This window comes from Bos mutus, unplaced genomic scaffold, assembly GCF_027580195.1.
Source record: "Bos mutus isolate GX-2022 unplaced genomic scaffold, NWIPB_WYAK_1.1 CTG218, whole genome shotgun sequence".
In the NCBI taxonomy this organism is placed as follows: domain Eukaryota; kingdom Metazoa; phylum Chordata; class Mammalia; order Artiodactyla; family Bovidae; genus Bos; species Bos mutus.
This window is the reverse complement of record NW_027219635.1, coordinates 34,020-105,597: the sequence shown is the minus strand read 5'-3', so window position 1 is coordinate 105,597 and position 71,578 is coordinate 34,020. Positions and strand designations below refer to the sequence as shown.

General features: G+C 45.1%; 2 pseudogenes; one reads left to right on the top strand and one right to left on the bottom strand.

Annotated features, from left to right (window-relative positions):
- Positions 1–10,898: 10,898 nt before the first annotated feature.
- LOC138986862 (melanoma antigen preferentially expressed in tumors-like) lies at positions 10,899–16,930 on the bottom strand (annotated as a pseudogene).
- Positions 16,931–18,634: 1,704 nt separating this feature from the next.
- Positions 18,635–53,356, top strand: LOC138986853 (ubiquitin-like modifier-activating enzyme 1; annotated as a pseudogene).
- Positions 53,357–71,578: the final 18,222 nt, after the last annotated feature.

Sequence of the window (71,578 nt, the reverse complement as noted above, 5' to 3'; positions counted from 1 at the left end):
CATTTGACCATTTCTGATATCAGATCACATTTCATCGGTAGCATATCAAAGTTTGTATGGCTGTCTGTAAATGGTGGCCCTAGCAGTAAAGGACCCTCCTGACAATGCAGAAGACATAAGAGACACAAGTTCCATCTCTGGGTCAGGAAGACCCCCTGAAGGAGGGCATGGTAGCCCACTCCAGCATTCCTGCCTGAGGAATCATACAGACAAAGGAACCTGGTAGGCTACAGTCCATAGGGTTGCAAATAGTCAAACATGACTAAAGCAACTGAGCACACATGTATACATATGTATATAAATATATATTTGATAGTGGTAAGAAAAATAATGCTGTGGGACTTCCTGATGATCCAGTATTAAGACTCCTCACTTCCATGCCAGGGGCATGGGTTTAATTCCTGGTCAGGGACCTAGGATCCCACATGCCACAGGATGTGAACAAAAAAAAAAGGAATAATGTTATATCTTACAGCTGATGTCATCTTAGATTTAATGAAAATTTCTATTTTTCACAAGCAGAATCCAGCCTACTAAATTCATGTCACAAGCCACTAGTGGGATGCTAGCTGAATTATATAGGCAAATGGTTTGGACAGGGATTGACAAATTGGCTTGCCTCCTGTTTGTTTTTTCTCCCAACCAGCAAGCTAAGAAAGATTTTTTTTTTTTTTTGGTAGATATGGATTTTTTTAATTTAAATTTATTTATTTTAATTAGAGGCTAATTACTTTATAATATTGTATTGGTTCTGCCATACATCAACATGAATCCACCATGGGTGCACACATGTTCCCAATTCTGAACCGCCTCCCACCTCCATCCCCATACCATCCTTCTGGGTCATCCCAGTGCACCAGCCCCAAGAATCCTGTATTCTGCATCGAACCTGGACTGGCGATTCATTTCTTATATGATATTATACATGTTTCAATGCCATTCTCCCAAATCATTCCCCCCTCCGTCTCCCACAGAGTCCCAAAGACTGTTCTATACATCTGTGTCTCTTTTGCTGTCTATGCCTCTTTTGTGTCTCTTATGCTGTCTCTCATACAGGGTTATCGTTACCATCTTGGTAAATTCCATATATATGCATTAATATACTATATTGGTGTTTTTCTTTCTGGCTTACTTCACTCTGTGTAATAGGCTCCAGTTTCATCCACCTCATTAGAACTGATTTAAATGTATTCTTTTAATGGCTAGTAATACTCCATTGTATATATGTACCACAGCTTTCTTATCCATTCATCTGCTGATGGACATCTAGGTTGTTTCCATGTCTTGGCTGTTATAAACAGTGCTGTGATGAACATTGGGGTACACATGTCTGTTTCCATTCTGGTTTCCTCAGTGTGTATGCCCAGCAGTGGGATTGCTGGGTCATATGTCAGTTCTATTTCCAGTTTTTAAGGAATCTCCACACTGTTCTCCATAGTGGCTGTACTAATTTGCATTCCCACCAACAGTGTAAGAGAGTTCCCTTTTCTCCACACCCTCTCCAGCATTTATTGCTTGTAGACTTTTGGATTGCAGCCATTCTGACTGGCGTGAAATGGTACCTCATTGTGGTTTTGATTTGCATTTCTCTGATAATGAGTGATGTCGAGCATCTTTTCATGTGTTTGTTAGCCATCTGTATGTCTTCTTTAGAGAAATGTCGATTTAGTTCTTTGGCCCATTTTTTGATTAGGTCGTTTATTTTTATGGAATTTTTTATTTTTTTTTAACTTTTAAAAACACATATAATATTTTTACTTTTTTTTAATTTGGGGGAAACAAAGGAATATTTTTGTGACATGTGAAAATTATATGATATGTAAATTTCAGTGTCACAAATAAAATTTTATTGGAACACAGCTGTGATCATTTGCCAATGCCTGAGGCTGTTTCACACTATTAATGGCAAAGACCACATGGCCTGGTTACTCTCTAGCCCTTTACAGAGAAATTTTGCAGACTCACGGCTTCAGAGAACAAAATGAAGCATTCAAAACCCCATGGCTCACCAGCTCCTGAAGTCCAGTTGACTCAGTGCAGCTAAACACTTCCCACTCTGAGCCCCAGTGGAGGTGAACCTGGAGTGTCTTTGTCGCCATGTCCCAGAGATTTCTCTGGAAATGCCAGCACCACTTCCTGTGTCGTGTGTCTGTGGAACTCCTACCTGGCTCTCCAAAAGCCTTTTCTCAGTGAGGCTGGATCAGGAGATTCCAAGCCTTTTAATACCCATTCTAATCCAATCCATGGTATCCAAACTGGGCTCCAATCAGGTTTCTGAACCAGTTATTCCCCATGGGAACTTTCAACTAGAAACCTTTCAACCAAATTGCTAGAGAGAGGAAAGAATGTCGATGGGGCTTCAGGGCCCCGGCCAGGGCCTGTTTTCCAGGTCTCAGTGTGGCGAGAGTTCCCACTTCCCTCTTTGTCATCCAGAAGCCCACCAACTTATCTCCAGTTTATCTGTGTCTTTAGTTATTTGTGCTTCAATAGCTTAAGGGCAGGGGATGGTGGTCCACACAGCTATTCCAACAGAGCTTGGACTGATGTCAGGAACCTAAAAGGCAGGGGTCCTCTTCCAATGCCAGACAATTCTCCAGCTGCAAACAGCAAACCCCAGTTCTGGTCCAGGCGCAAGGTGGATGGGTTGGTGGGCAGGGGGCGGGGGTTGGGTGAGGGGGTCAGGAAGCAAGCTTACTCCCAAGTGATCTGCACTTAAAGACTCAGCACCCACTGGATTCCTGGGATCCTCACGGTGGATCTTCATGCTGAACCCCAGGAGCTTTTTCCAGGTAGGGGCTTCATGCTTTCTTACACCACGTCAGGGGTGTCAGGTCACAGCCTGTCCCCCTCCTTCTCCCTTTTTCCCTCACTCACCCTCTTTTCTCTCCTTCCCCTTTGCACCACATAGATTCTATCTCAAGCTTTCCCTCCCACCACCTTTACAGCCCTCTACACACAGATTCTTAGAGGGAGGGAGGGTTTCAGAGAAGAAGTATGTGTATTTCCATTACTTATAAGGTAGCAGAGTCACTGAATTAGAACAAAAATGAAGTTCACTAATGAACATGTTTTCAAGTGCTGTAACCAGATATAACATCAAAAATACCTTTCTTATCAAATCAATATGTGTTCACCTGAAATTTACACAATATATGTCTATTACATGAAGAAGGCAATGGCACCCAACTCAGTACTCTTTCCTGGAAAATCCCATGGACATAGGAGCTTGGTAGGCTGCAGTCCATGGACTTGCTAAAAGTCAGACATGACTGAGCAACTTCACTTTCATTTTCATTTTCATGCACTGGAGAAGGAAATGGCAACCCACTCCAGTGTTCTTGCCTGGAGAATCCCAGAGATGGGGGAGCCTGGTGGGCTGCCCTCTATGGGGTCACACAGAGGCGGACACGACTGAAGTGACTTAGCAGCAGTAGCATGTCTGTTACATCTCAATGAAGCAGGAAAAAAAACAAAAAACCTCACCATTAGAAAGAATTCATTTTATAATCTTGTAAGATGGTTGATGTTGAGTGCTGTGCTTAGTTGCTCAGTTGTGTCTGACTCTTTGCAACCCCATGGACTTTAGCCATCTAGGCTCCTCTATCCATGGAATTCTCCATGCAAAAAATACTGAATTGGGTTGCCATGTCCTTCTCAATGAGTTGGAGTTGATGAGTATCAAAACCCAAGGTTAGGGACTTCCCTGGTGGTCCAGTGGTTGAGAATCTGCCTTCCAATGCAGGGAACATGGGTGTGATCCATGGTTGGGTGAAGTAAGATCCCACATGCCAGAGGACAGTAGAACCCATGAAGGATCCTGCATGCCACAACTAAGATGTGAGGCAGCCAAATAAGTAAATAAAAATAAATGTTTTTTAAAACTCTATGCTATTTACATTCTTCTGGATATATTTGAAAGCATATTAACAGTTGTATTTATTTATGGACACACCATGAGACTTCCTTCAGGGTCTTAGGTTCCTGACCAGGGACTGAACCCAAGTCACCAGAGTGAAAGCACTGAGCACTACCCACTGGTTTTCTAGGGAATTCCTAGTTTTATTTACTTAAAGGATTTATTTTTATTGTATGCCAAAAGCTACATCCTTTGCAGTGTTAACATTTAAGACAAAAACATTTTGGATGTCAATTTTAAAATGGTTGCAAAAACTTAGGGCAAAAGAAAAAAATTTTGACCGCTTATTTATGGTTCTAGACTTCCCTGATGGCTCAGACAGTAAAAAATCTGCCTTCAGTACAGGAGACAGGGGTTTGATCCCTGGGTCAGGAAGATATCCTGGAGAAGGTAATGGCTATCCACTCCAGTATTCTTGCCTGGGGAATTCCATGGACAGAGGAGCCTGGGGAGCTACTATCCATGGGTTTGCAAAGAGTGGAACACAATTGGACAACTAACACTTTCACTTTCATATGCTTCTAAAGATTGCTCAAATCTCAGAATCACCTGGGACATTGTTAAACATAGAGATTCCAGGGCTGCATAACACACCTAAGAAACTGAAATTGCCAGAGGAGGGGTCCTGGGAATCTGAAAGTTGAATGTTTGCTTCACTTGATTCTGAAGTAAAGTGAATCCCAGGTGTAAAATCCTCCAATACTTTGGAAAAGATTGATCTCTGGTGGCTCAGAGACAAAGAATCCACCTGTTAATGCAGGAGACCTGGGTTCAATCCCTGGGCCAGAAAGATCCCCTGGAGGAAGAAATGGCAGCCCTCTTCAGTATTCTTGCCTGGGAATTCCCATGAACAGGGGAGCCTGGCAGGCTACAGGCTATGTGTGCAACTAAACCACAACAGTGAAAGTGAAAGTCGCTCAGTTGTATCCGAGCCTTTGCAACCCCATGGAGTATACAGTCCATGGAATCATCCAGGCTAGAATACTGAAGTGGGTAGCCTTTCCCTTCTCCAGTGGATCTTCCCAATCAGGTCTCGAAACCCATGTCTCGAACAGTGCAGGCAGATTCTTTACCAGCTAAGTCACAAAGGGAGCCCAAACAACAATAAAAACATGTTTAAAATACCCAAGAATTCTCTCCTTCAGGAGACCTTGAGGGTTGAGGGTCAGGAATTCATTGTTTCATCATGTGACACACTGAGCACCTGCCTTGGGAGGAGCAGGTTATTGGTAATTCAATAAACCAGTCAGATGTCATTGCTTGAGCTGGGAGCTTCATTCTCCCCACCACCCTTCAGAGATTCTAGGACTCCCACACCCTCTCTTGGGGCTTCTGGATGTCCTTCATATTGATGGCAGTTAGGGTATAAGCAAAGCCCAGGAATCTGGATCCAAACTTCTCAACTTGGGCCACACTTTCAAATCTCTGATCTGTGTTTCTTAACCCTCAGTGAATCTAAGGACTTGCCTATGTGTCATTTGAAAAAAACACAGTCTTGTCCAACAGTTTTGGGTGGGGCTGAGAGTCTGAGTTTCTCACAAGCTCCAGGTGTTGCCCAGGCTGCTTAAGTCGTCCATATTAAACAGTGAATACTAGAGAGCTTTTGAAAAGTACTGATGTTCTGGTAGATTCTGTTGATCTTACTTCATACCCACAGAATCAGGATCTCCAGGAATGGGTCCAGTGAGTCGATGTTATTAAAGGTCTCAGATATTTCTAAGGAGCAGGTATGGTGCACATGTGTAGCCAAGCAAATCACCCTATCATCAGCCCTGTTTTGGTCTTCATTGTATCCTGCAAAATCCATATGTTGAGGGGACTCTCACAATGGTCCAGTGGCTAATACCCTGCACTCCCAGTACAGGGGCTGGGCTTCAGTCCCTGGTCAGGAACTAGATCTCACGTGCTGCCAGGAAGACTGATGTCCCCACATGCCACAAACTAAGACCTGGTGCAGTCAAATAAATTTATTTTTTTAATTATCTGTAGAAGTCCTAACCCTTACACTTTGCAATGTAACCATATTTGGAGATAATACTTTTAATGAGGTGATTAAATTAAAATGAGGTCACTAGGGTGGGCCCTAATCCAATGTCATGGTTATACATATAAAAAGAGAGAGGGGATTCCTGGCATCCCAGTGGTTAGGGCTCAGAACTTTCACTGTCAAGGGCCCAAGTTCAATCCCTGTTCTGGAAACAAAGACCCATAAGCAAAGCAGAATGGCCAGGAAAAAATATAAAGAAAATTAGGACACACAAGGCATCAAGGATGCTTAGACATAAAGGGATAGGAGGACATGATTATGCACCTGTCTGCACAAGGAAACAGAACTCAGGAGACACCACACTATCAGTACCTTGATCCTAGACTTCTAGCCTCCAGAACTGGGAAAGAACAATTTCCTGTTGTTTAAGTCTGTGGTATTTCTGGTGGCCACCTTAGTACTTTAACACATTCTTTCAATCAGGAGTCCCTAGAGAGGGCTCACCTCAAGGACAGGTAGGGTGTATGCAGGTGATGACTCAGCTCCCAGGTGACTCCCACCCATCAACAAATGCCCACCCACCTGGATTTTCCAGGACACAGCCTACTCCTGTTGACCACTTCTTGCCGGCCACTGCTGCTAAAGGTCCCCACCCAACTGTCTTTCTGGCCCCAAATTTTGTTACTTCTCTTCTAGATTGTGAGGACAGAACCTTGAGAACAGAGTGAGGACTGTGCTCAAACCATCCTGGATGTGAAGGGGAGCATGTCTTTTAACCAAAAAATAAAAGGAAAACAAAAAAACCAAAAACCCACAGCTGTCCAGCAGAACACACTGAAGCTTATCAACAGATGTACAGAAAAACCTTCACATGTTAGGGTAGGAAGAATCAGAGGACATGATTTCAACCTCTTCTGCAGGGAAGGTTTCCAGGAATGAGGACAGCATGCTTTCTGTAGATGGGTTAAGAGCAGATGAATTTATTGAAGGCCTTTGGGCCTGTAGCCAGGAAAGGAATATGAGTGGGAGGGGTATGTCGTGCTTCCATTCTCTCTACCTCCAGAAGTTTCTATGCTATGGGCCATGGTCACAGGGCTCCCAGAGGTCAGCGAGAGAGGAATGTTTGGTGACTTCATCAAACATCAAATCCTGACACATAGATGGCCGCCTCTCAGCAGCCAACGTCAGACTTCTGTGCTGTCTGCCAGCCTCAAGAAATGACCTACTTGGAACTCTCTGGTAGTCCTGGGTGGTTAGGCCTTTGCACTTTCACTGCTGAGGGTGTGGATTCTACCCTTAGTTGGGAACTAACATACTGCAAGCTGTGTTGTCTGGCCACCTAAGAAACAAAAACAGAAAGACAATTCCATGGACAACCCCAAGGCCAAGTTCAGTCCAGGTCCATTGCTGTGGTCAAGGAGGAAGCTCCCTGGGGCTTGTGGCCATGGAGTGACATGTGGTCAGCCTGAGTGTCCACCAACAGGGCTGGGCATCTCACACCAACTGAGAACCTGGTAACCAGGAGGAGATCAGGCCCTCAGGACACAGGCTGGTGCCTGCTGGGCTAAAGATCAGGGCTGTGTGAGAAGTGGACTCTACAAGGTGTCCAGATGGCATACCTTTCAAGAGGGCACTAATCCTGGTGGCCAGCCTCTTCCCACTTCCTCTGTCTCTAGGGGAGAGCTTGGCATTTCCATTGTTCTCACAAACGTTTTTTTCTTCTACTCTTACTGGCACAGCTTTATCTCAAGAGATTGTTGTTGTTCATTTGCCCAGTTGTATCTGCAACCCCATGGACTGCAGCAAGCCAGACCTCACTGTCCCTCACCATCTCCTGAAGTTTCCCTATGTTTATGTCCTTGCACTGGTGATGCCATCCAGCCATCTCATTCTCTGGCGCCCTCTTCTCCTTCTGCCCTCAATCTTGCCCAGCATCAGAGACTTTTCCAGTGAGTCAGCTGTTCACATCAGATGACCAATATAGTGGACTTTCAGCTTCAGCATCTGTCCTTCTAACAAGTATTCAGTGTTTATTTCCTTTAAGATTGATTGCTTTGATTTCCTTGCTGTTCAGGGACTTTCAGGAGTCTTCACCAGCACCACTACTTGAAGGCAACAATTCTATGGTGCTCTCACATCTTTGTGGTCCAGCTTTCAAAACCATACATGACCACTAGGAAGACCATAGCCTTGACTATACAGACCTTTGTCGGCAGCATAACATCTCTTTTTTTTTTTTTTTTTTTTAGCATAACATCTCTACTTTTCAACACACTGTCTAGATTTGTCATAGCTTTCCTGCCAAGAAGCAACCATCTTTTGATTTCATTGTTGTAATCACCATTGCAGTGATTATACAGCCCAAGAAGAGGAAATATGTCAGTACTTCCACCTTTTCCCTTCTATTTTCCGTGGAGTAATGGGGCCAGATGCCACGATCTTAGTTTTTTAATACTTGTTTTTAAGCAGGCTCTTTCACTCTCCACCTTCATCTGCACTTAATCAGTGCATAGCGTCTGGCTTCTTGCTGCTTCTGCTCTCAGTTCTAATTCCCTGAGTAAGAAATCATAAAAGGCAACAAAATTGGAAACAAAAGAGCTAGAGACAACACAGAAATACAAAGGATCAAGAGACTGCTATGAGCCACTATATGCCAATAAAATGAACAACTTGGAAGAAATGGATACATTCTTAGAAAATTATAGCCCTCAAAAACTGAACCAGGACGAAATATAAAAATATGAACAGACAAAGCACAATCATGGAAATTGAAACTATAATAAAAAATTTTCCAACAAACAAAAGTCCAGGGCCAAAGGGCTTCACAGTTGAATTCTAACAAATGTTTAGTGAATAACTATCAGATATTCTGATCAAATTCTTCCAGAAAATTGCAAAGGAAGGAAAATTGAAAAACTCATTTTATGAGGCCACCATCACCCTGATAGCAAAGCCATAAAAAATGTCACAAAGAAGAAAATTACAAGCCAATAACACTGATGAACATGGATTCAAAAATTCTCAACAAAATTCTAACAGAATCCAGCAACACATTAAAAGATCATACATCATGACCAAATAGGCTTTATCTTAGGGAAAAAAAAAAAAATAAGAAATCATTAAAAGGATGGTTTCACAGCTTAAATGCCAAGGTGGGACAGAGAGGGACCGAAACTTAGGGACCATGACACATTGGAAAACTCAGGCAATGACGACTTGCACCACCTGCTTACCCACAGTATAAAGGGGAAGTGAAAGTGTTAGTCAGTCCTGCCTGATTCTTTGTGATTCCAGGGCCTGTAGCCTGACAGGCTCCTCTATGGAATTTTCCAGAAAGAATAATGGAGTGGGTAGCCACTCTTTTCTCCAGGGATCTTCCCGATTCAGGGACTAAGCCTGTGTATCCTGCATTGTAGGTGGATTTTTTTGCCATTTGAGCCACCAGAAAAGCTCAAATCAAGGTGATGCTAATTTCCAGGACATTCCTAGATTATACAGCCCCATGTATATATGATGCCAGTCCCAGCTCCTTCGGTCACAAAAAGGGATATAGTTGGAGCCCTCCACTCTTAAAAGTGCTCTTATTTTGTTTAGTTTCTAAATCTTCTCTGAATCTTAGAGGACTTGGTCTCAGCAAAGAGCTCAGATGGGAAAAGAGAATTAATTAAAAACCTTAGTGCTGCCAGGTTGGCAGAGAACCAGTATTTGGAGGAATTTTATCTTTACCATGTAGCTTAAGGTAAAACTTAAGGATTTTTTTTTTTAAGTTACATATGAATCACACCAAGGATAAAAATGCCAAGTTACAATCGACGCTGAAATATTGAACTCAGAAGTGACTTTTTTTGACAATTGGGAATGAATTTCTGTCAGCCTTTGAATACATAATTGTGTGTGAAAGTTTTGATTAATGTAAAACAAAATAAAACCTGTGAGGATATTAGTGGCATAAAAGCACCTTTAGACAATGGATTTAGGGATGTTGGGTTGTTTCTTATAAACTGGAGGCTTCCCTGGCAGCTCAGATTGTAAAGAATCTGCTTGCAATGGAGGAGACCAAGTTCAATCCCTGGGTTGGGAAAATCTCCTGGAAAAAGAATGTCTACCCACTGCAGAATTCTCACGTGTAGAATTCATAGGCAGAGAAGCCTGGCAGGCTACAGTCCATGGAGTTCCAAAATGTCAGATATGGCTGAGTAGTGGGAAGGTGGGTACAGGCTGGTGAGTCCCAGAAGTGCCAGATTGTCTGCTGGTGATTATCCCCCAGGACTCCGGGCCTGACATTGCACAGTGAACCTGTCTTGGCACTGCCCAGGGTCTGAGATGGAGGCTTCGCATCTGCTGGATCCACTGGGGAAAATGCTCCAGTCTAGTCCTTGGCAGCGAGGGTCCCTTGAAGGAAGGTTCCCTCCAGTGGTGCTAACTCCTGGACACTTAGTTTGTTCCAGGCCCTGAGGACGCACCTTGTATATGATGACAGATTGAACAGCCTCTGAAATAAGTAAGGAGGTGGATGCCCTGGAAATGAGAACCACAGGGCGTGGGTAAATGGTGCCCTGAACTTCTGTAGCTGATCCTTGCCTATCAGAGACCATATAGGCCCCACTCATGCTCAGGCCCTTTTATTTAACCACCAACAGGAAAGTCATGAGTTTAAAGGGGAGAATCATGGTCATAGATCACAGTGGACACCCAATGATTGACACTGAAGTTCCTTTTATTTCTTTGTAACAATCCAACAGAAGGGTAACAACCCCATCAACCTCCCAAGCCCAAAATTCTCCTCAAAATTCAGATTCACATTTATAACTTTGTAGGAACACATGTCTCCAAAAATCCCACCAAGGCCTCCCTTCTGCCCACTCTAAATCACTTTTCCTTTTCCTGCATGCACTGAACAATTGTCTGAAACTCTGGTTTGTGCTCCTTCTAGAAGCACTGTCTGGGTTGCAGTATCCCAATGCCAGGGACAAAGCCTGAAACTCGTGAGCTGGGTTAGGCGGGCATGTAGCAGGGGCACAGGATGGGCTCATTGTCATAGAAGATCTGGTCACTGCCATGCGGACAGGGGCTGGTGTTGAACCAGACCATGCTGGGCCACCCAGACTCACACAGCAGCTGCTTGAGTCAGGCGTGTGGCTGAGCCAGGAGGCCCAGGTACAGGATGCCATTCACATCCTCATAGCTCTCCAGGAGTGCGGGGTACAGCATGTAACTCAGCTTGATCAGCCCCACGGTGTAGAGCAGCAGGATCTCCAGCATGGCCATGGAGATGGTGTTGCCACAGAAGCTGTAAGTGGTGAGCTGGGAGCAGTGGCTCAGGGAGGGCAGTAGGGCACTAAACTGGGAGTCCATGATGCCACACTCATCCAGGTCCAGGTCCTGCAGGGTGGCCGAGGTCCACTTGATCAGGACCTGCAGGGGCTACAAGCTGAGGCCGGTCAGGCTGACCCCACTGAGGCCCAGGTCCTTTAGCAAGCTAACGCTTGGGCACTGTGACAGGTATGTCAGGTCTGACTCCGAAATCAGGCATTTGGTGATCCACAGGGTCTCCACGGGTGTCTTCAGGCACCTAGGGAGAGGCAGGGCAGTCAGTCCCAGGAGCAGAAGTGTTGGACAGAGAGATGTGGTGAGGAGAGGCCTATTTCACCAGAACACAGGGCATCTCATTGGCTTGGAGCTGGCCTCTCACCTTGACAGGAAGGCAGGGGGTCTTCCAGAGGGAAGGTCATGCTCACATGAGTATGACATCCCCCTGCCCAAAATGATTTACTATTTTCAATGTGGGAAACAAACAGTAAACAAACCTTATTTGCCTATTTCAGCTTACTACTATTTGCTTTGCAGGAATTAAGATGTTTTTACAGGACACGACTAGTTGAATTCAGCAGCAGGCTGGATGCAGTGGACGTGGGTTAGTGGTTCCCAACAGTTACAGACAATCCCTGGGTGAATATCCCCAAATATTCAGGGGCCACAAACCGTCCATCAACACCTACAATCCTTTTTTTTTTTTTCCTGTTTCTTTCTTTCTTCTGGTTTCTCAGGGAATATATTGATTTCTAATACTTGGGTTTGCAGCTGCCAAAGAGGGAATCAATGCAACTCATTCATACATACAGACTAGGCTGCATCCTCTGTTTTTATCACTATGGTTAAGGCATAGCTGTAACTGGTTACTGAGGATTTCAAATGTATTCAGCAGTCTTAGAGGAAAACAATAATTGTAATTTGGACTTAAAGAAATTGGAGCCACTTCAACAAGGATGCTCATTTCAATTTTTCTCTTCTCTTGACTACTTAGTAGCCACAATTTCCCCTTCCTGATCCCAATGCTTCTGAACTGTGGTGTTGGAGAAGGCCCTTAAGAGTCCCTTGGGCTGCAAGGAGATCCAAATAGTCCATTCTAAAGGAGATCAGCCCTGGGTGTTCTTTGGGAGGAATGATGTTAAAGGTGAAATGCCAGTACTTTGGCCACCTCATGTGAAGAGTTGACTCATTGGAAAAGACTCTGATGCTGGGAGGGATTGGGGGCAGGAGAAGAAGGGGACAACAGAGGATGAGATGGCTGGATGGAATCACTGACTCAACGGATGTGAGTCTGAGTGAACTCCAGGAGTTGGTAATGGACAGGGAGGCCTGGTGTGCTGCAATTCATGGGGTTTGCAAGAGTCGGACATGACTGAGCCACAAACTGAACTGAACTGACCCTCCTTGTCATCTCCAGAATCACCCACTTCCCACAGTTCACCTGGAGCCCAAAACAGCTCAGGACAGAAGCAGCAGGTGGGAGGGAGAGACAGAGCTTTGGCATTCAAACTTCACACCTCATGGACCAATGTCCTTCTCGCTTAGTTATCTGTCATCATCTCAGCTAAGACATCACTCTCTTGGAAAGAATTCCCAAGGGAAGTACACTTGACCCCCACTACGTGGACTCCCAGCAATAAGTCCCCTTTGTCATCATCTAATCTAGGACATGCCTCTGACCCTAACCAGGAAGGTGACCTGACAAGATACCTGGGGACAGAGTGGCAGCATCCTGAGGAATTCCGAGAGGCCCGTGCACCCTGGTAATGTCCTCAGCGGGCACAGAGAAGATGCCCCAAGGGTAATGAAAAGGAAGAGGCCCACTCTGGTCTGTAGAGCTGGCGCCACACCTCGCCTGAACACCTGGGGCAGGCAGCCTTCAAGGAAGGAGATGGAGTCCAGGTAGAGCTCCTGCAGGTGGGGCAGGTTCAGGAACTGGGTAGTGAGCTGGCCAATGCAGTGCTTCTCCTGGTCGGGGGTGGTATGCTGCCGAGGTCTAGCCCCGGCTGATCCAGGGAGTTCTAAGCGGGGACGGCATTGGTGAGGATCAGGATACAATAGCTTCAATTAAATATTAATTAGAGATGTAAAGAGTAATAGAATGAGGATAGCTCAGCAAGAAAAATCAGTGGAGAAAAGAGGCTGAATAGCTTGGTTTATGCGGGAGACCAATAAAACTTCAAGACAAGAAGTTTGCACCACTTACGTAGGCTGCAGGCGTCCTTCCGTTCTCCCAAAGGAGAGGAGACACTGAGGCCTCCTCAGTTGGATCTTAGAAGCCCAGGCAAAATTAGTAAGCTTGGTGGGTTCCACTCTCCAGATGGATACTCAGCCAGAGTTTGAGAAAAAGAGTGACATGGGGAGACCAGTATTTGAGAAACTGATCCCGATTCTTTATTTTCCATGGTCTACTTTTACACACTGAGATGTTACGCAAAAAGTCACACGGGGTCAGGTGCTTCATACAAATGTATACAGAGGTCTTAGGGTGTTACATCATCTTCTGGCCAGGGGGCATGCTGACAATTTATGACCCTCTCCTTGTGACAGCAGTCAGTCAACCAGGACACTTTATTTCTCCAGGGTGATTATTCTTAAAAAGACTCCACCTTCCAAAGGTACCAGATAAAGTTACATTCCTATAGGGTGAGGGTGTAGTGGGTTTTAATTAAGAAAGAATCTACTTAGCCTAAGGTCTAATGTGATTAATATCAAAGGTTAATACTTATTTCTTCTATATATTCATTAATGTGTGTAAGGGCAGGGATGTGGAGACTCAGCAGCAAACATTGGCTCAACAAATGAAAAACCCTTCACCAATACAATTTCTAATCAGCCCACTATATTTATACTAATGGTTTTCTAACTTCTCTAAATAACCTGTTTTTAGAAGGTTTAAAGCATCTCGTGCTTCTCATGGTTAGGAGGCTGTGAGCAATCACATGTGGCCGGACAAGCCTATAAGGCAGGCTAGAGAACCTTCAGAGGAGTTTGTAGGTTAAAACACTCTTGTCACGCCCAGGAGTTTTTCTTAACTGGAGCTCTAAGTTAACTCCTTCTCTGAAAGAGGTGGCGGGGGACAGCCCCCCATAAAGTCAGGGGTGTAGGTGAGAGCACAAAGTAGTAAAGTAGGCAGGCTCTGGTTATGGGTGTAGATGCTCGAGAATTTCCAGGGGGACTCCTGAGGCTCGATCCCGCCTTTGTGTATGTTGAGCCTCCTTCCTCATGACCTTTGCCACGGGCGGAGTGCCTCAGGTTGGCCCCCAACAGTATGCAGCAACTCATGGATGCAAGACAGCTGCAGCAGGCACAGGTTGCCCATCCAGCCCAGATGGGCACAAACCTGCCCAGCATGGCCAGCTTCCAGGTGCAGTTCACCTCCAGGTCCTGGATGGAGTCCAGCTGCACCACCTTCAGGATCCTCCTGATGCTCTGCATGGGCATGGTGAAGATTCTCAGCTTCTGGCAGCGGAGGTGCAGCAGGCTCCTCCTTTGCTTGGCCTTCTTTAGCAGGTAGCTGAGGGTCTCATCCAGGGTGTCCTCCTTGAGGCACAGGTTGACCAGCACCTCCACAGGGGCCTGCACTGGCTTCAGCCCCACCTGGGCATCCACCCTGCACCTCTTCTGCATGGTCTGGACTGGCTCAGGCCCCAGCAGTGATTGAATGCCAGTGATTATGCCAGACCACAGGGTCCAGAAGTCCTGGCGGGCGTTCCAGCGCAAGTCCAGCACCTGCAGCTTCCACCACCTTTGGGGCTATGGGGGACATGCTGAGCTGTGCAGAGGCCCACAGGCACCAGGACCCTACGAGTGCTCTGTACTCCTCACACCACAGCTCCTCCAGCTTCTGGCCCCCCCTTGGTCCCCACACTAAGGGACCCTGGGTGGGGGGGTGGGCCCACATGCCTTTTATCCCCTCTGCCCCTCTAAGCAGTCCTGTACACCCAAACGCCTGTTCCCAGGTGACCCTTCATCTTCTGCCCCAGCTGCATCTTGCTTACACCCCTAGTCCCCACCACTCTGCCAGATTAACCTTAGCTGGGGCGGACCTCCTGGGCAAGCAGGAGGTCCAGGCCATCGAGTGAAGCCTGGAAGGTCTCCAGATGAGGCTGGTGGTCCTTCAACAGGGTGCCCAGGGGGAGGCAGGGTAAGGGCCAGGCCTGCAACATCACCTTCAAGGCCTGGGTGTGCCTCCTGGCAAAGGCCACTGTAAACAGCGGCAGGAATAGCTCAATGGGCAGCTCCTACAGAGCCATGATGGCCAAGTCCTCATTCTGCAGCAGGCTCCATCCAGCCAGCTCCAGGACCTGCGGTGGGTCCCAGATGGCCATCCTGAAGAGCCTAGGCCAGAACGAGTCCTGGGGGGATGGCAGAGAGTAAGTGGGGGGAGGGTCCTTCTCTGGCCAAGGAACCGGGGAGACCCTGCTGTCCCTCCACCCTCAGGGAAACCAAGGCAGGGTCAGAGACATCCTCTGGCCACAGAGTCACAGCTTTGGCCCTGCTGGCACCAGGACAAAGATCTCTCCAGGCAGAATAAAGGGACAAGGTGATTTCTTGTCCCATACCACATCTACCAGCTGGTGCATTTTATCCCAGCCCTGCTGGCCATTAGAACCTAGGACTCTGACAGATGACACCACTCTCTTCAGAGAAAGCTTCTGATTATTATTCAAAGGCTGAAAACAGGAATGAGTTTAGCCCAAAATGGCCTGTCTCTAAACACCAACCAATAACTCACGCAATGGCTTCTGTCATGTCACTCAATAAAAGATGTACCTTTCACTGTGTGTCTCTTCTACAAATGTTATTACCATTCGGTTCAGTGGTGCAAAGCACTCACATTCAGAACAAAGCCTCTTTCAAATATTCTACAGATTTTTTTTTGTTGTTGTTTGGTATTCCATGGAATTAAAAAACAGTTTTTAGCTTTAAAAACAAAAAGAAACCCCAAGTAAAATAAAAAAAAAAAACTATAAAATGATATGAACTATAATCACTGGTCACAATAAAAAATGTAAATTGTCACCCAAACATTCCTAATTAGATATCTTTCATTAAATCAATTCCAGGAACTTCCCTGGTAGATCAGGAGGAGGACTCTGTGCTTTTACTGCAGAGGTATGATTTCTATTCCCATCAGGGAACTACGACCCCAGATGCTGTTCAGTGTGCCCCCATCCCCTCAGTCTCACCCCACCCTACCCCATCCCCCACCCCGCCAAATTCTATTTAGTTAAGAAATATTGTAACGGTTTGTACAAGGGGCGAAAATCAGAGAAGTAACAAAACTGTCTGGCAGAAAGGTAAAACTGCATGTAGAAGCAAAAGCAAAGCATGCAATTGCCAACGTGAATCAAAAGGCAAAGAAAATTCTCTACAGGATCGTGGCCTGTGTGGCTTGTCCCATGAAGACGCCATCAGGTACAGCTGTCAGAGCCCAAGGCTCCAGCATGGAGCAGTGTGCTCAGGCCTTAGTGCCTCTTCTCTTTCCAGGACACGCTTTTTTGATTTTGGCTGAAATTTCCATTTCTGGCTAAAGTGCTACCTTACTATTAGATCTCCATCCAGCTTAGTCTGAGTGTTTTTTTTGTTTGTTTGTTTGTTTTTAACTTTCTCACTACATACACCCGTGGGATCCTATGTCTGTTCACAAAAGCAAAATATAAAAGAGGAAAACCAACCTGAAAGTACATTCATTGGGGGAGTTTGGGCCACATCAAAATCACCCAAATGTTCACATTCATACAGCTTTGGGCAGATGGTGGTGTCACCCCAGAAGAAAAACAAACAAAGTAAGATTTCCAAGTATCACATTGTCACTTACACATTACATCTGATGGCGAAATATGTGCCTGTTCACCGGGGAACAGAGGTATAATGAAGGGATGGTAGGTCCTCCAGATTTTGAGGGTCCAGGCTTCCCTGGAGCTGGCCAGGTCAAAATGACACCTAGGAGCTGGCCAGGAGAATAGAGGGACCAGACACTTATAAAGAAACCAAGGAAAGTACCCAAGACAAATGCGTTTTGTTTGGAGGAATTCCAGGACTTTTCTTTGGCTAGGCTTGAGAAATTGCCAGCAGTTCAGTTCAGTTCAGTTCAGTCACTCAGTCGTGTCTGACTCTTTGCGACCCCATGAATCACAGAAAGCTAGGCCTCCCTGTCCATCACCAATTCCCGGATTTCACTCAGACTCATGTCCATCGAGTCAGTGAAACCATCCAGCCATCTCATCCTCTGTCGTCCCCTTCTCCTCCTGACCCCAATCCTCCCAATATCAGAGTTTTTTTTCCAATGAGTCAACTCTTCCCATGAAGGGGCCAAAGTACTGGCATTTCAGCTTTAGCATCATTCCTTCCAAAGAACACCCAGGGCTGATCTCCTTCAGAATGGACTGGTTGGATCTCCTTGTAGTCCAAGAGTCTCTACTCTCAGAGTCTTCTCAAGACTCTTGGACTTTTGAACCACAGTTCAAAAGCATCAATTCTTGGGCACTCAGGTTTCTTCACAGTCCAACACTCACAGCTATACATGACCACTGGAAAAACCATAGCCTTGACTAGACAGACCTTTGTTGGCAAAGTAATGTTTCTGCTTTTCAATATGCTATCTAGGTTGGTCATAACTTTCCTTCCAAGGAGTAAATGTCTTTTAATTTCATGGCTACAGTCACCATCTGCATTGATTTTGGAGCCCCCAAAAATAAAGTCTGACACTGTTTCCACTGTTTTCCCATCTATTTCCCATGAAGTGATGGGACCAGATGCCATGATCTTTGTCTTCTGAATGTTGAGCTTTAAGCCAACTTTTTCACTCTCCACTTTCACTTTCATCAAGTGGCTTTTTAGTTCCTCTTCACTTTCTGCCATAAAGGTGGTTTCATCTGCATACCTGAGGTTTTTTTATATTTCTCCCTGCAATCTTGATTCCAGCTTGTGCTTCTTCCAGCCCAGCATTTCTCATGATGTACTCTACATATAAGTTAAATAAGCAGGGTGACAACATACAGCCTTGATGTACTCCTTTTCCTGTTAGGAACCAGTCTGTTGTTCCATGTCCAGCTCTAACTGTTGCTTGAGGAAGTGGCTAAAAAGGGACCAGGTGGATCCCTTAAACCCAAGGCAAACCCAAGACCCACACTTCCTCCCTCCCTGAAGGCAAAGGGCACTTCCACCCTGAAGCTAGGAGATTAAATTTAGGAATGTGGGTTAGGATAGGATGGAACTGTTTTGGCTGGCCAAACCTGGGACATGCCTTGTTCTGCCTGAAACCCCATGAGGGCTTAGGGCCGTGGGCTCTCCTAAAGGGAAATAAACTTGGGCCAAGGACATAAATCTGTGTCAGCAAACGGCTGCAATGGGAGGCTCCAGTGTCCCCCTGCACATCCCAGCCTGGGCTCTGTCCAGCGACCTGTACCCGCACCATGACCTTCACAGGCTTCTTCCCAAGTGTACCTGGGTAACCTGACGTTCCCTCTGTGCCAGTGAACAAGGAATGCAAAGCGCCTTTGAAACCCCCACTCCCCACACCGCTCCCTCCCCTAAGGCTCTCACTTACACAGATTCTGATGGGAGCTCAACTTTAAGCCCACAAACTCAATTTAGTTTTTCCTTTGCTCTGCCTTAAGCACAGGTAGCAACACAGACTTTCTCCCTGGGGAGGTGCAAAGCCTGCATGAAAGGGCCTGGGGTGAAGCCCCTGATGGGTTGCTGACACACTGGTTCTGCTGTGGTCTCAGAACACAGACGGATGGAACCTCTCCACCCCTGGCATTGTGATGCCCCAACAGTTCTTCCATTTAGAGGGCGAGAAGGTGTCCTTCCCTGAAGGATACTCTACAGTTTGGTAACTGCCTAGATGTGGCATTCACCAAATTCCTACCATTCCCATCATCAGCCGGAGATGTGGGTGTCCCTTAAATAAAGTGAAAACCTAAAAATAGGGTTAAGTTGGAATGTGCCTTGTGGGCATTTTGACTTCCGGCAATCACCTTGATCAATCAGCTGCAGGAGCCAAGGTTCGAAACAAAGATAATCATCAAGTCCCTGATTAAGGAGCAGCCATGATGACATTGGCACTTTCCAACAGTGCCTCAAATACCTTTCAGAGAGAAGCCAAAGTTCACCCCTGGTTTCCTTTCCAGCCTAGTGAGCCCAAGACAGCCAAGGCAGGATGCTGTCATGCTCCATGAAGGAGGAACTGGAAGAACCACTTGGGAAAACATGGATGGATGGACAGATCTGCCCCACTGAACATTAGGAAGAACTAGCCAACTTCATAGGGACTTGGAGGGACAGGAAACAGCAGAGGTCTAAGCTTGGGATGTTTCCATGGGAACTCAGCATCCAGATCTAAGGTTGCAGGAGGGACCACTGTCTTTAAATGATCTAAAAATGGGAAGTATCAGTCAAAAAGTCTTTCTGAGTGAGGCAGGGGACAGGCCTCTGTCCACCTCCAGCTCCACAGAGTCTGTTTGTGCAGGGGACTCGCTGGACACAGAAGCCCTAGAGGCTCATCTGCATGAAGATGTGTTCTTTCGGCCCATTGTCAGGTAATCCCAGGACAACTCCCAGGGCCTAAGCATGAGTCAACCTGGGGGACATTTCTACCTGTTTTTGTGTTTCACAGGCTGGTGCAGCCTCTGAGCTCATTTTGGTGTGGGAAGAGCTCATTCCCTCTCTAGTTGCAGAATTCTTTCTGCGACTGCAAATCATGTGCTCCCCAGGGCCTTCCTGGGGGATCTTTGGAACACATCTGTGCCCAAAAAGGCACTGGAAGGCTGGAAGATGACCCTCCCTTGATCCTGGAGAAAAAGCACAGCCTGGCTGGTCCTCAGAGGCCCCAGACTGACAAGAAGCCCTGGAGACCCAGCCTCCAGCAGACAAAATCCCACCTGGAGTTCCAGTATGACTGTCCTCCCTCCACTCTGGGGAGTCAGATCTCTTCTTACCCTAGAAGAGTCTACCCTTTCTATGAGCCCTCTCTGCCTCTTGTTGTGCTTGGCAAGACAGATTCAATTACATCTAGATCTAAACAAAAGAGGCTTCCTCCTTTCTACTCACCAGTGAAGACTTGTCAGATGTCCAGGTCACCCTAACTCTAGCCAGTTACTCCTGAGGGTGGTGCGCCTAGAGGCAAAGCAGCAGTAGGGTGTAGTGGGCAGGGGTGGGAGGTTGAGGGTCTGCTCCAGGCAGGTAGGACTGCAGGACTTGGAAGGGGAAGCCCAGATCTAGGGGGAGGAAGGAAATGACAGCAGAACTAGGAACCTGGTCTCCTGGCTCTTAGAGCTGCATCTCATTTGATGGAGTGGTGTTGGGATCACTGAGGGCACTGCAGCCTGCACTTGGGGCTGGGAGAGTCCCCAGGTGGCAGGGACAGAATAAGAGAACAGAATACTCAGTTAGCATGATATCGTATTAGGGAACTGTAGATAGAGAAGAAACATTATGGGGTTTTCAGGAGACCACAATAAGACTAATGACATTCAAGGAAGTAATGAGAAAATTATGAAACATGTTGGCTTTCTGTATTCATAAAGCAAAACAAGTCACTTAGCATCAAAGCCAACTTGGTTTGCTTAAATCAAGCCAACTTGCTTAGCAACAAAACCGTGCAACAGAACCATGAGACATGGCCCAAAACAATCAAACAATGGTGGCATGAGACTTACATCCTGCCAAGTGAGCTCCATGAGTTAATAAACCCCAAAACATGCTCTTTGGCCCCTAAGACATGTTATTTCCAGAATGTGCCCCCAAACAATAAAACAATAGCAGAAAACAAGACTTACAACCTGTCCAGTGGTCATCAAGGTAATAACTCCCCAAAACAGGCTCTGCACATACAAAACACAATAACTTATGGAAAGGTGACTTTTCAAAATGAAAGACCTGCCTTGTACTGAAACCTGAAAATATTTTTCCCAAGTAATACGACAGGGAAGTGTAGTGTGCTGCAGTCAATGAGATCGTAAAGATTCGGTATGACTGAACAACTGAAGTGAACTATAATAGTCCTAGCATGACCATATAGAGTGGGACAAGTAAACTTGCCTGTCCTACCTTGGGGAGGCACTGATGATGGAAACGTGCTGTCTACTCAAGAAAAAGAAGATCTTTCCCCGCTCCCCTCATCCTCTGATTGTGAAAGTGTAAGTGAGTACTTAGGGCAACACAACACTTGGGAACTTCCCAAGTGTCCTACTCTAATAAATCACTTCTTTTCTAGCACTTCTCTTCTTGCCTAACTTCTTTCTAGTATTAAGTCATAGTCACTCAGTTGTGCCTGACTTTTCGCGACCCCATGGACTGTAGCCCACCACTCTTCTTTGTCCATGGGATTCTCTAGGCAAAAATACTGGAGTGGGTTGTCATTTCCGATTATAGGGGACCTTCCCAACTGTACATGAATAAGACTTCATTAATGTGCAGTAGAGGATATCCCCCAGTTAACCTTTTACAGAAAACTGCTTCTTGAGTCTTTAAATTCTATACCAATTCTATACCTCTGCTTGGCGATTGTCTATTTATGTTGGTTTTAAGGTGAATGATCTGGGACTATTTGTTCCATCATGAGACATAAAGGACTATGGTGCCAGAGCTCTTTGGAGCCCTGGAAACAACACCTAATGTTTTCACAGGGTCCGACTCCGTTTCTCTTTGCCTAGGGGAGATGCCAGTGGCTGTTCCCCCTTCCTACTTCCAAGGGCATATGGAGGGAGCACTGAGACTGGACACACAGATGAGAGAGGTTCAGAGAGAAGTAAGTGTGAGCAGCTTGGGAAGGGATGTTTCAAATATTTACAAAGTGGCTGGGGGTCATCTTTCTCAGTGACAGGAGAGACTCCTCGTGAAACTATCATGTTCATCTTCTAGTTAGAAGTATGTATGAGGGAGGTGACATACAACACAAGTACAACTAACACTGTTTTATTAGGTGACATACAACTCAAGTATAACTAATGCTGTTTTATGTTAGATATTAAAGTTAATAGAGTAAAATCTAAGAGTTCTCATCAAAATGAAAATACTTTTTCTATTTAATTTTGTATCCATATGAAATGATGAATGTTCAATAGACTTACTGCACCCACCACTGCAGGATGGAGTGGACTCATGATGCTGAACCCCTTAAACTTACACAGGGCTATATGTCAATTCAATTAATATCTCAGTAATACTGAAAAAGAAAAAAAAAAGTCATGATCTTCCACTCAGGGTGTCTGAACAAATGAAAAGCAAACAGGCCTCAAAAATAATGACAGGCAAACCTAATCTGTATGGTGGAGCAGGGCCACCAGGGTGACCACTCATGCTGAAACTGCAAAGCCAACCTTCATAATCTAAGGCACAATTATGATATTTTCCATGGCCATTCCCTATTTTTTTTTAAGTTAAGACCCCTTTTATACTGACTGTTGTAAATGTTTGTTGTTGTTCAGTCACTCAGTCCTGTCTGACTTCTTAGGACCCCATGAACCTTAGCACACCAGGATTCCCTGTCCTTTACTGTCTCCCAGAGTTTGCTCAAACTCATGTCTATTGAGTTAGTGATGTCATCCATCATCCATTTCATTCTCTATCATCCCTACTCCTCTTGTCTTCTATCTTTTCCAGTAGCAGAGTCCTTTCCAATGAGTCAGCTCTTTGAATCAGATGGCCAAATTTTTGGAACTTCAGGTTCAACATCAGTCCTTCAATGAATATTCAGGGTTGATTTCCTATAGGATTGACTGATTTGTAAATGTTTAGAGAAATAAATATAGTAAGGTTTTTTTAGTACTCTGTGATCTTAAGCATTAAGAATTAAAGTGTTTCATTTCTTTGCAAAAACATCAGCAAGGAGTCCTCTCAACTTTATTTCCTTCTTTTCTCAGCACATACCTTCCAACTAGGGTGAGGATCTTTCCTATGCACGACCTGGCCAATCTACTTCCTAAGCCTGGATCTGCTTCCAAAGTCCCATTGTCCTTTCAGGCCTGATACTAACTCCAAGTTTCTTTATCACTGTCAACTGAAGTAACATTTGCTGGCATCATTGACTCTGAGACATCTTCATTTCTTTTGTCACAAACATGCTTTTTATTCCAGTTTTTCCAGGGATGGGGAATGAGAGGCTGAAGCTGGATTATAAATCAAAATGACAGTTCAGTTCAGTTCAGTCACTCTGTCATGCCTGGCTCTTTGCGACCCCATGAATTGCAGCATGCCAGGCCTCCAGGTACATCACCAACTCCTGGAATAAACTCAGTCTCACGTCCATCGAGTCAGTGATGCCATCCAACCATCTCATCCTCTGTCGTCCCCTTTTCCTCCTGCCCCCAATCCCTCCCAGCATCAGAGTCTTTTCCAATGAGTCAACTCTTCACATGAAGTGGCCAAAGTACTGCAGTTTTAGCTTTAATATCATTGCTTCCGAAGAACACCCAGGGCTGATCTCCTTTAGAATGGACTGGTTGGATCTCCTTGCAGTCCAAGGGACTCTCAAGAGTCTTCTCCAACACCACAGTTCAAAAGCATTGATTCTCAGGCTCTCAGCTTTCTTCACAGTCCAACTCTCACAGCCATACATGACCACAGGAAAAACCATAGCCTTGACTAGACAGACCTTTGTTGGCAAAGTAATGTCTCTGCTTTTGCATATGCTATCTAGATTGGTCATAACTTTCTTTCCAAGGAGTAAGCATCTTTTAATTTCATGGCTGCAGTCACCATCTGCAGTGATTTGGAAGCCCAGACAAATAAAGTCTGACACTGTTTCCACCATTTCCCCATCTATTTCTCGTGCAATGATGGGACCAGATGCCATGATCTTCGTTTTCTGAATGTTGAGCTTTAAGCCAACTTTTTCACTCTCCACTTTTACTTTCATCAAGAGGCTTTTTAGTTCCTCTTCACTTTCTGCCATAAGGGTGGTGTCATCTGCATATCTGAGTTTACTGATATTTCTCCTGGTAATCTTGATTCCAGCTTGTGCTTCTTCCAGCCCAGCATTTCTCATGGTGCACTCTGCATATAAGTTAAATAAGCAGGGTGACAATATACAGCCTTGACGTACTCCTTTTCCTATTTGGAACCAGTCTGTTGTTCCATGTCCAGTTCTAGCTATTGCTTCCTGAAATGCATATAGGTTTCTCAAGAGGCAGGTCAGGTGGTCTGACCTGTGAAATTCAGCCTTTAGCCTTTGTTCTGTCCTTTTCGTCATAGCTGAGTGTGATGTAAAAACAGGGAGTCAAGAAATACATGTAGTAACAGGCAAGTTTGGACTTGAGGTACAAAATGCATCACTTCATGGGAAATAGATGGGGAAACAGTGGAAACAGTGTCAGGCTTTATTTTTAGGGGGCGCCAAAATCACTGCAGATGGTGACTGCAGCCATGAAATTAAAAGATGCTTACTCCTTGGAAGGAAAGTTATGACCAACCTAGATAGTATATTCAGAAACAGAGACATATTGAGTGTTTTGAATAAAGCCAGCCTGGGAAATGGTCAATAAGGTAACATGATTAAAAACAAAAATAAAAGTATTACAGTCCCCATACCTCACCCTTAATGTGGGAAATGAATTCATATGATTTTACCATCCCTATGACAGGAGCATAGACATGATCCTTGTCCCCAGAGTTAGAGAATTCAAGGGTAAGAAGGCTACACAAACAAAATCTGATAGTTCTCTATTAATGTTATTTTCTAAGCACAAGCTTCTTTATTTGTGAAATCTAGAAATAAATATCAGTCCAAAAATCATATAGAGTCCTCCTTCATCTTGCGTAGGGTTAGATATTCTCCCTGTTTCTGAAGAAGATATTAGTTTCTTCTCATGATTGAGAGCTATATATTTTATCTTTATTAAAGATAAAATCATATATATTGAGCGTGCTTTGGTCACTTCAGGCATCCCATTTCTTTGACATCTCTGTGTTCATGAATTAAATTGGTTGATTTTTTCCTGTCTCCAGAGAAGGATACATGAGTGGGTTGCCACTGCCATTGGAGGAGAATGCTACACACGAGGGAGCCTAGTGGTCTAGCTTCCAAGTGGTCACAAAGAGTTGGACATTACTGAAGGAACTTAGCACACAACATAGCACTTTAACTGATGACTAATGTATCTAGTACACCTGTGCTTTTCATATTTGCCATTTAAATGCTCATAAAAATATTCGGTACAGTACACCATAAAGATTATCTGGTTATATGCTTCTATTTATAGAAAATATGATTACTAATATATCCTCTTTGTTGTTAAGTCTATTCAGATTTTCTCATGTTTTAAATTGTTTCAGCAAGTCTGTTCTTATAGCAATTTACTGCTTCATAAAACTTAAGACTTCTCTTGGCATAAATATTTGTCCAAAGTACCTAACAATCCTCTTTATTTAGTATGAATTCATAGCAATGCCATTTTAATCATTCCCCTTTCAGTAACTGAATCTCTTACCCTTCGGTTTGTTCAGTTTACCTATTTTTTCCATTTTTATTAACTTTGTTTTTGACTTTTTCTCTTCTTTTTCTATTATTGCATTTCAAATCTAAACTATTACTTTTCTCTTTCACCTTTCTTTGGGGTTAGATTTTTTCACACTGTTTCTGAAGGAGATACTAGGTTCTTCTCTTGATTGCAAACACACACACACACACACACATAATCTTTATTAAATACAAATGCATTAGGTACTTATTGTGTATTGAGAGTTTATTAATGGATCGTGCCTCTGATGACACTTATTGTTTTACTCATTTTATTGTATTAAAATAAGAAACTTCTTTGGTAACATCAGCTTTTTGATATTGAGACTCAGTGTGGATGGGGTTTCATGGACTTATTATAAAATAATGCTCCCAGATGGAGGTTTCTCTGGTATTTGGGTATATCATAATCCATAACTAATTTTATATGAATATGGAAAGTAGACAGTAAATTCAGATGGTAAACAATCCACCTGAAGTAACAGACCTGACTTCCATCACTAGGTTGGGAATATCCTCTGGAGTAGGCCATAGCAACTGATTCCCATATTCTTGTGTGGAGAATCCCATCAACAGAGGAGCTGGTGGGTTACAGTCCATGGGTTGCAAAGAGTCAGAGACAACAGGGAGTAACATGGTTGCTGCTGCTGCTAAGACACTTCAATCATGTTCAACTCTGTGCGATCCCATAGATGACAGTCCACCAGGCTCCCCATCCCTGTTAGTTTCATGAAAAAGTTGTATTAATATATTCTATGGAAATATTTAAAATTAACAGTGTTTACTGCATAAGATCAGTTCAGTTCAGTTCAGTCGCTCAGTCATTTCCGATTCTTTGCAAACCCATGAATTGCAGCACGCCAGGCCTCCCTGTCTATCACCAACTCCCAGAGTTCACTCAAACTCATGTGCATTGAGTCAGTGATGCCATCCAGCCATCTAATCCTATGTAGTCCTCTTTTCCTCCTGCCCCAATCCGTCCCTGCATCAGAGTCTTTTCAAATGAGTCAACTCTTCGCATGAGGTGGCCAAAGTACTGGAGTTTCAGCTTTAGCATCATTCCCTCCAAAGAAAACCCAGGACTGATCTCCTTTAGAATGGACTGGTTGGATCTCTTTGCAGTCCAAGGGACTCTCAAGAGTCTTCTCCAACACCACAGTTCAAAAGCATCAATTATTCGGTGCTCAGCTTTCTTAACAATTCAACTCTCTGTACATGACTACTGGATAAACCATATCCTTGATGAGACGGACCTTTGTTGGCAAAGTAATGTCTGCATAGAAAACATTACTTTGTTGTGTGAAAAGTTTTTACACAATATTGATTACATAAGTCATCTTATTTCCATATACCAAGGACTTCAAATTTCATAACTGACTGAACATATGAGATTGCTGCTGTCATTATACTTGCATAAAAGAGGGAAGAGAGCATTAGTCCACAGTGAAGTATTCAGTTCAAGAGTGAGGAATGGAAACCAGTCAGCTGAAGCCACAGACTTGAAATTTTAATCTGTTACAGTATGTCCTCTAGTCTTTCCTAGTCAATGGTTTTCCTCTATTTCTTTGCACTGGTCACTGAGGAAGGCTCTCTTATCCCTCCTTGCTATTCTTCAGAACTCTACATTCAATTGGGTATACCTTTCCTTTTCTCCTTCGCGTTTTAGTTCTCCTCTTTTCTCAGTCTAAGTGTAAGGCCTCCCAGACAACCATTTTGAATTTTTGCATTTCTTTTTCTTGGGGATAATCTTAATCACTGCCTCCTGTACTGTGTGATGTGCTGCCATCCATAGTTCTTCAGGCACTCTGTCTATCGGGAATCTGTTTGTCACTTTGACACTACAATCATAAAGGGTTTGATTTAGGTCATACCTGAATGGTCCAGTGGGTTTCTCTACTTTCTGCATTTTCAGCCTGAATTTTCAAATTCAGAAGTTAATGATCTGAATGACAATCAACTCCAGGCCTTGTTTTTGCTGACTGTATAAAGCTTCTCCATCATTAGCTGCAAAGAATATAATCAGTCTGATTTTGGTATTGACCATCTGTTGATATCCACGGGTAGAGTCATCACTTGTGTTGTTGGAAGAGGTGTTTGCTATGACCATTGCATTCTCTTGGTAAAACTCTTGTTAGCATTTGCCTGCTTCATTTCGTATACCAAGGCCAAACGTTCCTGTTGCTCCAGGTATCTCTTGGCTTCCTACTTTGGCGTTCCAGTTCTCTATGATGAAAAGGATATTTTCTTTATTTTATTTTCACAGTGTTAGTCCTGGAAGGTCTTTTAGGTCTTCTTAGAACTGCTCAACATCAGTCTTCAGCTGTACTGGTTGAACCATAGACCTGGATGACTGTGATGTTGAACAGTTTGCCTTGGAAATGAACAGAGATCATTCAGTCATTTTTGAGATTTCACCCAAGTACTGCATTTGAGACTCTTTTGTTGACTGTGAGGGCTATTTCAGTTCTTCTTAGGGATTATTGCCCACAATAGTAGATACAATGGTCCTTTGTATTAAATTCATCCATTCCAGTGCATTTCAGTTCACTGATTCCTAACATGTTGATGTTTACTCTTGCCATCTCGTTTGACCACTTTTAATTTATGTTGATTTGTGGACCTAACATTCCAGGCTCCTATGCAATATTGTTCTTTACAGAATCAGACTTTACTTCTGTCACCAGTCACAGTCACCACTGGATGTTGCTTTCCCACTGGCCCTGTCTCTTCATTCTTTCTGGATTTATTGCTCCATTCTTTCCCACTAGCATGTTGGTCACCTACAACCTGGGGAGTTCATCTTTAAGTATCCTAACTCTTTGCCTTTTCAAACTGTTCATGGGGTCCTCAAGGCAAGAATACTGAAGTGGCTTGACATTCCCTTCTCCAGTGGGCCACATTTTGTCAGACTCTCCACCAAGACCCTAACATTTTGGGTGGCCCTACAAGGCGTGGCTCATCACTTCATTGAATTAGACAAGGCTGTGGTCCATGAGATCCGTTTGATTAGTTTGCTGTGATTGCGATTTTCATTTGGTCTGCCTCTGATGGAGAAGGATAAGAAGCTTATGAAAGCTCATTGATGGGAGAAACTGACTTTGGGGGAAACTGGGTCTTGTCCAGATGGGTGGGTCACGCTCAGTAAACCTTTAATTCAATGTTCTGTTGATGGGTGGGGCTGTGTTCCCACCCCCATTGTTTGGCATGAGGGCAAATTGGTTAAATTGTGGTAGGGTAATGAAGATAATATCCTCCTTCAAAAGGACTTGTGCAGGCACTCTTGTATTCAGTGTCCCTGGCCCTGCAGGAGGACACTGTCAACCTACACCTCCACCGGAGAATCCAGGACACTCACAGGGAAATTGGCTGAGTCTCTTGTGGGGACACTGCTCCTTTCTCCTGGCTCCTGGTGCACACAATGTTTGGTTTGTGCTCTCCAAGGGTCTATTTCCCCAGTCCTGTGGAAGATCTGTAATTAAATCCCATTGGCCTCCAAAGTCAAAGGGATTCTCAGTTCCTTTGTCAGATCTCCAGTTAGGGAAACCTGTTGTGGGTCCTGGAACATTCGTAACAGTGCAATAATTTCTTTGGTATACTTGTCCTGTAGTTTGCAGGTCATCTGCTCAGTGACTTAATGGAGGCTAATGGCAACCTCCTCCAAGAGAGATTATGCTATATTCTGTGAGCCAGGCTGGCTGTGCCCAGAGCCCCTGCTGCTGCAGCAGGCCACTACTAACCCAAGCCTCTACAGGAGGCACTCAAAGCCAGTTCTGAATGTTTGTCTGTGGGGTCTCGGCTCCTGGTCCACACAAACTTTGTTTGAGCCCTCCAAGCATCTCTGGTGGATGTGGGGTTTGATTCTAAATGTGATTCTGTCCCCACTGCCATCTTGCTGGGGCATGTCCTTACCCTTGGATGTGTAGTATTTTCTTTGGGTGGGATCCAACATTCTCCTCTTGATGGTTGCTCAGCAGAGTTCTTGTTTTGGAGCACTCACAGAAAAAGATGAGCAAAGTCCTTCTAGTCCACCTTCTTGATGGAATAGTACTGCCCTCAAGAAATGTCCCAGGCATGGTCACCAATGAAGAATCCAATACACAGCAGAATGCAATTCAGGAGATGGTTACACTCACTTCCCAGATCAAATTCAAGGGAAGTTGTGAAGCTCATTGTCTTTGTGGGAACCCACATTTATGGAAAAGCACTGTGAGTAGTGTCCACTAGTAGCCACCATGTGTTGGGTCCTCTGGATGACCTTCAGTCGCAACTCTCCACTCAATGCCCTGATGACGCTGGGATGCTAGAGACCCCAAGGCCAGGTCTTTCCTATGGGAAAGACTAGGGACCCCTTTAGGGAAATTAGAGATACCAAGGGAATATTTCATGCACAATTGGGCACAATAAAAGACAAATCTTTGGACCTAACAGAATCAGAATATATTAAGAAGAGGTGTCAAGAATACACAGAAGAACTATCCAAACAACAACAAAAAACCCAAAACTTAATGACCCAGATAACCATTATGATATGATCACTGACTTAGAGCCAGACTTCCTGGAGTGTGAAGTCAAATGGGCCTTAGGAAGCATCACTATCAACAAAGCTAGTGGAGCTGATGGAATTCCAGCTGAGCTATTTCAAACCCTGATTATGGTGCTATGAAAGTGCTGTACTCAGTATGCCAGAAAATTTGGAAAACTCATCAGTGACTACAAAGCTATAAAAGGTCAGTTTTCATTCCAATCTCAAAGAAAGGCAATTGCAAAGAATGTTGAAGCTACTCACCTCACACACTAGCCAAGTAATGCTCAAAATTCTCCAAGCCAGACTTCAACAGTACGTGGACCAAGAAGACTTCCAGATATTCAAGCTGGATTTTTAAAATGGCAGAGGAACCAGAGATCCGATTGCCACCATCTGTTCAATCATAGGAAAAGGAAGAGTGTTCCAGAAAAACATCTACTTCTGCTTTATTGCTTATTCCAAAGCTTTTGACTGTGCAGATCATGACAAACTGGAATATTCTTAAAGGGATGGGGTTTCTAGACCACCTTACCTATCTCCTGAGAAATATGTATGCAGGTAGTGGGCAACAGTTAGAGCTGGACATGAAACAATGGACTGGTTTCAAATTGGCAAAAAAGTACATCAAGGCTGTATATAGCCACCCTACTAACATGCAGAGTACATCCATGGATAAGTGGGGCTGGATGAAGCAGAAGCTGGAATCAAGATATCCATGAGAAATATCAGTAGCCTAAGGATTCAGTTGACATCATTCTTATGGCAGAAAGTAAAGAGGAACTGAAGAGCCTCTTGATGAGAGTGAAAGAAGAGAGTGAAAAAGCTGGCTTGAAACTCAACACTCAAAAATTAAGATCATGACATCCAGTTCCATGTCTTCTTTGAAAATAGATGGGGAAAGAATAGAAACACTCGTAGATTTTCTCTTCTTGGGCTCAAAAATCACTGCAGATGGTGAGTGCAGTCTTGAAATTGAAAGACCCTTGCTCGTTGGAAGAAAAGTTATGGCCAACCAAGACAGCATATTAAAAAGAAGAATATAGGAAGAGAGTGAAAAAGCTGGCTTAAAACTCAACACAAAAAAACTACATTGATGGGAACTGGTCCCAACACTTGATGGCAAATAATTGTGGAAATCGTGGCTGACTTTACGTGGGCTCCAAAATCACTGCAGATGGTGATTGCAGCCATCAAACTAAAAGACGCTTTACTCCTTGGAAGAAAAGTTATGACCGACCTAGACAACAAGTTAAAAAGCAGAGACATTACTTTGCCATCTAGTAATGGTCCAAAGGTCCATCTAGTCAAGGCTAAGGTTTTTCCACTTGTCATGTATGGATGTGAGAGTTGGGCTATAAAGGAAGCTGAGTGCGAAATATTGATTCTTTGGAACTGTTGTGTTGGAGAAGACTCTTGAGAGTCCCTGGGGCTGCAAAGAGATCCAACCAATCCATCCTATAGGAGATCTATAGGTGCTGGGTGTTCATTGGAAGGACCAATGTTGATGCTGAAACTCCAATACTTTGGCCACCTGATGCGAAGAGCTGACTCCTTTGAAAAGCCCCTGTGCTGGGATGGATTGAGGGCAGGGGAGAAGGGAATGACAGAGGATGAGATGGTTGGATGGCTCAATGGACATGAGTTTGGGTAGGCTCCGGGAGTTGATGATGGACAGGAGGCCTGGTGTGCTGTAGTTCATGGGATCGCAAAGATTCGGACAAAACTGAGCGACTGAAATGAACTGAACTGAACTAATCTGAACTAATCTCTGGAAGAACAGCTATGACCAACCTAGACAGCGTGTTCAAAAGAGACATTATTTGGGGACAAAGTTCTGGTCCAAACTATGGTTTCTCCAGTAGTTATGAATAGATGTGAGCACTGGTCCCTAGAGAAAGCTGAGAATCCAAGAACTGACGCTTTTAAACTGTGGTGTTGGAGACGCCTCTTGAGAGTTCCATGGACTGCAAGGAGTTCAAGCAAGTCAAACCTGAAGGAAATCAGTCCTGAACTTTCATTCAAAGGACTGAGGTTGAAGTTTAATCTCCAGTACTTTGGCCACATGATGTTAGAACTGCCTCACTGGAAAATACTCTGATTCTGAGAAACATGAAGGCTGGAGGACAAGTGGAGGACAGAGGATGAGATGGTTGGATAGCATCACTGACTTGATTGACATGACTCTGCCAGAGCTGAGGGAGGGCTTTTGGACAGGGAAGCCTGGCATGCTGCAGTCCATGGGGTCTCAAGGAGTCTGACATGGCTGAGGGAATGAAGTAACATTAAAGTACTTGTCTAAGTACTTAAAGTACTTAGAAGAAGAAGAAAGAAAGAAAGCAGCTAGGAAAGTTTGCTCGTTTAATTTTCCTGTTTCACCCCAAAACACTGCATTGAACTCATGGGCACCTGAACTTTCTCTATTTCTTGCTTTGATAGGCCAATACTTTACCACTGAGCTATGAAGGAAGCCCACAAAGACGATGCAACTATTGCATTTTATTTTGTACCAATTTTAAAATGGCAAGCCATTCCAATATTGTATTATAGAGAATTCCATGGAAAGAGGAGCCTCTGGGACTACAATACTTGGAGTCACAGGCTGTAGGACATGACCGAGCTATTAACATTAGTGTAATTTTGAAAGAGATGGGAATACCAGACCACCTGAGCTGCCTCTTGAGAAACCTATATGCAGATCAGGAAGCAACAATTAGCACTGGACATGGAACAACAGACTGGTTCCAAATAGGAAAAGGAGTACATCAAGGCTGTATATTGTCACCCTGCTTGTTTAACTTCTAAGCAGAGTACATCATGAGAAACGCTGGGCTGAAAGAGGCACAAGCTGGAATCAAGGTTGCTGGGAGGAATATCAATAAGTTCAGATATGCAAATGACACCACCCTTACAGGGGCAGAAAGTGAAGAGGAACTAAAAAACCTTTTGATGAAAGTGAAAGAGGGGAGTGAAAAAGTTGGCTTAACGCTCAAAGTTCAGAAAACTAAGATCATGGCGTGTCCTCCCGTCACCGCATGAGAAATAGATGGGGAAACGGTGGAAACAGTGTCAGACGTTACTTGTCTGGGCTCAAAAATCACTGCAGATGGTGACTGCAGCAGATAAAATTAAAAGACACTCCTTGGAAGGAAATTTATGACCAACCTAGATAGCATATTGCAAAGCAGAGATATTACTTTGCCAACAAAGGTCCGTCTAGTCAAGGCTATGGTTTTTCCAGTGGTCACGTATGGATGTGAGAGTTGGACTGTGAAGAAAGCTGAGTGCCGAACAATTGACACTTTTGAACTGTGGTGTTGGACTGCAAGGAGATCCAACCAGTCAATCCTAAAGGAGATCGATCCTGGGTGTTCATTGGAAGGACTGATGCTGAAGCTGAAACTCCAATACGTTGGCCACCTCATGACAAGATTTGACTCATCGGAAAAGACCCTGATGCTGGGAGGACTGGAGGCAGGAGGAGAAGGGGACGACAGAGAATGAAATGGCTGTAGGCATCACCGAGTCGATGAACATGAGTCTCAGTGAACTCTGGGAGTTAGTGATGGACAGGGAGGCCTGTCGTGCTGCGATGCATGGGGTGGCAGAGTCCGACACGACTGAGCATTTGAACTGAACCGAACGAATCCAGCCACCAGAGGAAGCGATCTTCATCCCTCTTGCGGCACACGTAATGACGTCTCAAACGCTGCTGAAGTCTGCTGGGATTCACTAGTGGGCGTGACAGACAGTAAGAACAAGCAGGCGGCCAGCCAAGCGGCCGCCATTTTGTCCCGGTGTTTGAGGTAGACAGGTGTATCCATGAAATGGACAGCAGGGAGGCGGGGAAGGCTGAGGCTGCCGCAACTATCTTTAGCTAGTCGGCGGGGAGGAAGAGTTAAAAGAGTGCCGCAGCTGGGTTTGTCTTCTGTTCCACGTGAAGTTGCCAGCGGAGCCACCTGGCGAACAGGCATTGGTAACAAATGGCCTTTCTCTGCTGCTCTCGCCTGGCAGCACTTTCTGCCAGGGATTCTTCTGCAGCCTCTTTGGGCAGAGTTTTTGGAAGCTCTTGTATACCCTAAAGTGAGCTTAAGTGGTGGTGTAAGTGCCAGCACAGGGGCGTAACATCCAAGTGCAGGGTGGATGTTCCCCTTTCTTCCCTTAGTTCCAAAATTGGACCTCAGTACACCAGAGGCCCCAATTTCTGCCTTTAGACGCTGAGGCCCAGCATATGTGGTAAAAAATTCTTATTTCCTAGTATGTTACAGCACCAGGTTCAGAATCACTAATCATGTATTCCTAGGAAGACTTTAAATCAAGTTATTACCCTCACAGCTTCCAAGAAGAACCAGAGACCAGGCAAGGTCTTTTTACGCTTCAATTCCCTCAAAGAAACTTTTCTCTAACATCTTGCTTAGACACCATTTTTCTCACTCGTTTTCTCCTCCTGGTCACAGTTCAGAGATTAAAAAAAAAAAAAAAACAAGACCAGTGAATACTACTGACCCTAACCCCTACTTCAAGACCCCATCCACACAGCTCACCTTCCTTGTAATCCCGAGATCACTCTGGACCCAGTATTTCAGTTAAAATACAATGTGTGTGTGTGTGTGTGTGTGTGTTTTAAGCATGTCAGTTCATTGCTACATCACTTTTAAGAAATGTCCCTATAACCCAAGATTTCTGCTTAGTGGCCCAGCTCCAGAAATTCCACTTTAGCATTTCCATCAAGAAACAGCTCTGAATCCAATTTTGTCATTCACTAACATGCTATACTGCTATGCCAGTACTTGCTGTTGGAGAATACCCAGTTTTTTCTTGTGTCATAATTCTTTTCAAATAACCCCAAGTATCTTTTCTCAGAAACCCCTAAGGGGTAAGACACCAGCCAGGAATCCTTTGGATACATAATCCTTCAGACATCCTTCCCCTTTACCTCCCATCACCGTGGCAGCATCTGATAACACCCTTTCAGATTTTGGTCCTAATCATCCCTATTAGAGGCTCATCATCCCAGTCTTGCCTTGTGCTCTATGTGTGTATTCAACAAGTAGCTGGTTTTCTAGCTTTTAAAAATCCATTTACTCCACATTGCCTTAGAGTATACCCAGAGTGCCTTGGGAGAGCCCTGAATCCTCGTTCAGAAGCTGGAAACCTTCACTCACAGTCTCAATGGTCCATGTGGCATTATCATAGCCCCTCCTCCAATAGCATTTTATCAGTCTGCCTCTCCTTCTCAGCATCTGTTCATCTTGCCTGAAACCCAGCCAGACTTCATGATCTAGCCAGTGGGTGGTCACTGAGTCTTTGGTTTATTATGTTCCTGAAAGTCTTTTGTCTCTTCTGATCCTAGGGAATGCCAACTGTCTGAGCTCAGCCTTCTGTTTCTTTCCACTCACGGTGGCTTTAGTACCTAGCATGTCTTCATTCCTGTTTTCTTAAAATGAGATTATATAGTCCTAAACCCCTTCTCTCCCTCAGAGTTGCCATTATCAAAGAAAAAAGTCTGCCTACATCTGGCTCATCTCTGACCCTTTTTCTGAAGATGTCCAGGGTCACTGTTGAAGAAACAGTGTGTGTCTGGGCCTGATTCAAAACCAAGTCCTGATTTCTCCTCTGCTTGTTCTCTAATGTCCAAAGACCCATCAGAATCACCCAGCGTGAGTGTCTGACATAAATCATGAAGGTGGGATGGAATTGGTGGTGGTGGGAAAGTATCTCTGTTATTTAGTAAGCTCTTCTTTTATCTTGTTGAAATTTCTTTGCCTCCATTCGTAGGGAATGCCAACAAACGGCAGTGAAACGGACATAGATGAAGGTCTTTACTCTTGACAGTTGTTAAGTGTGACTCAGCCTGGTTACATGAAGCAGTAGAGGGACAGAGAATATAAACGGAGGTGGGCCAGGCCCTGACCCAGAGTCTTCTTCAAATCTGGCAGATATGGCCTTGGCCATGAGGCTGTGAAGCATCTCCAGGCATCCAGTGTGCTGGTATCAGGGCTTCAGGGCCTAGGGGTGGAGATTTCCAAGAATATCATCCTTGGTGGTGTCAAAGCTGTCACCCTGCATGATCAGGGTACTGCTCAGTGGACTGACCTATCGTCCCAGGTACTTCTTTCTGACTCCGTTTCCTTGCCCAAGCACAAAACTGCCTGATCTCTACATTCGCCTCACTGTTTTCCTTTCTATACCTTGTAGTTCTACCTGTGAGAGGAGGACATTGGTAAAAACTGGGCTGAGGCATCACAGCCCCACCTTGCTGAACTCAACCGCTATGTGCCAGTCAACTCCTACACTGGGGCCCTTGTGGATGACTTCCTTAGTGGTTTCCGGGTATCTTGCAACATCTACTTGCCTTACTTTTCTCAGATCCATTTTCTGGTTTGTTTGCTTGTTTTCTTTAACGGACTGAGCATGTCGGGTGCTGAAACACTGCCTGGAGTTTCCTAAAGAACTTGGGCTGGAACTCTTCTTTTGTGGTAGATCCTTACCCTGCTGAAAAGAGAAGAACATTTGCACAAAGATTCGTTCCAGACTTTTGCGGAGCAGGGTTAGCTTTGTCCTGTTTTGTTTAGTTTGAAAATGGAAACAAAATTGTAGGATCTGGGGTTAAATGCCAACTTTTACAAAGTATGTTAAAGGGCTTAGAGGATTGTAGGCAGGTAGGAGTGGGTGTTTATTTTTAAAATAAGTGAATTAGTTGGTCTTCAGATTCTGTCCTGTTAATATCTCTTTACTTTTCATGTCATAGTCTGGGAATTCATATTTTTCTTGAGTTTTCACCACCACTGAACGTGATGCATGTACTTTATATTTGTAGACAATATAGAACCAGAAAGCTTGAGACCTGACCTTCTGCCAGTTCCTGACCTGCCTTTCTCCTTTATTTTCTTACTCCCCTTTACCCCAGTGCCAATCCTTTTCACAGTGAGCTTCTTTCTTGTTACAGGTGGTGGTCCTTACCAACTCTCCTTTGGAGGACCAGCTGCAGGTGGGTGAGTTCTGTCACAGACACAGAATCAAGCTGGTGGTAGCAGACACTCAAGGCCTTTTGGGTGAGTTCCAGCTTCTCCCTTTATCCCTAAATCCTTCTTAGCCCAGGCCCAACCCCCCTGGCTCTCTGTCCGAATGATTCTCTTAGGAAAACCATGAATACAAGTCTGCATGTCCACCTCTGCCCATAGTGCGTAAGCACTGTCTTATTACCAGCATGGTGCCTGACTACCCAAGTTCCTGGTCTCAGTTGTGTTTTCTCCTTTTATAGGCAGTTGTTCTGTGACTTTGGAGAGGAAATGATCCTCACTGATTCCAATGGGGAACAGCCTCTCACTGTTATGGTGTCTGTGGTTACCAAGGTATGGAGTCTGGCCCCAGGCAGCCATGTTTGTAGCCTTAGTCCTTGTCTGTGCTCTTGGTACCTGGATTCTACACGAGACTATCTTTACTTCTCTTCCAACCAGGGCAACCCCGGTGTGGTCACTTGCCTGGATGAATCCCAACATGGATTTGAGAGTGGTGACTTTGTCTCCTTTACAGAAGTTGAGGGCATGAATGAATTCAATGGCATCTGTCTACTAGGGATCAAAGTCCTGGGTATGCTAAGCTGGGGGTCAAGAAATGAGTACCTAGAGCAAAGGGAGAATTGTCCCTGTGGTCATATGTATGTGTACGGAATGCACCACAGGCCAGGAGGAGATAACTCTGGAATCCCTCACCTGGGATTTATAAAACATGCATCCATGTAGCCTTAGTTGAGATCTGTGAACTGAAGCTAGAAGCAGAAAGATTAATACTACTAGCATTTGATTCCATTTGGCTCATTGGCTGCACCTTTCTTTTATTTTTCTTTAACTTTTAGACTGTGTAAAAGTAAATTCTGCATTTGCTTTTCCAAGTAATACTTCATTAGTGCACACACACAACAAAGGATTTACAATTTCATGTGTGTCATAAACTTCTTCAAGCATTAGAAAGCTAGAAGAGCTTTTTTTATTTTATAATCCTTAGGTTAAAATTATTTGTTTGGGTTTCACAGATTCATGTTCTCTACATTTAGATGTGCGTCCAGTACCATTTTGCTTCCACCCAAACTCTATCATATGTTGAACTTGAGTGGTGACTCTTGTTGCTTTCTAGTGTTTGAAATTGTTTTTCTTTCAAAATGCCTGATTTTGAGAAAACATTTTTGCAGCATGTAGCATTCTAGATATCATTGCTTAAAGATGTAGTACTGTTCTTTCTTGCCTGTTTTCCCCAAGAAGTCTCCTGTTCTTAGCCTTGTTCCTTTGTATTTAATGTTCTTATATTTTCTATCACTGACCTTAAGAAATAGATTGATGATTATATACCTTAGTATATTTTGTGATTATGATAGAGTGTCATGTAGTTTTCTTGGTGCTTCCTTTCAATTTATTTTACCTCTGAGATCATAGCTTTATCAAATTGGGAGTATTCCTGCTCCCACCCCACCCCCACTTCATTTGGGCTCAATCCTACTTTCTCAGCCCACTCACCAGTCCATCATCTCTTTGCAGATCTCCAATTACATGTATTTTAAGCCACTTTACTTTTGGGGTTTTTCTCCTGCTCTTTGTTGTATTGTGGATAATTTCTTCTCCTTTGTTAAATCTCCTACTTTTTTTTTTTTCTCATGTGTTAATTTGTTAAACATAGCAAGTTTATAAAGTCATTGCACACATACATGCATGCTAAGTCACCCGAGTCGTGTCCAAGTCTTTTTGCAACCCTACAGATCATAGTCTGCCAGGCTCCTCTGTCCATGGGATTCTGCAGGCAAGAACACTGGAGTGGAATACCATTTCTTCCCCAGGATCTTCCCACCCAGGGATCAAACCCGGTCTCTTTTAATGTCTCCTGCATTGGCTGGCAAGTTCTTTACAACTAGTACCATCTGTCAAGTCATGAATATATTTTATGCATCAGCATCAGTTCTCAGTAATCCTGAATATGGTAAAGAATGATTTGGAAGATATAAAAAGACACATGGCTGCTTCATGTGAAAAAATACGTGGAATCTAATAAATCCCAACAAAGATGTGAGCCAAAAAGTTTTTTAAAGAAATAACGTTTCAAAGTTTAAAGATTTGATGAAAATTAAAGCCAGATATACATGGTCTGGAAATATTTGATGCATGCAAGATAATTGTGGATTTTAGAGTTTTCGAGCTGCATGTTTTGTTCCTTTCATAAGTTTTGAGCTTAACTCGTGGATGTTGGATCCTTTCAGAGATTGCTTCTTTATGCTCCAGTGTGACATATTAGACATAGAGAACCTATGTCTTTGAGAAATCAGCATTGTGGGTTTTTTTTTTTGTTTGTTTGTTTCTAATGAAATTATTTTTAATTGAAGTGCAGTTGGCTTAGAATCTTGTGTTAGTTTCTAGTAAAGTGATTTCTATATACATATATATATACATTCTATATACATATATATATATATACATTCATATACATCATGTTATGTATTCTTTTCCATTATAGTTTATCATGGGGTATTGGAAATTGTTCCTTGTGCTATTATATAGCAGGACCTTGTTGTTTATGCATCCTGTATAATAGTTTGCATCTGCTAATCCCAGGGTAGAGCTGGGTGGTGGAGAGGGAGAGAGGGGAGGTTCTTCCTTTCTAGTTTTGATAGTACTGTTGATCCTGGGAGGGTGTGAATTAACACATAAGTCTTCATGGTTTTTATCCTACAGGTCCCTATACCTTAAGTATCTGTGATACCTCAAATTTCTTTGATTATATCTGTGGCAGCATCGTCAGTCAGGTCAAAATAACTAAGAAGATAAGTTTTGTGAGTATGTGCAGGAGGGTGTACTGTAGGGGGTCCAGGTATTTCTTCTTTGGTTTTGTTTTGCTTTTCTAGTTCTGATGTGCTGGTCTCTGTTCTCCACCAGAAATCTTGCTCAACTCACTGGCAGAGCCAGACTTTGTGATAACAGATTTTGCCAAGTATTCTCGCTCTGCTCAGCTACACATTGGTTTCCAGGCCTTGCACCAGTTCTGTGCTCAGCATGGCCGGCCCCTGCTGCCCCACTAGGTAGGTGGGTTAGTGAGCCAGCCTGGGTCCTTGCACCAAAGCTCCACCATTTTGTCTTCTTCCCTTTACTTTTTCTACCTCTCCCTCTCCCTACAGTGGCCTGACTGAGTCTTTGTGTCTTGTGTCGCACCAGAAGGATGCAGTGGAACTGGTGACCCTAGCAGAGGCTGTGAAGGCTCAAGCCCTGCCAGCAGTGCAGCAAGACAGTTTGGATGAAGAGCTCATCCAAAAGCTGGCTTACATAGCTGCTGGGGATCTAGTACCCATGAATGCCTTCACTAGGGGCCTGGCTGCTCAGGAGGTTATGAAAGTAAGTTTGGGTGGAAGGACAGTGGTGGAGTGGACAAGGTGTCTTTCTGACTGTCCTACTTGCTGTCAGGCTCTGATTAACCAAGGATCACTTCTCCTTTCTTACCTCCTCTTTTAGGCCTGCTCTGGAAAAGCTTATGCCTATTATGCAGTGGTTGTACTTTGATGCCCTTGAGTGTCTCCCTGAGGACCAAGAGGCTCTTACAGAGGACAAATGCCTTCCAGTATGTGATGGGGGCCCACAGAGAAGGTATTTCTTTGGTCCTCTCTGACGTACCTTTACTCTAATCGTCTCCTCCCTTCACATGATGCAATGCCAGAACCGTTAATGATGGGCAGGTGGCTGTATTTGGCTCCAGCCTGCAAGAGAAGCTGAGCAAGCAGATATACTTCTTGGTGAGAACTCTATTGGGCAAAAGCTACTTTTATTTATTCTAGTTTGGGCCACCTCTTCTGAAGTATCCTGTTGCCTTGGAAGGAGGGTGTTTGACTGTACCTTAATCCCTTCTGTGTACCATTTTATTTTTTTCATACCAGGTCCTTTGTTCCTGGTCTTCTGCCTCTTTCCTGATGACCATGCATTTTTGTGCTCCTGGGACTTAACTTCAATACTAGATTCTCTGGCCCAACACTCTCTTACAGCCTCCAGGAGGAATAAGGACTGAGGGGTGGCATTGTTACCCGAGTGCCCCTAACCATTACCTCTCTCTCTTCTTGACTGCCTCTCAGGTGGGTGCAGGGGCCATTGGCTGTGAACTGCTCAAGAACTTTTCCATGATTGTGCTAGGCTGTGGGGATGGTGGGTCAATCACAGTTACAGACATGGACATCATTGAGAAGTCAAATTTGAACTGACAGTTTCTGTTCCGTCCTTGGGATGTCACAGTGAATGAGATGGACAGGGTTAAGTTGTTGCATTTTTCTCCTTTTTCTTCTTATCTGTCATACTGACTTAGGTCTTTTTTGTTTCCCCATTTCCTTCAGTTCCTCAATTTTTCTCTACAGTTCAGTCTTTCAGCAGATATTCACTGAGTACTTACATCTTGCATTTGGCATTTTACATCTCTCCCTACTCTTTTTTTCCTCTGATTTTTAGTTACTGCTTACATGAGGTTACAGAAGCTGGGCTATAGGCGAAAGGCTTATATAAAAGTCAGGGTTTTTTTTTGCTTAGTGTCTCCCTTTACTTTTATCATGCAGGTACTAGGCAGTACTTTGATAGTTGAGAAATTAAGAAAATAGAGAATTTCTGGTTTTTCTGATGCAATGCTAAAAGATGGAGAGATTCTCAAAATTCAATGGAAGTAGACAGCACTCTTTCCTCAGGTCCACAGATGTGTCAAGACTTACGAGGATGTTATTTTCTTTTTATTCTCATTTCACCAGTGGAATGGGGAATCTTCCTCTCTACTTTTTGAAAGCTGTCTGAAAAGGACACGGTGTTTTCCAAATGACTAGATCAATGTATGATGGTACAATTTCCTTAATTGTACATTAAGGAAAGATCCATTCAAAATGTGTTGAAAAACAGTGGATGTTGATATGGATTCCACATTTCACCTTGCAACTACATTTGTAGTCACTCGTCAAGTGTTATGTATTTTTTTAATATCACCTAAAACTGTTCCTGAAACATTTTTTTGTAAGGCTGAATATCCCTTATGTTCTTTTAAACAAAATATATACTGCAGTAGTTGTGAAAAGTCATCTGTCTTCTAAAATAGCTTAAGAGAAATTTGCAAAACCATAAATACACTCGATCCCTGTCTAATAGTACAGTTTTTTCTCCATGATTTTACTATATAATGGAATTATCCTAGTCTTAAACAGGCTAATATTATTTGACCGTTCTCTGTTTAGAGGTCTAACAGAGCCAAATAAATCCACACATCCAGGTTATAAGCCATCAGAACTGTGTGGGCCCTGAGACAGAGCATGTGTATGATGATGACTTCTTCCAAAACCTGGATGGTGTAGCCAATGCCCTGGACAGTGTGGACACCCGTAAGTGTTCTGGATGGGTGAGAAGATGGCCAGAGCGATGTATGTGTTTTCAGGAGGCAGTGTCACCATCTCATGTACTGATGGTTACCTCCCCTTCATCTGCTGACTCTTTTCCACAGGCAGGTACATGGACTGCCACTGTGTTTACCACCATAAGCCACTTCTGAAGTCAGGCACACTGGGAACCAAGGGCAGAGGCATACAGCTCCAGCCAGGACGCTCCTGAGAAGCCCATCCCTATCTGCACGCTGAAGCACTTCCCAAAAGCCATCGAGCACACTTTGCAGGTGATCAGCTGTGGGGTAGAAAGAGGTGGAACAGTAGGCATCTGGACAGTGCCAAGCTCTTTTGATTCCAGTGATGCGCACCTCAGTGTATATAAAATGTGCCCTGCCTTCAAATCTCCTTCATTCACTTACATCTAGTACCCTAAACTTTTTGGAATGCTTTTTCTTAACTTGAAATTTTAGTTTACAAGCATACAGGGAAGTATTATGTATACTATGTAAACTATTTTACATAAGAAATGTATATCTAACAAGTGAAGATGTTTTTCTTAATATACAGGATATTGTTCTCTTGCTAAACAAAATCATCTTCTTAATATCAGCTCTGCTTGTTATTTAAAGGCCTTTCTAACACTGAGTACATAGTTTTGAATATAGCTTTCTGATTTTTGTCCAAAAAAACATTTAGCAGCTTGTCAGAATAATTCTGTTTATGTAATGCATATATATATTTAAAGGCCTCTCTAACACTGAGTACATAGTTTTGAGTATAGCTTTCTGATTTATGTCCAAAATATATTTAGCAGCTTGTCAGAATAATTCTTTTATATAATGCATATATATATTTATGTATAGAAGCACATATCTTTCATCTAGATTGACAACGTAAAAGCCTCCTGTTAACTGGCACTCAGAGCCTACTCCTAATTCCTGTGTCCTTTTCGGTCCCCAAATAACCATCATTTTATGAAAATATTTCTTAATGCAGTTTTGAGTATGTTTAGGAAGTATGGGAATAGTAAAAGAAAATGAGAAGAAACAGTTGTATCTGTCACTTTTCCTTTCAGGATGAGTTTATACTTAGGGATTCAGTATGCATGTGTCTCTCTGCCTGTCCATGCCTTCCATGTTTGTGTGTGTATGTATATGTTTATAGTCAGAGACAGAGGAGAGGTAGTAAGATGTGTTGGTGTGTGTGTGTGTGTCTGTCTGTTTCTCTGAATATGTAAAACCTTTGCAAGATTATGGTTCCATTACTCTGTTTCTTTCGACTAACATACAGAGAGGCCAGTAAAAGGGCTTTTGAAACAAATACCTGTTTGACACTTGGACTTAAGCTCTTCATGCTTCAGATCCCCTTATCTGTAAAATGGAAATGAAACTTGTCAATCTGACAGGACTTTTGTGAAGCATTTACATTTGGTATGTCCTTGTGACATTCACAATAAGTTTAAAATACATACCTGTGTGGTGGTTCTTTGATATTAACCTCTTGAGGTATAGATATTAGTGATGTAGAGTTTTGAAATGAGGATAGAAAAGACAAGATGTGCCTGAAGGTCACAAAAGTGTGGCAGAGCTGGCATTTGAATCTGGATCTCCACCAACAGGATGCTTCACATCACTTTGCCTGGGACTGTATTTATTTATCTCTTTAGTTCTCAAGGGGCAAAGTGCTATTATCTTCTGCCCAGTCCGCAGAAAATCACTGTGGCAGGATCGTTCCTGCTTTATTCTTCATGTGAACTTTTTTCTGTAATTGAGGCATGACATACCTAGGCTAGCATGTACAACCTCAGAAGAAGTTTTCCACAAACTTAGGCTTGGCAGTAATCTCTGCTCAAGAGATTGATTTTTATTTGGAATGGTGGGGGGTTCAAAAGTTTGAGGAGTCCCATTGGTAGGGCGTCATTCCTCTGTTTTCCCATAGCAGACATGCTCTTCCCTGTTTCTGTATTTTCCTGATGGTCTCTCTAATGCCTGCAGGAAACTTGTTTCCTGTATCTCACATAATGTTTTCTGCTCTGTCTTCAGTGGGCTCAGGATGAGTTTGAAGGTCTTTTCAAAAGCCAGCAGAAAATGTCAACCAGTATCTTACGTGAGTACTTTGGTGCAAATGCCTGCTCACCCTGCCTCTGGCCTGTCAGTCAAAGTACTCTGTAACCATTTAACAGTTAGGACCTACTGTACTTTTTTTTTTTTTTTAGGGGTTTGGGGGACACACCAAGAATCACACCAGTGGTGTATGGACACTTAGTTCCATAGTCAGGGATGGAAACCATACTCCCTGTGGTAGAAGCACAGTTAGTGGTACCCAGGGAATTCCCTGGTCTACTTTCTGAATAAATTAATGGTTGCTCGGGCCTTATACTTTTGGAAGACAGGACTGACTCTCCACAGACATAAGCTTACTGCTAAGATCACTTTGTAATTCTGCATTGGTTTCCCGTCTGATTCTTGATAGAGACCCCAAGTTTGTGGAACAAACGCTGTGCCTGGTAGGCACCCAACCTCTGGAGGTGCTGGAGACTGTGCAGTGCAGCTTAGTGCTGCAGCGGCCACAATCATGAGCTGACTGTGTGACCTGGGCATACTACCACTGGCATACCCAGTACTCCAACAACATCAGACAGCTGCTGCATAACTTTCCTCCTAACCAGGTAGTAACACTATTACAGGGACCATTTGTCAGAATAGGTCTACTGGGAACAGTCTGCCCTAGCCTTGTTTAATTTACTTTTTATTTATTTTTATTTTGTTTATTTTGTTTGTTTTTTTAATTTTTATTTTATTTTTAAACTTTACATAATTGTATTAGTTTTGCCAAAATTTTACTGTCATATACCCTATCTTATGTGTTTTTTTAATTTTATTTTATTTGTAAACTTTACATAATTGTATTAGTTTTGCCAAATATCGAATGAATCCACCACAGGTATACCTGTGTTCCCCATCCCGAACCCTCCTCCCTCCTCCTCCCACACCCTCCTCTAGGTCGTCCCAGTGCACCAGCCCCAAGCATCCAGTATCATGCATCGAACCTGGACTGGCAACTCATTTCATACATGATATTATACATGTTTCAATGTCATTCTCCCAAATCTCCCCACCCTCTCCCTCTCCCACAGAGTCCATAAGACTGATCTATACATCAGTGTCTCTTTTGCTGTCTCGTACACAGGGTTATTGTTACCGTCTTTCTAAATTCTATATATATCGTTAGTATTTTTAAATGGAGGGTAGTTGCTTTACACTATTGTGTATTGCCACTATTGTGTAAGTGTAAGCCACTATTTGTTGTAATTGTGTAATTGTGTATTGTTGTAATTGTGTAAGCCACTATTGTGGGCTTCTGCCATGCTTTTGACATGATTCATTCCAGTTAATCCAGTTGTGGCAAGCTCAGCAAGGCTTTGAGAGCTCTTAAAACAAATAAACCAATGAGTTTTGAGGTCAAAGACTGCCACTGTTCTCCTCTAATCCCCAGTTACTGTTTCCTCTAGCCCTGAGATGCTTGGTATCAATTTCCTTTAGACATAGGATATGTCATTCTAGATTCCCAGTCAGGACTGTACAAAGTGTAGAAGAAAAAATTCAGAGTTGATGGCATCGAATCTAGCTGTGTCCTCTTGGAACTAGTTATGCAGTTCCTCTCTTTCACCTCAGCATAGTCATCATGGAATTAGGTCATAATGGTGACCTAATTTCATGAGAGTTTTGTGAAGGTTAATTTCTCTTTATTAAGTTAGTAAGTTAATTTGTTAGCACAGTGCCTGGAGGGCTTCCCTGCTGGCTCAGTGGTAAAGAATCTGCCTGAAGTGCAGGAGACCTGGGTTCGATCCTGGGTCAGGATGATCCCCGGAGAAGGGAATGGCTCCTCACACCAGTATTCTTGTCTGGAGACTCCATGGACAGAGGAGCCTGGTGTGCTGTAGTCCACAGGGTCTCAAAGAGTTGGACATGACTTAGCATTTGAACAACAAGAACACAGTGGCTGGCAGTCCGTAAAAGTTTCATCAGTATCTCTGTATCTGGCAGAAAGCAAGTGTCAAAATATAGTGAATTGGGCCTTCCAGGACTGAAAATGAGGAGTTGTGGTTATCAGAGAGACTTCTTGTGGCAGGTTCTGCTCCCTAAATCTTTCTGTTTTCTAGATTACAGGTTCAGGAGCCCTTTCTGGTCTTGGCCCAAATGCTGCCCACACCCACTCATCTTTGATGTTAACAGTGTAAGTCTACTCTCCTGGGTCTCCTGCAGTTGGGTAGAAAGTCACTAAACAGGTGGTAAGGAGGCCGAGCCTCTGTAGGGGAGTACTGATGTTCTTACCCCTCCTTACCTTGCCTTCTCTTAGCCCCTGCATCTGGACTACGTGATAGCTGCTGCCAACCTCTTTGCCCAGACCTGGGGTTGATGGGCTCTCAGGACTGGAGTGCTGTCACCGTGCTCATTCAGTCTATGCAGGTCCCTGAGTTCACCCCAAAGTCTGGCATCAGGATCCAAGTTTCTAATGAGCAGCTGCAAACCAGTTCCTCCACTGGTGAGAGCACTTTCGTTGGGCTGCAGCCACCACACTACTGTAGCCCATGTCCATGCAAGCCTCTTGTGCACTCGTGTTTTGCCCCTGGCTCTGCTCTGAGATCTCGTGTCAGAGATTTACCCACTGCCATTTTTCCTTGCTTCTTCAGTTTCCAGTAGCATTTGACTGAGACAAATTTTCTCTCGTACTGCTTCTTTCTTCTCCTTCTCTCAGGAAGACCAGGTTGTCTTTCCTTTGTGTGTTTTTTCTTTTCTTCTTCTTTTTTTTTATGCTATTTCCTATACTTCTTGTGTTCTTCTGAGGGTAGAAATGGATATGATTTCTACCAGTAGTCTCTCTGTCTGATTTCTTCTCTGGTTCCTCTTGACAGATCTCCTCATCTACATCCTTACTTCTCTTTAATATGTATCATTAACCTGTTATTAATCTGTGCGTATATCTTTCCTCATCTCTCTCTCAAGATATGCCTCATTGCTCCATGTGTAACTGTCCCTCAACTCAAAATTCCAGGTCACCCTTACCCTTCTCATGTTCTATAAATCCCTGTCTACATTTTATCTTCTTTGAATGTATCCCTCAACTTCTTCCTTTGAATATCTGTCCTCTCCTCTTATATCTCTTGCATTTTTTGTCTGAAATAGCCACTCTCTCAGATGCCTCTTTGTATATATTTCTCTTTAGGCATCTCCCTTTCAGGGAGATGTCTCCTTCAGGTACTTTCTACTATCTTCTTTCCTGTACATTTGTTTAATCTGCACTGGTTTTTCACCTCCTTCATTCTCAGATAGGTCCTGTTTACCTCATTTCACTGCTCTCTTCTTTCTCTTAGTGCTTTTCCCCATAATATATTCCGTCTGTATCTGTTATGCCCTGGTCTCTTGTTTGCACTAGTGTCTTACTCCTATCTCCTCTTGTCTCTGTCTGTCTGCTTTAAGATGCCTTATATTTATGTTTTCATTGACATCCTGTGTTTGTTGTTTAAGATTTTGGTAAAAAAACACAAGAGATTTTCCATCTTAAATCATTTTCTAAAAATATATTTCAGTTCAGTTCAGTCGCTCAGCCGTGTCCTACTCTTTGCGAGTCCATGAGTTGCAGCATGCCAGGCCTCCCTGTCCATCACCAACGCTGGGGTTCACTCAAACTCACGTCCATCGAGTCAGTGATGCCATCCAGCCATCTCATCCTCCGTCGTCCCTTTCCTCCTGCCCCAATCCCTCCCAGCATCAGAGTCTTTTCCAATAAGTCAATTCTTCACATGAAGTGGCCAAAGTACTGGCGTTTCATCTTTAGCATCATTCCTTCCAAAGGTCACCCAGGACTGATCTCCTTTAGAATGGACTGGTTGGATCTCCCTGTAGTCCAAGGGACTCTCAAACGTCTTCTCCAACACCACAGCTCAAAAGCATGAATTCTTCGGCACTCAGCTTTCTTCCCAGCCCAGCTCTCCCATCCATATATGACTACTGGAAAAACCATAGCCTTGACTAAATACAGTTACATTGTACAGGAAATTTCTAGAACCTAAATTGCAAATCTTAAACCCTAAACCCATCCAACAGTAGCACCCCAGTCCCTTCCCTATACCTCTGGCAGACAATAATGTATATTCCATCTCTATGATTTTGACTTTTAGGTACCTTATGCAATAACTGTCTTTCTGTCTCTGGCTAAGCATGTAGTTCTGAGTCCATTTATGCTATTAAACCGCAAGGATTTCAAATGTTCCTTTTAAGGAGGCTTAATGTTTCACTGTGTAGAGCTGACTGTATAGAGCTTCTCTATCTTTGGCTGCAAAGAATATAATCAGTCTGAGTTCAGTGTTGACCATCTGTTGATGTCCATGTATATAGAGTCTTCTCTTGTGTTGTTGGAAGAGGGTGTTTGTTATGACCAGTGCATTTTTTTCGCAAAACTCTTATTAGTCTTTTCCCTGCTTCATTCTGTATTCCAAGGCCAAATTTGCCTGTTACTCCAGGTGTTTCTTGACTTCCTACTTTTGCATTCCAGTCCCCTATAATGAAAAGGACATCCTTTTTGGGTGTTAGTTCTAAAAGGTCTTGTAAGTCTTCATAGAACCGTTCAACTTCAGCTTCTTCAGCGTTACTGGTTGGGGCATAGGCTTGACCAGGAGCTGACTGTGGCTCAGATAATGAACTCCTTATTGCCAAATTCAGACTTAAATTGAAGAAAGTAGGGAAAACCACTAGACCATTCAGGTATGACCTAAATCATATCCCTTATGATTATACAGTGGAAGTGAGAAATAGATTTAAGGGCCTAGATCTGATAGATAGAGTGCCTGATGAACTATGGAATGAAGTTCGTGACATTGTACAGGAGACAAGGATCAAGACCATACCCATGGAAAAGAAATGCAAAAAAGCATAATGGCTGTCTGGGAGGCCTTACAAATAGCTGTGAAAAGAAGAGAAGCGAAAAGCAAAGGAGAAAAGGAAAGATATAAGTATCTGAATGCAGAGTTCCAAAGAATAGCAAGAAGAGATAAGAAAACCTTCAGCGATCAATGCAAAGAAATAGAGGAAAACAACAGAATGGGAAAGACTAGAGATCTCTTCAAGAAAATTAGAGATACCAAGGGAACATTTCATGCAAAGATGGGCTCAATAAGAGACAGAAATGGTATGAACCTAATAGAAGCAGAATATATTAAGAAGAGATAGCAAGAATACACAGAAGAACTGTACAAAAAAGAGCTTCATGACCCAGATAATCATGATGATGTAATCACTGACCTAGAGCCAGACATCCTGGAATGTGAAGTCAAGTGGGTCTTAGAAAGCATCACTCCGAACAAAGCTAGTGGAGGTGATGGAATTCCAGTTGAGCTATTCCAAATCCTGAAAGATGATGCTGTGAAAGTGATGCACTCAATATGCCAGCAAATTTGGAAAACTCAGCAGTGGCCACAGGACTGGAAAACGTCAGTTTTCATTCCAATCCCAGAGAAAGACAATGCCAAAGAATGTTCAAACTACCACACAATTGCACTCATCTCACATGCTAGTAAAGTAATGCTCAAAATTCTCCCAGCCAGGCTTCAGCAGTGTGTGAACCGTGAACTTCCTGATGTGCAAGCTGGTTTTAGAAAACGCAGAGGAACCAGAGATCAAATTGCCAACATCTGCTGGATCATGGAAAAGAAAAAGAGTTGCAGAAAAACATCTATTTCTGCTTTATTGACAATACCAAAGCCTTTGACTGTGTGGATCACAATAAACTATGGAAAATTCTGAAAGAGATGGGAATACCAGACCACCTGACCTGCCTCTTGAGAAATTTGTATGCAGGTCAGGAAGCAACAGTTAGAACTGGACATGGAACAACAGACTGGTTCCAGATAGGAAAAGGAGTATGTCAAGGCTGTATATTGTCACCCTGCTTATTTAACTTCTGTGCAGAGTACATCATGAGAAATGCTGGACTGGAAGAAATACAAGCTGGAATCAAGATTGCTGGGAGAAATATCAATAACCTCAGATATGCAGAGGACACCACCCTTATGGCAGAAAGTGAAAAGGAACTAAAAGCCTCTTGATGAAAGTGAAAGTGGAGAGTGAAAAAGTTGGCTTAAAGCTCAACATTCAGAAAACTAAGATCATGGCATCCGTTCCCATCACTTCTTGGGAAACAGATGGTGAAACAGTGGAAACAGTGTCAGACTTTATCTTTTGGGGATCCAAAAATCACTGCAGATGGTGACTGCAGCCATGAAATTAAAAGATGCTTACTCCTTGGAAGGAAAGTTATGACCAACCTAGGTAGCATATTCAAAAGCACAGACATTACTTTGCCAACAGAGGTTAGTCTAGTCAAGGCTATGCTTTTTCATGTGGTCATGTATGGATGTGAGAGTTGGAGTTTGAAGAAGGCTGAGTGCCAAAGAATTGATGCTTTTGAACTGTGGTGTTGGAGAAGACTCTTGAGAGTCCCTTTGACTGCAAGGAGATCCAACCAGTCCATTTTGAAGGAGATCAGCCCTGGGATTTCTTTGGAAGGAATGATGTTAAAGCTGAAACTCCAGTACTTTGGCCACCTCATGCGAAGAGTTGACTCATTGGAAAAGACTCTGATGCTGGGAGGGATTGAGGGCAGGAGGAGAAGGGGACGACAGAGGATGAGATGGCTGGATGGCATCACTGACTCGATGGACGTGAGTTTGGGTGAACTCCGGGAGTTTGTGATGGACAGGGAGGCTGGGTGTGCTGCGATTCATGGAGTTGCAAAGAGTCATACGACTGAGCGACTGAACTGAACTGAACTGAATGTTTCACTGAATGGATAGACCACGTTTTTGTATCCATTCATCCATCCCTGAGCAAGGTGGGTTGTTTCCATCTTTATTACAAATAGTATCACTGACTAAACCTTTCTTAGTGCCTCAGTCTTTTCCCTCAGTGTCTCTAGATATACTCCTTTTCAAGTCCCACACACCGTTCTACTTGTTTTTTCTTTGGGGTGTTTCTGCCTTACCTTTCCTGCTTCATTTGACTCTTTCCCATGATGTCTCTCCATTTTAAATCCTTTATCTGTGTGAATTTCTCTGCCATACTATGGACTCCTGCTCTCACTTCAGACCCTGGTCTGGAATCTAATGTGTATCTGAGGACTGGCATGTAGTACGTCCTTTCTGCAGATGATACCCACATGCAGGAGCTCATAGCTATGCTGCCCAACCCACAGAGCCTTTCTGGGTTCAAGATGTACCCAATCAACTTTGAGAAGGTGCTTAGGAGGGGGGTACCCTCAGCAGGATAGGAGGATGGGCTGAGCCATCTTTAGCTTTTGTGGGGTTTACACGCTTACCATATGGCCTAGTTATTTTGCATTCTGGGACATCTTTGGCTGGACTGGCAGGTAATGGAGGAGAATAGATGTCAGTCCATACTATCTAAAAACCTCTGGTTCCTAATCTGTTTCCTCTATTCTTCCTCTGTCTCCACTCAACAATAGGATGATGAGACCAACTTTCACATGGATTTCATTGTGGCTGCATCCAACCTCCGGGCAGAGAAGTATAACATTCCCCCTGCAGACTGGCATAAGGTAACAAAAATTTGCATCTAACCTTGAACCCCTTGCAAATTTGAATCTGCCACATAGGACCTTTTCAGTGGGCCCTCAACCTCTCTTAACAACCACCTCTGCTCGTCACATTCTGTGTCCTAGAGCAAGCTGATTGAAGGGAAGATCATCCCAGCCATTGCTACAACCACAGCAGCTATAGTTGGCCTTGTATGTCTGGAGCTGTACAAAGTGGTACAGGGACACCAACAGCTTGAGTCCTATAAGAATAGCTTCATCAACTTGGCCCTGCCCTTTTTCTGCTTCTCTGGGCCCCTTGCCCCACCCCACCACCAGGTAAAGTCTTGCTTTTTGTGGAAACATTTGGTAGTACGCATCAGTGAGTGATACTGTGTATGTATATGAGTAGACAGTATATGTATCTTACCTTGGATAACTGGCTCTGCTTTTCATCATTCTGGAAGTTTAATTTTGTGCACCCTGTGTTCATTGTTTGAACCTGTGCACTGTGGAAATGAAACTGTCATATTTGTGATTTAAAGGAGAGAGTCTAACAGGGCTTATCCCCTGATTTAATCTACTGTGCTTTATCCTACAGTTTTATAGCCAAGAGTGTACACTTTGGGATCACTTTGAGGTCCAGGGACTGCAGCCTAATGGTAAAGAGATGACCCTCAAGCAGTTCCCTGACCACTTTAAGGTAAGGCCCTTTCTTCACTTACTACACCTAGGGTAGTACTTGCCCAGGTCCCTGGTATAGTCCATCCTAGAGACACTGTGGCCCCTCCTTTCTAATGTCTTCCGACAGAGCACAAATTGGAGATCATCATGCTATCCCACGGTATATCCATGCTCTACTCCTTTTTAATGCCACCCAGCAAGCTGAAGGAACGGATGGATCAACCGTGAGTTGGACTCACTGGGCAGGGAGAAAGAGGTCCTGTCTCGGCTAGGAAGCATCAGCTATCTGTGCAACTCACGTTTACTTATATGCCCCTTTATATCCTTTCCTCTTTTTCTACTTGCCTGACCCTGTTCTTCCTCATACTAGGATGACAGAAATTGTGAGTCAAGTATCAAAGCAAAAGCTGGGACACCACATGCAAGCATTGGTGCCTGAGCTGTCCTACAATGATGAGGATGGTGAAGATGTGGAGGTTCCCTATGTATGATACAGCATTTGCTAATTCCTTTATGTTCCTCTTCCATGTTTCCAGTCATCTCAACTTTCTGGCAAAAGCTGAGCATTACATCCTTTTGGACGTAATTTCTTGTTGCTGCTTTCTGTGTTCAGCATTGGAATTCTTAATAAAGAGGCATTAATCCCAGTGTGTCATATCCTTCCCTGGGCAAAGGCCTGAACCCAATTGTCTTTGGAAGAAGCAGGTTCGCATATTAATGCAAAAGGTTCCACACTGCACCAGCATGGAATTTCTCTCAAATCCAGGGTTATCAGATCAGATTAAATCCAGTTCTGCCAGATGCTTGTCTTGCATCATTTTCCTCCTGTCCTCTGCTTACAGAGAAATAAAGACATTTGTAGGTTAGATGTAGAGCATACATATCTAGCCTTGCTGCTGCTGCTGCTGCTGCCAAGGCACTTCAGTCATGTCCGACTCTGTGCGACCCCAGAGAGGGCAGCTCACCAGGCTCCCCCATCCCTGGGATTCTCCAGGCAAGAACACTGGAGTGGGTTGCCGTTTCCTTCTCCAATGCATGAAAATGAAAAGTGGAAGTGAAGTTGCCCAGTTGTGTCCAACTCCTAGCGACCCCATGGAATGCAGCCAACCAGGCTCCTCCGTCCTTGGGATTTGCTATGCAAGAGTACTGGAATGGGTTGCCATTGCCTTCTAGCATTACCATGTGTGTTAAATCTGATTCAAGATCTACTATCTTCCCTTCCTGCAAGTATCTTGCAATGACAGTTTGCAAGGTAGTAGACTCTGGGTCTGGATTATGGGTCTGAATTCTGAATCTTGCCTGTGTGAATATTGTTTGTTTCATCTCTTGAATGATCGGATGAAGAGTTGTTTGGAAGAATAAAAAGATTTAATTAATACCTCTAAGTGTTGAAAGCAGTAATGCACATGATACTTTTTTTTTTTTTCATTGAGAATTTACTTTAGCTTCTCTGAGTCCTAGATCTTGGTCCTCTGCTAGCTTACTTTGCACTCAGATGGTTTACAACCATGCATTTTTGCTGTGCAGGAGCCTGATCTTAAGTTCTACTTACCTGAGGTTTCATGGACTTAAAATGTACACTCATGAGGAATGTACTGACTAGAGAAGAAAAGTCCTTTTGTGTTGGACCCTGTTTCCCTCATCTCTGGGTCTCCCTGTTTTTCCCTTGAGTATCAGCAGACTAGGAAGTCTTAAAGGGTTTTATCTCCTAGATGAACTGTAAGGGTACCAACAGTGGCTACACAAGCATTGTTGAGCACACTAGGCATACTGTCCAGATAGCTGAAGAATCGAGTGTTTTCGGCTGCCACCATATCTATTCCTTAGCCTCTGGTACCAACTTGGGTGGTTAAAGGTAGCTACTCATACCCTCTGTATGTCACCCAGATATGTAAAACCCTTGTTCTTATACATCACTTGGAAATATGCCTTATTCTCCACTCACAGCTGGGTATTGGGAACAGCTCAGCCAGTCCATGAACCAGACAGGCCTGTCAAAATCTAAGATGGTGTCTGGGCCAGCTGCAAGCCAGATACCGTGTATGTCCTTGACTCTTTGTGGCCATACTATTAATCTGCTGGGTGACCTCGGTTCTCCCATATGTTCTTTTTTTCCCAGCAAAGCCTTGGGCATAAGGAGCAGATTTTCTTTACCACCGGTATCTTCCTGAGTGGCAGTGCTAGCTGTTGAGTTTAAATGGAGAAGTTTCCACAGGATAGGCACTTTTACATCATACTTGCTCTACATCACTGAAGACGCTAACATTTATCCACTGTTTCCATCATCCTGGTCTTTGAAGGTTGTCTAGAAACTGTATTCTTCTCTTTCCTCCACTCTCATATGTCCATATTTTCTAGCCCAGCATTGTAAGTCTGTCTGCACAAATAGTTCTGTTGCTCAGTACTGTAGCCCTGAAACCTCATGTGGCTGTTTAGCACTTGAACTGAGGCTACTGCTATTGATTTACTTAATGCTTCATTTTTTCGTAACTTGAAATGTATACATGTAGAAAGGGCTATGCACTGAACAGAAATACGTCCCCACTTCTTAGCCTTCATGTCAATCAGCTCGTGAATCACTCAAGAGTCATACACACTGCCAGGACGAGACTCCAGAGAAAGCAAAGAATTCACATCAGGACTATCAAGGTGAGCAATGAATGGGGCATCTTCAGAAGGACCACTGTTACCAAGTCCATGAAATGAATACCAGCCATTTCTGAACTGACCCCCAGGGGCACTGGCTCTATACCATGTCTCTCAAGAACCAAGGTCTCTGCATGCAAACAGCCCACATTCTTGCTTCCTCTCTGTTAGCTCCCTAAGAAGCACACTCCGGAAGAGAGGCAAAAACATACACACAACCCAGAGGCTTTCATCAGCTTTCTGCACTACCAGGTAGGCGGGAAGTGCCTGGAGGCTTGCCATGCTCACAACCTGTCCTAGGATGCCTGGGGTTTTGCACGGACAGCCTACCTTAGCGTGTCTCACATTTTGTGTCACATCATGCCAGTGTGTGCCACCCTCAGGAAGAGATCATGCTGGCTGACGGGCTGATCCTGGGCAGCACCGGCCCAGGACCTTCCCAGGTCTCCTAATGACATGTGTGGAACAAGTCTCCAGTGCAGCAGACTCTCTGTGCCACTTTGTCCTTTGGGTCTCTGCCCTTCACTTCAAGACCTTGGCCTCCTCACCATCCCAGGTGTGCCATAGCCACATCCACTATTTCAACTGGCTGGCCCATGTCCCCACAGACTATGGGGTACACAGGCAGTGGTTTCAAAACCTCATGCCACCTGATTTGCTCTGTGTGAATCCTCAGACAATGTACCCCCTCTTACCAGTCCAAACACACACAACAACACTGTAGAAATGGTGAGCGTGTTTTGTGTTTGGTCTAATTGCTGATTTCTGGAGTCATGGTCCAGAGTTATCACTGGCCATCCTTTGCTCATTCCCATCTTGGACAGGGTCACTGTGGAATATGTCGACCAACCACCCTCAGACTGGGGACGCCTCTTGCCTCCTCTTCTGGTTCTCAGCACATCCTTTCCTGTTGCTTTCATCTCTGCATCTGCCCTGGGCCGGACACACACACAGACACACATAAACACAGGCGACACAAGCTCACACGTGTATACACATGCTCGGCATGGGGACAGAAACACAAATAGGGGATACAGGTGTAAGAGAAGCTGAAGATGCCCATGTCCTGCAATGTTGGAGATGGTGTCATTAGGAACCAAGTCTTGCTCATGGGGCTCTCTGGCCACCTCCTCCCCCAGCTCTTCTGTATTTTCCCAAGGCAGCCTTAAGCCACTTCCAGCGCAGCATCTGTGGTGGTGGTGAGACTCAGTCCCCTACCCACCCAATCGCAGTCTCCCTCATTGACCTTCTTTTTGATCATGTAGCTAAGAAAGTCTTCATCTTTGTCGCTGATCATGATGGATGCTAGAGGATGGTTCATAATCTGCTTTAGGTCAAGGAGCCATTCAGGACACATGCCGGGCCAAGAAAAGCCAGGAGCATCAGTCCTAGTCTGGAATGGAAGAAGGACACTGGAACAGACATCTGCAAGGATGCTGGGCACTCCCCCTTGGACGGCCACCACTGGATGGCCTCAGGCCCTGCTGTACCTTCAGACAGGCTCATGGCTCTGGGTGGCTTATGATGTTGTGCATCTGAGGTGATCTGCATTCCCCAAGCAGGGGCTGTTTCTGACTGCTACTGTCCTCCCTGACCTATGAGCTGGGTAGCAGCACGTCACTGCTTAAATGGTCAGGAATTGCAGTCCTTGTTAAAAAACGTGTCAGAAAGCAAGGGGTGCTATCTGTGTGTGTGTGTTTGTATGTGTGCATGACTTCCATGGCTCAGCTATTTCCCGGTATCATCCACATTTACAATAACAATGGCCGAGGCTGCTCTGGTGTATTGTCTCTGGTCATTCCTGACCTAGAGGCCTCGAGTGCTGTTCCTCCTCAGATCAGGCCTGCAAGAGACATCCCAAGTGGTGGCTGCGAACTTACAGCTGTGGCCCTAACCAGACTCTACTCTGCTGTGCCTTTCCATTCAGTTCAGTTCAGTCCCTCAGCCGTGTCTGACTCTTTGCAACCTCATGAACTGCTGCACTCCAGGCCTCCCTGTCCATCACAAACTCCGGGATTCACTGAAACTCACATCCATTGAGTCCGTGATGCCTTCCAGCCATCTCATCCTCCGTTGTCCCCTTCTCCTCCTGCCCCAATCCCTCCCAGCATCAGAGTCTTTTCAATGAGTCAACTCTTCGCATGAGGTGGCCAAAGTACTGGAGTTTCAGCTTAGCATTGTTGTTCAAAAGAAATCCCAGGGCTGATCTCCTTCAGAATGGACTGGTTGGATCTCTTGGAAGTCAAGAGACTCTCAAGAGTCTTCTCCAACACCACAGTTCAAAAGCATCAATTCTTCGGTGCTCAGCTTTCTTCATAGTCCAACTCTCACATCCATGCATGACCACAGGAAAAACTATAGTCTTGACTAGACAGACATTTGTTGGTAAAGTAATGTCTCTGCTTTTGAATATGCTACCTAGGTTGGTCATAACTTTCCTTCCAAGGAGTAATCATCTTTTATTTTCATGGCTGCAGTCAGCTGCAGTAATTTTGGAGCCCCCAAAAATAAAGTCTGACACTGTTTCCACTGTTTCACCATCTATTTCCCATGAAGTGGTGGGACTGGATGCCATGATCTTAGTTTTCTGAATGTTGAGCTTTAAGCCAACTTTTTCACTCTCCTGTTTCACTTTCATCAAGAGGCTTTTTAGTTCCTTTTCACTTTCTGCCATAAGGGTGGTGTTATTTGCATATCTGAGGTGATTGATGTTTCTCCCAGCAATCTTGATTCCAGCTTGTGCTTCTTCCAGTCCAGCGTTTTTTCATGATGTACTCTGCACAGAAGTTAAATAAGCAGGGTGACAGTATACAAGCTTGACATACTCCTTTTCCTATTTGGAACCAGTCTGTTGTTCCATGTCCAGTTCTAACTGTTGCTTCCTGACCTGCATACAAATTTCTCAAGAGGCAGGTCAGGTGGTCTGGTATTCCCATCTCTTTCAGAATTTTCCACAGTTTATTGTGATCCACACAGTCAAAGGCTTTGGTATTGTCAATAAAGCAGAAATAGATGTTTTTCTGCAACTCTCTTTCTTTTTCCATGATCCAGCAGATGTTGGCAATTTGATCTCTGGTTCCTCTGCATTTTGTAAAAGCAGCTTGCACATCAGGAAGTTCACGGTTCACATATTGCCGAAGCCTGGTTTGGAGAATTTTGAGCATTACTTTACTAGCATGTGAGATGAGTGCAATTGGGTGGTAGTTTGAACATTCTTTGGCATTGCCTTTCTTTGGGATTGGAACAAAAACTCACTTTTTCCAGTCCTGTGGGCACTGCTGAGTTTTCCAAATTTGCTGGCATATTGAGTGCATCACTTTCACAGCATCATCTTTCAGGATTTGGAATAGCTCAACTAGAATTCCATCACCTTCACTAGCTTTGTTCGTAGTGATGCTTTCTAAGGCCCACTTGACTTCACATTCCAGATGTCTGGCTCTAGGTCAGTGATCACATCATCGTGATTATCTGGGTCATGAAGATCTTTTTGTACAGTTCTGTGTATTCTTGCCACCTCTTCTTAATATCTTTTGCTTTTGTTAGGTCCATACCATTTCTGTCCTTTATGGAGTCCATCTTTGCATGAAATATTCCCTTTGTATCTCTAATTTTCTTGAAGAGATCTCTAGTCTTTCCCATTCTGTTGTTTTCTCTCAGAAAGCCTAAAACCTGAACTTAACAGAGACTTTACATCAGGTAGTATAAATAAAAAGAATACAAGAAACAGTGTGTATAATTTTTTTAATTATCAAGAATATTTCACTAGAGAATCAAGACATACAGATTCTTTCAGAGGAAACCAGTGGGGATGAAAAGTGGAGTGGCTGACTTGAACTGTCTCTTTAAATCACTAATAGAATAATCACACCAAAAAATCAACAAGGAAACAGAAGAGTGAAACTTTTACAAATCAGAAAGTCTTAGGCATTTACAGAAAACATGACCTGATAATAGAGAGAGACAGCCATTATTTCACTCAAAATTTAATGAAACACAGGCAATGTTTTTGACACAGAAATCAAAAGGAAAAAAAAAAAATCAAAAGGATTTCTGTTTCTGTCTCACAGTCATATTCAAACATTGAGATAATAGTGGGCAACTCTCAAGTAGTTCTCTAAGTATTCATCTCAGATTTATAACTTACACTTTAACAGACCTAGTCTATGTCTTACCTTTCTCTTATAAGTGCCACCCCCAAAAAAAACAACAAAACCCTTTTTTTGGAGATAGAGGTTTTGCCTTATTTAATTGTATCATCTACAGCAGTGGTTTCTCAGATTTGGATCTGAGACCTTTAAATTAAAAAAATCATAACTGAGAACCCAATATAAACTTACTAAATGTTTTCTTTTGATGAGTGAGAATACTAATGAAAATCACTGTCATATGCTACTGTTCTTATTTCAGCAAAGGTCATTTTTCAAAAATATTTAAAAGCAAAACTGGAGGAGTTCTCTGGTGGTCCAGTGATTAGGATTCAGGGCTTTCATAGCAGTGTTCTGGGTTCAGTCCTGACTGGGAATCTAAGATCCCACATCCTGCAGTGCCATCAAAAATTAAAAAAAAAAAATGGAAGGAAAATGAATAATCTAGCTCTGTGAAATATATATGATAAAATACAAAGATATCTGCTCGTTTTATTACAGAACACTGAAAATGTCAGCCTGCAGCATAATCCCTGAAAAACTAGCACAGAGCCTTGAATACACCTGGACTTCAAAGGAGGACAGAAGGATGAGCTATAGTATTTATCCAAAAGTATGAGAGAATATTTATTTCATGTTATATTTATAATCAGAATAGAAACAACCAGTCTTCCCACAGAAAACATATACCATCAGTCAGCCAGGATCCTATCATCTTAAATGTAAGTAAGTGGATCATAACAAATTATGATTTGTTATGAGAAGGATGAGAATCATAACTGGCTAGAACAGGTCAAATGCAATTTATTGCATCACTGAAATACTGATATTAATGATTCCTAAATTCAAACATTATAAATTTAAGTGTAATTGTTACCTGATAGTCTCAAAGACCAATCAATTATCTGAAGTATTTATCCAAATCTATAAAAGAAAACTCACAGTATATTATATTTAAAATGCAAACAAACAATAGTGTTTGAAGTTAAGCCATATTTAATGGGATACAAAAATACAATTCACTCAGTGTGTGAAAAGTATCTGCTAAGAATTAGGGAAAAGTACAGATGAGTGTGTGTGTGTGTGTGTGTGTGTCTTATGTGTGTGCAGGTATGTGTGTATGATGTGTGTGTGTGCACATGCCTATGAGACAGTCTAGTTTAGATAGTTACAGTATATTAAGCATAAACTAAAGTTAGGCAGTTCAATTTGGGTCAAATTTTCTAATTTAGTATATTAGAGTATACAATAGTTTTACTTCAACTAAAGGGTTTTAAAATTACAAAAGCAGTTCTTTGTCAGGTAAATTACTTTTATACACAAATCTCTCTGGGAATTTTTAGTTATTTTAAACAAATGAAAATAAGTAATCTACACCTTTGGAGGAGGCAATGGCACCCCACTCAGTACTCTTGCCTGGAAAATCCCATGGACGGAGGAGCCTGCAAAGCTGCGGTCCGTGGGATTGCTGAGGGTCGGACACGACTGAGCGACTTCACTTTCACTTTTCACTTTCATGCATTGGAGAAAGAAATGGCAACCCACTCCAGTGTTCTTGCCTGAGAATCCCAGGGGCAGGGAAGCCTGGCCAGCTGCCGTCTATGGGGTCACACAGAGTCGGACACGACTGAGGCGACTTAGCAGTAATCTACACAAATACATCCATCTAGTTACAAATATTATGGCACAAAGTGAAGAGGAACTAAAAAACCTCTTGATGAAAGTGAGAGTGAAAAAGTTGGCTTAAAGCTCAACATTCAGAAAACTAAGATCATGGCATCTGGTCCCATCACTTCACGGGAAATAGATGGGGAAACAGTGGAAATGTGTCAGACTTAATTTTCCTGGGCTCCAAAATCACTGCAAATGGTGATTGCAGCCATGAAATTAAAAGACGGTTACTCCTTGGAAGAAAAATTATGACCAAACTAGATAGCATATTCAAAAGCAGAGACATTACTTTGCCAACAAAGGTCCATCTAGTCAAGGCTATGGCTTTTCCAGTGGTTGTGTACAGATGTAGAGTTGGACTGTGAAGAAAGCTGAGCACTGAAGAATTGATGCTTTTGAACTGTGGTGTTGGAGAAGACTCTTGAGAGTCCCTTGGACTGCAAGGAGATCCAACTAGTCCATTCTGAAGGAGATCAGCGCTGAGTGTTCTTTGGAAGGAATGATGCTAAAGCTGAAACTCCAGTACTTTGGCCACCTCTTGCGAACAGTTAACTCATTTGAAAAGACTCTGATGCTGGGAGGAATTGGGGGCAGGAGGAGAAGGGGATGACATAGGATGAGATGGCTGGATGGCATCACCAACTCGATGGACGTGAGTTTGAGTGAACTCCGGGAGATGGTGATGGACAGGGAGGCCTGGCGTGCTGCAATTCATGGGGTCGCAAAGACTCGAACACGACTGAGTGACTGAACTGAATTGAATTACAAATCTACATCAATTCAGGCCCAAAATAACTAACTGGAAAAGAATGACTCAAGAGGAAAAAACTATTTTTAATGCAAAATTAGGCTTGAGGGAACTTTTAAACAATATGATTAAAAAAAAGTGCCAAAATTACTAAATAAGATGGTCTATTGTGTTCCAATTTCAAATGTTCCTAACACCTCCTACAGCTGTTCCCACAAATCAAAGTCTTATCCAGGACCACACACTATATTTAATTAGCAGTTAGACTCCTTTTACCTTAAAAATAATTTTTAGGGCTTTTTCTTTCTGTCTTTCATGGCTTAATATTTTTTGTTAAGATTCTAGGCCATTTGTTTCATACACAGAATTTGTCTGTTTCCTCAAGTGGGAACATATCTGGCATAAGTCCAGCCTAGGTGTCACAAATCATTCTTTCTAAATATAAATCTTATTATGAAAGTTATGGAGGATTTTCTTATTTTATGCATTTTTATTGCCACATAAATCACTATTTTTGAAGTTTTCAAGAATTCACAAAGTCAGTCACTTGGAAGTACAGGTTAATTTTTAAAGGTAACTTGCATATCAAAGTAAAATATATCTCCACGCTGACCTTTTGTCTCAAGCTTCCTCAGATATGACATATCCTTGTCACATCATCAAAACATATTGCTTCCAATCGTGCATTTCTCAACATTTTGGTTACTTGAGCATATTATTCAGAAGAGGCAAAAGAAAAAAAAAAGCAAAACAAAACTGTAAGATACTGTTTGATTTTTCTTAAAATGTAACATTTTTATTATGTTGGTAACTTCAGTTTCAATGCTACTTTTAGACCAAACAATGATTTTAAAAAAGAAAAAAAGGTCAAGTACTATAACAAATGAGATCTGTCTCAAGGTGGCATATATTATTTTTTCCATGAAAATGAGAGGGCTCTTAATCTCTCAAACAATTTCTATAGTGTCTTTCAGCTATACTTATGTATTTACCCCTTATTGTTAGAGCAAGTAAAAGTCAACAAAAGTGAAGCTGTTAATCCAAAATCACAAATGTTATTACCACGAAAATCTATCTGCTACTGGGAATATTTAAGTTATCCACTAATTTGAGAAGAAAATTCAGTCTTAGTCTTTACCTTTGGACATGAAAGCGGCTCATTTCAAATTGCACCTCAATGCTGACTTAGCCACCTCTCACGCTGAGTATTCATCAAATTGTGGCTCTCCTTTCCCTCATTAACTCTATTGATAATAAATAGTAGTTTGATAATTAACAAACTTTTGCTTGAGAACATGTTGATGCTTATTCCAACGTTCTTAAAATTGTATTTCAAGACAAAGCGTCAAATGTTTAAAAACAATTATATTTAATTGTCAAGAGGACACCTGATTCTACTGTCACTAGAAAATATTGACATAAGCATTAGCCACTATGGGATGATTCTTCTTGACTTAAATGACAAAGGCAGACATCAGAATAAAGAGAAAGAAACAGGTAGCTAGTATAAAACCTCTACATTACTAATTTTTTTACTAAGAGACTAACATCAAAGTGATAGCCACTGCAGCCATGATTAAAAGGTGCCTGCTCCTTGACCATTAAGGTACAACCTAAATCAAATCTCTGACGATGATACAGTGGAAGTGAGAAATAGACTTAAGGGACTAGATCTGATAGACAGAGTGCATGATGAACTATGGAGTTCTGTGATATTGTACAAGACCCAGTAATCAAGACCATCCCCAAGAAAAATAAATGGGAAAAAGCAAAATGGTTGTCTGAAGAGGCCTCACAAAACTGTGAAAAGAAGAGAATCGAAAAGCAAAGGACAAAAGGAAAGAATATCAAGGAAGACAAGAAAGACTTAGTCAGGAAGAGTGCAAAGAAATAGAGGAAAACAGTAGAATGGAAAAGACTAGACATCTCTACAAGAAAATTACAGATACTAAGGGACTATTTCATGCAAAGATGTGCACAACAAAGGATAGAAATTGTATGGACCTAAAGAAGCAGAAGATGCTAAGAAGAAGTGGCAAGAATACACAGAAAAACTGTACAAAAAGATCTTCATGACCCAGATAATCATGATAGAATGTTGACTCACCTAGAGCCAGACATCCTACCTTGAGAAAAACACCTGAGGGCACATCTCGGTTCCTGAACCGAGATAGGGTGGGTCCTGCCCTTGATCAATCACCCGTGAAACACTGCTGAGCCCGCATCTTGGTCCCCGCACTGAACCTGGCTGGGTTCCTAACACCAGGAAATACTCCTGAAGCTGCATCTCGGTCCCTGCACTGAACCAGTCTAGGTCTGGCCCTTGTTCGATCCCCCAACATATACTCCTGAGCCCCCATCTCTGTTCTGCCCTGAAAGAGGCTGGGTCCTGCCCATGGTATAGCCCCGACAAATACTCCTGAGCCCACCTCATGATGCCTGAACTGAACCAGGCTGGCTCCTGCCCTTGGGCAACACCCTGAAAAACACTCGTGAGCCCACATTGAGTCCCTGCACTGAAACAAGCTGGCTCCTGCCTTTGTTCAAGCACCTAGTAAACAAACCATCGTGAGCCTACAACTGGCTCCCTGCCCATGAACTTTGGTGTGCCGTGCCTTTGTTCACTCGCCAGGAAAAAGCCCTGATCCCGCAGCTCACTCCCGGCACTGAACCTGCCTCAGGCTTGCCCTTGTTCAAGACCCCGAGAAATACTCCTCAACCTACATCTCGGTCATCGCACTGAAGCAGTCTAGGTCCTGCCTTTTTTAGATTCCCACGACACACACTCCTGAGCCCACATCTGGGGCCCTGCCCTGAACTCGGATGGATCCTGCCCTTGGTCAAACCCCCACAAACACTCCTGAGCTTTCCCCTCGGTCCCTGCACTCAACCACGGTGGTTTGTGCGTCTGGTCAAGCCCCGACAAACAATTCTGAGCCAAAAACTCGCTCCCTGTCCCTGAACTAAGTAGAGTCCTCCCCTTGTTCAAACCCCCCAGAAACACTACTGCGCCCTCATCTCATGAGCTGCACTAAAGCAGGCTGGGTCCTGGCCTTACCAAAATGCCTGTCAAAACTCCTGAACCCGTCTCGGTCACTGCACTGAACGAGTCTAGGTCCTGCCCTTGTTAGGTGCCCTAACACATACTCCTGACCCCACATCTCGGTCCCTGCACTCAAGCAGGCTGGGAACTTTCCATGTTCAAGTCAAGGAAAAACAATCCTGAGCGCACGTTTCAGTCCCTGCCCTGAAGCAGGCTGGATCCTTCCCATGTTCAAGCCCCGAGAAGCACTCCTGAGCCCACATCGGGTTCCCTGCCCTCAATTAGGCTAGGCCCTGCCCTTGGACAAACCCCCGGCAAACACTCCTGAGCCTGCATCGGTCCCTGCCCTGAACTGGGCTGTGTCTAGCGCTTGTTCCCAACACTAACAAACACCCCTAAGCCAACATCTCGGTCACTGCATGGGAAGAGGGTAGGTCCTGCCCGGGTTCAATCCCCCGACAGACACTCTTGAGCCTGCCTCGTGGCTACTGCACGCAACTAGGCTGGGTCCTACCCTTGTACACGGCGCCGTCAAACACCCCCTAGCCAACATCTCATTCACTGCACTGGCCAAGGCTTCATCAAGCACTTGCTGAAGCCACTAGCAAATTCCCCTGTGGCCACCCCTTGGTCGCTGCACTGAACCAGTCGAGGTCCTGCCCCTGGTAACTACCTGAACACATCCTCCTGAGGTCACCTCTCGCTCTCTGCCCTGTGGCAGTCTGCGTCCTTCCCATGTTCAAACCTCCAGAAACCCTTCTGAGGGCATATCTTGGTCCCTGAACTGAGATAAGGTGGGCCGTGCCCTCATTCAATCACCCGGAAAACACTGCTAAGCCTGCATCTTGGTCCCCGAACTGAAACTGGCTGGGTTCCTGCCCCAGGAAATACTCCTGAAGCTGCATCTCCGTCCCTGCACTGAACCAGTCTAGGTTTGGCCCTTGTTCGATCCCCCAACACATACTCCTGAGCCCCCATCTCTGTCCCTGCCCTGAAAGAACCTGGGTCCTGCCCATGGCCAGCCCCAACAAACACTCCTGAGCTCACCGCCCGATGCCTGCACTGAACCAGGCTGGCTCCTGCCCTCTGGCAGGACCCTGACAAACACTCCTGAGCCCACCCCCGGTCCCTGCACTGAACCAGGCTGGCTCCTGCCCTTGTTCAAGACCCTGACAAACACAAACCATCATGAGCCTGCACTGAACCAGGCTGGCCTGCCTCTCGGCAGGACCCTGAAAACACTCCTGAGCCCACCACGGGTCCTGCCTTATGGCTCACTCTCTAGGCCAAAAAACCCTGATCCTCCAGCTCACCTCCCTGCCCAGCACTGTGTCCTGCCTTTGGTCCCTCGCCGGGACAAAGCCCTGATCCCAACTCACTGTGAAGACCCCTAGAAATACTTGGCCTCAACCCCGCAAATACATCTCGGTTATTGCACTGAAGAAGCAGTTTGTGGCCTGCCCTTCTTAGATTCTGACGACACACCATCCTGAGCCCACAGCTGCGTCCCCGCCTGAACTCGGATGGATGCTGCCCTCTGCCCCCACCCCAACCCCACACAAAACCTCCTGAGCGTTCATCTCGGTCCCTGAGCTCAACCACGGTGGTTTCTGCCTCTGGCCAAGGCCCCAGACAAACAATCCTGAGCCCAAACCTGGCTCCCTGTCCCCGAACGAAGGTGAGTCCTCCCCTTGTTCAAACCCCAGAATCACTGCTGCGCCCTCATCTCACGCGCTGCACTAAACCAGGCTGGGTTCCTGCCCTTCCTGAAGTGCCGTCTAAACTCCTGAGCCCGTCTCTGTCACTGAACTGAAACAGTCGAGGTCCTGCCCTTGTGCGGTCCCCCTAGCACAGACTCCCGACCCCACCTCTCGGTCCCTGCAGTCAAGCAAGTTTGTTGGACTTTTCATGTTCAAGTCCCGGGAACATAATCCTGAGCCCGCGTCTCAGTCCCTGCCCTGAAGCAGGCTGGGTCCTTCCCATGTTCAAGCCCCGAGCAGCATTCCTGAGCCCACATCGGGTTCCCTGCCCTCAATTAGGCTAGGTCCTGCCCTTGGAGAAACAACCGGAAAACACTTCTGAGCCAGCATCGGTCACTGCCCTCAACTGGGCGGTATCCTGCGCTTGTCCTGACCCTAAAAAACACTCCTGAGACAACACCTCGGGCCCTGCACGGGACGAGGCTGGGTCCCGCCAGCGTCAGTCCCCGACAGACCCTCCTGAGCCTGCCTCACGGCCACGGCACGCACCCTAGGCTGGGGCCTCCCCTGCTGCACGGCGCCATCCAACGCCCCTTGGCCAACATCTCCTTCCCTGCCCGGCCTGAGGCTCCGGCAAGCACTTGCTGAAGCCACCGGCAAATGCGCCTGTGCCCACCCTTGGGCGCTGCGCTGAACCAGTCGAGGTTCTGCCCTTGGGCGCTACCTCAACACGTCCTCCTGAGGCCTCCTCTCGCACTCTGCCCTGAAGCCGTCAGCGCGTCCTGCCCACGATCAGACCTCGAGAAACCCTCCTGAGGGAGCATCTCGGTCCCTGCACAGAGACAGGCTGGGCCGTGCCCTCGTTCAATCACCGGGAAACACTGCTGAGCCCACATCTTGATCCCGCGCTGAACCTGGCCGGGTTCCTACCCCAGGAAATACTCCTGAAGCTGCATCTCTGTCCCTGCCTGAACCGGTCTAGGTCTGGCCCTTGTTCGATTCCCCCAGCACAGACTCCTGAGCCCCCATCTCTGTCTGCCCTGAAGGACGCTGGGTCCTGCCCATGCCAGGCGCCGACAGACACTCCTGAGACCACCGCCCGGTGCCTGCCCTGAACCAGGCTGGTCCCTGCCCTCGGGCACTCCCGACAAACACTCCTGAGCCCACCGGGTGCCTGCTCTAAACCAGGCTGGCTCCTGCCCTCGGGCAAGACCATGACAAACACCCCTGGGCCCCCCGCCCGGTGTCTGCACTGATCCAGGCTGGCTCCTGCCCTCGGTCAAGACCCTGACAAACACTCCAGAGCCCACTCCGGATCCCTGCACCGAAGCAGGCTGGCTCCTGCCTTCGTTCAAGCACCTGGCAAAAACCACGGGCGACTCCAGCTCGCTCCCCTGCCCGTCCACTTCGCTGTGTCCTGCATGTGGTCCCTCTCCGGGACAAAGCTGTGATCCCGCAGCTCACTCCCGGCACTGAACCACCCTCTGGGGCTTGGCCTGCTTCAAGACCCCGAGAAATACATCTCGGTCGGCGCACTGAAGAAGCAGTCTAGGGCCTGCCTTCTTCGATTCCCGCGACACACACTCCTGAGCCCACAGCTGCGTGCCCGCCCTGAACTCGGATGGATGCTGCCCTTGAGCAACCCCCCACACCCCACACACACACACTAAACACGCCTGAGCGTTCATCTTGGTCCCTGAGCTCAACCACGGTGGTTTCTGCCTCTGGCCAAGGCCCCCGACAAACAATCCTGAGCCCAAACCTGGCCCCCTGGCCCCGAACGACGGTGAGTCCTCTCCTTGTTTAAACCCCCCGGAATCATTGCTGCACCCTCATCTCACGCGCTGCGCCAAACCAGGCAGGGGCGTGCCCTTCCAGAAGTGCCCTTCTAAACTGCTGAGCCCCGTCTCGGTCACTGATCTGAAACAGTCGAGGTCCTGCCCTTGTGCGAGCGCCTAGTACAGACTCCCGACCCCACCTCTCGGTCCCTGCAGTCAAGAACGTGTTCGTTGGATTATCCATGTTCGAGTCCCGGGAACATAATCCTGAGAGCGCGTCTCAGGCCCTGCCCCGAAGCGGGCTGGGTCCTTCCCGTGTTCAAGCCCCGTGAAGCACGCCTGAACCCACATCGGGTTCCCTGCCCTCAATCAGGCTAGGTCCTGCCCTTGGACCGACCCCCGGCAAACACTCCTGAGTCTGCATTGGTCGCTGCCCTCAACTGGGCGATTCACGGCGCTTCTTCCCGACCCTGAAAAACACTCCTGAGCCAACACCTCCGTCCCTGCACGGGACGAGGCTGGATCCCGCCCGGCGACAGTCCCCCGACAGACCCTCCTGAGCCTGCCTCACGGCCACGGCACGCACCTAGGCTAGGGCCTCCCCTGGTGCACGTCCCCGTCCAACGCCCCCGAGCCAACATCTCCTTCCATGCACCGGCCGCGGCTCCAGCAAGCACTTGCTGAAGCCACCGGCAAATGTGCCTGTGCCCACCCCTCGGGCGCTGCGCTGAACCAGTCGAGGTCCGGCCCTTGGGAGCTACCTCAGCACGTCCTCCTGAGGCCACCTTTCGCTCTCTGCCCTGAAGCCGTGCGCGTCCTGACCACGGTCCAACCTCGAGAAACCCTCCTAAGGGCGCATCTCGGTCCCTGCACGGAGACAGGGTGGGCCGTGCCCTTGTTCAATCGCCCGGGAAACACTGCTGAGCCCACATCTTGGTCCCCGCGCTGAACCTGGCCGGGTTCCTGCCCCCAGGAACTACTTCTGAAGCTGCATTTCGGTCCCTGCCCCGAACGGGTCTAGGTCTGGCCCTTGTTTGATTCGCCCAGCACAGACTCCTGAGCCCCCATCTCTGTGCCTGCCCTGAAGGAGGCTGGGCCCCGCCATGGCCAGGCGCCAACAAACAGTCCTGAGCCCACCGCCCGGTGCCTGCCCTGAACCAGGCTGACGCCTGCCCTCTGGCAGGACCCTGACAAACATTCCTGAGACAACCCCGGTCCCTGCACTGAACCAGGCTGGCTCCTGCCCTCGGGCAAGACGCTGACAAACACTCCTGAGCCCACCGCCCGGTGCCTGCCCTGAACCAGGCTGGCACCTGCCCCCGGCGGGCAGGACCTGACAAACACTCCTGAGGCCACCACGGGTCCCTGCAGTGAAGCAGGCTGGCCGGCCGCCTTCGTCCAAGCACCTGCCAAAGTAGCAACCGAGAGACTCCAGCTCACTCCGTGCCCGTCCCACGCCGCTGTGTCCTGCCTGGTCCCTCGCCGGGACAAAGCCCTGATCCCGCAACTCACTCCCGGCACTGAACCCGCAACGGGGGCTTGGCCTGCTTCAACACCCCGAGAAATACATCTCGGTCGGCGCACTGAAGAAGCAGTTTAGGGCCTGCCCTTCTTCGATTCTCGTGACACACACTCCTGAGCCCACAGCTGCGTGCCCGCCCTGAACTCGGATGGATGCTGCCCTTGAGCAACACCCCCTCCCCGCACACACACACACAAAACACTCCTGAGCGTTCATCTCGGTCCCTGAGCTCAACCACGGAGGTTTCTGCGTCTGGCCAAGGCCCCCGACAAAACAATCCTGAGCCCAAACCTGGCCCCCTGGCCCCGAACGACGGTGAGGCCTCCCCTTGTTCAAACCGCTCAGAATCACTGCTGCGCCCTCATCTCACGCGCTGCACCAAACCAGGCTGGGTTCCGCCCTTCCTGAAGTGCACGTCTAATCTCCCGAGCCCCGTCTCTGTCACTAAACTGAACCAGTCGAGGTCCTGCCCTTGTGCGGGACCTTAGCACAGACTCCCGACCCCACCTCTCGGTCCCTGCAGTCAAGCAGGCGTTTGTTGGACTTTGCGTATTCGTGTCCCGGGAACATAATCCTGAGCGCGCGTCTCAGTCCCTGCCCCGAAGCAGGCTGGGTCCTTCCCATGTTCAAGCCCGAGAAGCATTCCTGAGCCCACATCGGGTTCCCTGCCCTCAGTCAGGCTAGGTCCTGCCCTTGGACCGACCCCCGGCAAACACTCCTGAGCCTGCCTCGGTCGCTGCCCTCAACTGGGCGGTGCCCGGCGCTTCTTCCCGACCCTGACAAACACTCCTGACCCAACACCTCGGTCCCTGCTCGGGACGAGGCTGGGTCCCGCCCAGTGTCAGTCCCCCGACAGACCCTCCTGAGCCTGCCTCGCGGCCACGGCACGCACCTAGGCTGGGGCCTCCCCTGCTGCACAGCGCCATCCAACGCCCCTTGGCCAACATCTCCTTCCCTGCCCCGGCCAGGGCTCCGGCAAGCAATTGCCGGCCCACCGGCAAATGCGCCTGTGCCCGCCCCTCGGGCGCTGCACTGAACCAGTCGAGGTTCTGCCCTTGGGCGCTACCTCAACACGTCCTCCTGAGGCCTCCTCTCGCACTCTGCCCTGAAGCCGTGCGCGTCCTGCCCACGATCAGACCTCGAGAAACCCTCCTGAGGGAGCATCTCGGCCCCCGCACAGAGACAGGCTGGGCCGTGCCCTCGTTCAATCACCCGGGAAACACTGCTGAGCCCGCATCTTGATCCCCGCGCTAAACCTGGCCGGGGTCCTACCCCCAGGAAATACTCCTGAAGCAGCATCTCTGTCCCTGCCCTGAACCGGTCTAGGTCTGGCCCTTGTTCGATTCACTCAGCACAGACTCCTGAGCCCCCATCTCCGTGTCTGCCCTGACGGACGCTGGGTCCTGCCCATGCCCGGCGCCGACAGACACTCCTGAGACCACCGCCCGGTGCCTGCCCTGAACCAGGCTGGTCCC